The sequence below is a fragment of the Pecten maximus genome, chromosome 5 (genome assembly GCF_902652985.1).
Source record: "Pecten maximus chromosome 5, xPecMax1.1, whole genome shotgun sequence".
Taxonomy (NCBI): Eukaryota; Metazoa; Mollusca; class Bivalvia; order Pectinida; family Pectinidae; genus Pecten; species Pecten maximus.
The window spans coordinates 29,452,668-29,514,619 of record NC_047019.1 but is presented as its reverse complement, the minus strand read 5'-3'; the positions used below and the strand labels follow the sequence as shown (position 1 = coordinate 29,514,619).

The 61,952-nt window shown below is 36.3% G+C and overlaps 1 protein-coding gene and 1 pseudogene across 1 annotated transcript; one reads left to right on the top strand and one right to left on the bottom strand.

Annotated features, from left to right (window-relative positions):
- The first annotated feature begins 2,093 nt into the window (after window positions 1–2,093).
- Window positions 2,094–22,691, top strand: LOC117327750 (HIV Tat-specific factor 1-like). The gene is made up of 8 exons (XM_033884879.1): window positions 2,094–2,183; window positions 3,225–3,379; window positions 3,542–3,959; window positions 4,581–4,789; window positions 6,438–6,607; window positions 7,268–7,376; window positions 21,199–21,288; window positions 22,239–22,691. Exons 2-8 carry the CDS (start codon window positions 3,254–3,256, stop codon window positions 22,668–22,670), a joined length of 1,554 nt encoding a protein of 517 aa, XP_033740770.1. The 5' UTR covers window positions 2,094–2,183; window positions 3,225–3,253; the 3' UTR covers window positions 22,671–22,691.
- An 8,073-nt stretch (window positions 22,692–30,764) lies between these two features.
- Window positions 30,765–38,766, bottom strand: LOC117327749 (annotated as a pseudogene).
- Window positions 38,767–61,952: the final 23,186 nt, after the last annotated feature.

Sequence of the window (61,952 nt, the reverse complement as noted above, 5' to 3'; positions counted from 1 at the left end):
TTTTATTAACATAAATTAGAAAGTTGTAAGAAATGCTTCAAATGCCCATTATATTATTTCTTCTTATTTAGTATTGCAATTGCAGCAGCAATGCTGAATTGAGAGTTGTAAAGCATGCGTTGTCTTGACTAATGCATGTAATACAGTCAGCCCGTGTCCGTGGGAACGGCGGTAGATGTTAGAATGACTGCGTAAAGGATAACAACAATGACATCCCCTCACGGTTATAACACCCGCACCAGATGCCTCTTGATACAGAGCTGTGTAGATGCAGTTACCAGGTATATGGCAGGAGGAAGTAATGAAACAAGAAAGACCAAAACGTTCTCTGTGTACAGCATATGTAAATAACGATGTAAATAACGATGTAAATTTAAAATTACACAGGATTTGTTTTTTGTGTGTTTTGGGTGTCTATATTGCCTGTCTGTTATTTAGATGCTATTATTCTTTTCTTTCTATTTTTTCTTTTTTTTCTGTGCTTTATGTTAATCCGAAATTATCATTTCTAACACATTAGCTCTCCTTTGTTATTTTGTTGCTTGGTATTGTGTTGTATTTATCTTTTTGTTTTATTGCATGAAATATATGTGTTTATCCGTTATGTGCTGCACGAGCGTTATACCATTCGTTAAATCTTTGTTGGTACATGTATAACTATATTTTTACCATCATGAGTCATAAGAATTAAGGCTAAAAATGTATACTGTTTGAAATACAATTTCCTTTCTTTTATCGTATAGTTAAACTGTAAATAAATGTACATAATTGTACACACAAGATAGCATTATTGATAATTACATAATACATCACATGACAGAATACTGGCTTCCCATTGGCTATACACATATGGAAACTATTTGTTCCATCTCGAAACAAGTCTATTAAACCATAAGTACCCCAGAAGGCATTTTTTTAAAGTAAATCACACTTACACTTTACTTTGTTAATTTCAATATTCAATGGAATATTTCATCACAAGGGGCACCTGTCAGGGTCAGCTATTTTCACCGTTTGTTCAATATTAATAGCAATAAAATCATGTGACAGACTGTAAAGGCTTGTTGAACCAGGAACGTACATACGGGGATTGGAAACTGTCTCTATCTGTTAGTAACGACTTAGCGTGATGACATCGAGTTAACTACAACCACTTTTCTCCCAAATGTCTCGCCCAGTCGTTTCAGTTTTTGAATCTGTCAAAAGCTGAATAAATTCCACGTGCACTGATTAAGTTGTTCTAGCAAACGGTTTTGAGCAAATTGCTCAAATTTTGCATAAATAATCACTGATTTTACGCAATAGCCGCTTACTGTTAGTAGTACAAAAAATATCAAATATTATCGAAATATACAACCTTGTTTTGAACCACTTTTCTCCAAAAATACTCGTTCAATCTTGTTTGGAATAGTAAAAAGCTTGATAAATTACACATGCACTGATTAAGTTTTTGAAACATACATTTGTATTTTTTTTTCATAAAACTATTAAAATTTTGCATTAAATAAAGCTTATTTTTCAGCAAGTTTTCTCCAAAAGTCTTCATCCGATTTTTTTTTTTCTATTGGAATCAAATAAAAGCTGAATACATTTACATTGCTAATGATCAAGTTTAATAGCAAACAATTTTGAAAAAGTTAACTTAATTTTATATCAATCAGCAGATCTTTAATAAAATTATTCAATTTTACTTAATGCCCGCTGGTACATGTATATAGTATTAGTTATATAGTGGAAATCACGCCTTCGCGGCTTAGTGCACAAAAGCTCATGCTATGTCCGTCTCCAAACTACTGGAATCTCTAATCCCTTTATGTATGTCCCCTATACTGATTTCGGTAGATCTAAATTGGAGTTTGAAACCACAAAGCACGGTAAGTACGTAAGAGTTACTTCCCTTGATCCAGGTTTGTCGTAAAATATGGGAAATATAGTAGAAATCTAGGCCTAATATATATTTTTGGCACAACTCCAATACCCAAATTTGAACGATATTTCATCATTTCTTGAAGAATATATTATTTTTCTCTTTTTATTTTTTTTTTTTAATTTTTGCTATAAAATACGACATTAGTTTAGACTAGATTACGACAGTTGAGAAAATATGGCCGCCAATATCGAGGAAATTCAAGTCACATTGTTTGCGGTTTAATTATTTTGTGCTCTCTGTCTGTAAGAGGAAGGTAATGGAGCTATTGTTGCATATTTGCTTTCTCTACGTAATAAGAAATTAATTTTCAACTGAAGTTCCTGTTGTTATAGCGAGAAAGTATAAAAATAGAATAATAAACAACCGGTCCAGAAAAACGTGTGGCTGACGTTCTGTAAAATCATTCCCATCTATGTGTATCTACACAGCATATGCTATTCATCCCTGATACTAAACTCAGCATAGACGTCTGTCACGAGCTTATGTGGTATAGATTGGTGTGTTTGTATTAAAGCATTTGTGTTTAGCTGCATATAGATATTGGGGGTATGTTTTCTAATAGTTTATAGTACTAGTGGATGCAACTAAAATGAAGTTCATGTAAATAGTTAATAGCCTATCAGACCTATTGTGTAAAACCTTTAAAGAAGATTATGGAATGCACTAAAGGCAATACTGGACATGTTGGACATAGTACAATCAATTTACATTACAAAGTACTACTACTAGACCACGGGCTTGACACTTTTTGTATTTCCCAGAATAATATTTGCCCCGGGGTCTGACTCCCAGATTACTATATTTAACCCTTGATCCGACCCAAGATCACTTACAATTGAATAAAAAATGACATCTTCCATTCTGGGTTATAGGAATGTGTCAAGTCTCCTGTGACTAGGCTTGCCTTATAAATAATTATCAGTGGTCACAAGGGAATCTGATGTATGTTTGTGTAGCCATTAATTATAATTCAATTATTTTCAGGTCCAGTATGAATGTTCTCGTATCTTGTATGATTAGTTTACAGATGATGATGGATGAATAGGGAAAACATACTAACTTGTGCATCAATTCACTATTCGATCCGTGTTACTTGTCTTATGTAATATGAAAAATACATCCACACATTTTCCATCTTTCCAAAGTAAATTTTCCTTAAATTTAAGATCACATGGGGATTTCAGGACCACCGAACAAAATATTAAGAATTGGTATATTGGAAGTGCATTTATATAAACTTGTACAATGATGCAGTGTACTAGTCTCATGTACTTGTGTTAATAACTTTTTCAAGGGCTACCTCCCTTACACACTGTCTATTCAATGGAGGAATCTGATTTTGAGGCACAGCTGGCACAAGAGGAAGAACAGAAAAAGAGAAAAACCAAAGTTGATGAGGATGGGACCGAGTATGAATGGAATGATGAGAAACAAGCATGGTTTCCAAAGGTAGGTCTATCTAAATTTTTGATATTTTGACCAGATCTCTTTCTGTGGAATATATATACCAAAAAGAAAAAGAAAAAAATTATAGTATTAATAGATCTTTTTAGAGCTTAACTGATTCATTGAAGGGTCAATTGATTTACTTTTACATTTCTTTTGTTATAGATTGATGATGATTTTATAGCCCGATATCAGATGAGCTATGGTGCTTCAGAGGCCAGCCCTAGGCCTGATACTTCAGATTTCCCAGCTCCTCCAGCAGACATCAACAGCATTGAGTACAAGGAATGGTATGATCAGTACTGTAAGAAGTACTATGGTGGTCAGAGGGATCCTGGTACGGAAGCCAAGGGCAGTGGAGAGGAAGGAAGTGAGGAGGAGGTTGATGAAAACAGTGATGAGTACAGGAAGAAATATTTTGATTACTATGCATACTACTATGGACACAAAGAAGCAGTAGAATATTGTGGATATGATTATTACAACCAAGAAAACTCAGAGGAAAAGGAAGCAGATGAAAGTCAGCAGGAAAAGAAGGGAAAGAAACGAAAAAAGGCATCTGAACCCAAAAAGCCAGAAGAACGTAATTAAAAATGTTTGATAAATTTGAGTTTAATAGTCTGTCAGAGAATTGAATATATTCAAAATCCAAGGGCTTTGATTCCATTATACTGTCATATTTTCTCTGCACCATTTGAGAAAAATTGAAATTTGTGATGACATATACACACACCATGTACTAACTTCAGGCTTCCTGTTAGCTATCTGACTGGTTCACATAAATAACTGACCAATTCCTAGGTAAATGCCTTTAAAGATAATGGTAAATGACAAATAAATCAAATCAGGCTAATTATTCAAGGGCACTGCTGTGTAGTTAAAATGAACTTGTACCAAAACGATATCATGCTGACTTGCCTACCATTTCTAAGCATGTTCTGAACCTTCTTTTCTGCCATTACTTAAAGTGTATTTCAATGGTGCAGTCATGTATATTAGTTATTGATAATTTACTGCGGAGTCTTTGATTTGGATTTCAAAGTTAGTATATGAACATGCTTTGTGACAATGCTTAAATTCCTTGGGTCAATGACTAAATGTTCATGTTAAAGATTTTCATCTTACTTCATATATAAACTATTTAAATTTGAGTCAATGTAAATTGTAAGTTATATGTACATTCTATTTTGCCTTGTCTCTGTAGCTCCTTCTTGGTTTGATGTTGATGAAACAAAGAACACCAATGTATATGTGTCTGGACTGCCACTGGATATCACTGACGACGAATTCAGAGAACTGATGGGCAAATACGGCCTCATCATGGCTGACCCACTCAGCCGAGGTCTCAAGCTCAAACTTTACAAGGATAGTGAAGGAAATCCGAAAGGTGATGGGCGCTGCTGTTATATAAAGGTAAGATTTATCAGATAAGGTATATAAGGATAAGATTTACCAGGATGAGGTTTGCCAGGGTAAGGTATACCAGGGTAAGGTATACCAGGGTAAGATTTACCAGGGTAAGGTATACCAGGGTAAGATTTACCAAGGTAAGGTATACCAGGGTAAGGTATACCAGGGTAAGGTATACCAGGATAAGATTTACCAGGGTAAGGTTTACCAGGGTAAGGTATACCAGGGTAAGATTTACCAAGGTAAGGTATACCAGGGTAAGGTATACCATGGTAAGGTATACCAGGGTAAGGTATACCAGGATAAGGTATACCAGGATAAGGTATACCAGGATAAGGTATACCAGGGTAAGGTTTACCAGGGTAAGGTATACCAGGGTAAGGTTTACCATGGTAAGGTATACCAGGGTAAGGTATACCATGATAAGGTATACCAGGGTAAGGTATACCAGGATAAGGTATACCAGGGTAAGGTATACCAGGATAAGGTATACCAGGGTAAGGTTTACCAGGGTAAGGTATACCAGGTTCAGGTTTACCAGGGTAAGGTTTACCAGGGTCAGGTATACCAGGGTAAGGTATACCAGGGTAAGGTATACCAGGATAAGGTATACCAGGGTAAGGTTTACCAGGGTATAAGTATGCAGGTAAGGTTACCAGGGTAAAGTTACCAGGGTAAGGTTAAACGGTAGTTACCAGGGTCAGGTTTACCAGGGTAAGGTATACCAGGGTAAGGTATACCAGGGTAAAGTATACCAGGGTAAGGTTTACCAGGGTAAAGTATGGCAGAGTAAGGTTTACCAGGGTAAAGTATGGCAGGGTAAGGTTAAACATGGTAAGGTATACCAGGGTAAGGTTTACCAGGGTAATGTTTACTAGGGTAAGGTATACCAGGGTAAGGTATGGCAGGGTAAGGTTTACCAGGGTCAGGTTTACCAGGGTAAGGTTTACTAGGGTAAGGTTTACCAGGATAAGGTTTACAAGGGTAAGGTTTACCAGGGTAAGGTATACCAGGATAAGGTATACCAGGGTAAGGTATACCAGGGTCAGGTATACCAGGGTCAGGTTTACCAGGATAAGGTTTACAAGGGTAAGGTTTACCAGGGTAAAGTATGGCAGGGTAAGGTTAACCAGGGTAAGGTATACCAGGGTAAGGTATCCAAAGGGGACAAAAGATCAGTAGGACTTAATATACCTGTTAGGGAAACCCTAAACAGAACAGACTTACAGTTGATGAAAAGAAGGAACATTATCCTAGAATGGATAGATGAGTAGGTGATATGGGGAGGGAAATTGATGATTGTTTACTGAAAGGTGTTTACTGTAAGGTATGAAGATTTACCTTATTTCTTAGGACTAAAGATGAATATAAGTATACCTTTCACATACGATCAGGGAATCAAACACAGACTGCTAAGGTGAAAGGCAAGTCTGTAATCACTTTAATTTACCACCTCACAAGGGGAGAAATGCGAGGAATTTATATTGAACCTGAGTAAAGAGCTGTTTTCTTGTATATCACATTTTCACAACAGGGGAGAGAACTATTTATCATTTTGATACTAATGTAATGTATCACTTACCATTGTGAATTATAAGTGTTGTGAATTTTGGTAAGACTTTTACATGGAATAGTTTTATACTGTGTTCAGGTTGAGTCTGTGGAACTTGCGAGGAAGTTTCTGGATGATTCTGAGCTCAGAGGTCATAAGATCAAGGTAGAGCTGGCCAAGTTCACTATGAAGGGAGATTTTGATCCCAGCAAACGGAGAAAAAAACTCAGCAACAAAGACAAGCGGAAGTTCAAGGAGAAACAAGAAAAGTAAGAACATATTTATGAAATGCCAAATGATGAAAAAATTCTAAATGCATGGTGAAATTTTGTTATTAGAGTTCATGGAAAAATGTATTTGAGTTGTTCCCCTTAGTGGAAAAATGGTTTATCTCTGATAATGAGTGTTCATTAGATGCATTTTGATTTAATGAGTTGATATATAACACTATTGCAGACAGAAATTTATCAAATTATGAGAAAAGAAAAAATATAAAACAATCACATTACATAAGAATATGGATAACTGGTGAGTTGGCCATGGACAGTCAACTCTAATATGGTTTCATAGAGCTCGAGGTAGTTGTTCCTCCTCTGTAATTCACTGTCATGTAATAATAAGATTTGTATTTGTTTATGATCAGATTTCATAAAGCCAATACTCCAATACACTTACTTATTCACTCATACAATTCATACCATGGTTTTCATTACCTGAGGTCTTCATTTTCCGATATCACAACCATTATTTTGATTTAATTTTCCGATTGTACTGGTGCTTTGTCCAAGATTTATCACATGTCGGCTTGATGTATCAGCTTGATATCTCGTCATTTCTTTGATCCCACTCACTAGTTCTGTCAGATTGATGGCACTAGTTAGTTAACTAATTGAAATGTTATTTAATGTATATGTGTTATAATTACACAGATTGTTTGACTGGAGACCAGAGAAAAAAGAGCTTGGACAAGGTTCTGTTCGACCCAAAAATGAGAAAGTTGTTGTCTTAAAGAACATGTTTGATCCAAATGATTTTGAAGTAAGTTATGACAGTATATACTGTAACTATGTAGTAATTGGTATATATTAAGATATTTTTGAGCCTTTAGGTAAGCAGTGATAATACTCATCTTCAAGGTATGTATTTAATAAATTCTGAACATTCTTAAGTTACTTGATACACTCAACAAAACGAAATTCCCTTGATGTCATAAATCACACATTAATACTTTTAACATCAGAGAAAGGTTTCACTACCATCCAGGAATGGTAGCATTAGTTTTGGTCTTTGTACCAGCCATATTGTGGGGATTGCACATGTATATGAATGATCTATCTACTTTGATTGCCTCGCTAGCATTGCTTATACTACGTGATTGGTTACCTTCAGTATGTGATGTCATCATTTGTAGTAGGGGAAATTATTTGCAATAAAAACATCATGTGGTTGATAAAATCAGAGATACAATTGTTCCAGCAGGATTGTTGGACATTGTACTATTATCGCATGATTAGTGGTGCTGATTTTTTTGGTTATGGTCGGAAATTGATAGACTTGGGAGAGATATGCATATGAGAGAAACTCCACTGACTTCAAAAGCTTCAACATACCCATCTATCTCAAACTTAACTATAATGCTTACTCATAGATAATGCTGTTGGTAGTCCTCTTAACTTTTTTGGAAGCTAGTACTTGTGTAAATATTATGGAAGTTACACCATTATACAATGCGTTTTTGATTGGGTTGCCTCCCTTCCAATATCAGGTTTTTCGTTCTTGTATGGTTTAATTTTGGTTATCTCCCTTGGAACAGATTGCTTAAAAGATACAATAAACGCTAATCACAAAAATTAAAATTAGAATTATTTTGTAATTCAAAATGATTAAATTTCACGCTGTATATATCTGTTACACTTTTCTTACTTAGACTGACGGAAATGAAATATGCACATCTGAATTCTAGTTAGGAAAAAATTTCATATATATTTCCCTATTTGAGGATATTAGCATATGTACATATCCCTACTTGGATTGTGGAAAATGAAATCAGTATATATACATATCCCTACCAGGATTGAGGTTAGTGAAAATGTCACATATACATCCTAACCTAGATTTTAGTAGGGGAAAGTATACCCTAACATGGATTTTGTTTAATGAATTAGGTGTTCTAAAGCACAGTATACATTTGCTAAAATGTGAATAATGGAATTGAAAATCACTTTTTACTGTCAATCATCCTTAAAAGAAACCTCAAATTGAACTGTTTGTCTTATTTTACCAAAATATTCACGATTTTAATGTTGTTCTTGCCTCAACAGGGATTAAGCACATTTTTTTGCTTTAATTCATCAATATAGTATTAAATCATTATGCACCTGCAGGTAATATATTTTCCTGTCAATATAATAATGTTAGAGGTAGATACTGATCACTTGTCTAGAGGTAGACACTGATGACTTTTGTAGAGGTAGACACTGATGACTTGTGTAGAGGTAGACACTGATGACTTGTGTAGAGGTAGACACTGATGACTTGTGTAGAGGTAGAGACTGATGACTTGTGTAGAGGTAGACACTGTCGACTTGTGTAGAGGTAGACACTGATGACTTGTGTAGAGGTAGACACTGATGACTTGTGTAGAGGTAGACACTGATGACTTGTGTAGAGATATACACTGATGACTTGTGTAGAGGTAGACACTGATGACTTGTGTAGAGGTAGACACTGACGACTTGTGTAGAGGTAGACACTGACGACTTGTGTAGAAGTAGACACTGATGACTTGTGTAGAGGTAGACACTGATGACTTGTGTAGAGATATACACTGATGACTTGTGTAGAGGTAGACACTGACGGTTTGTGTAGAGATATACACTGATGACTTGTGTATAGGTAGACACTGATGACTTGTGTAGAGGTAGACACTGATTACTTGTGTAGAAGTAGACACTGATTACTTGTGTAGAAGTAGACACTGATGACTTGTGTAGAAGTAGACACTGATGACTTGTGTAGAGATATACACTGATGACTTGTGTAGAGATATACACTGATGACTTGTGTAGAGGTAGACACTGACGACTTGTGTAGAGGTAGACACTGACGACTTGTGTAGAGGTAGACACTGATGACTTGTGTAGAGGTAGACACTGATGACTTGTGTAGAGGTAGACACTGACGACTTGTGTAAAGGTAGACACTGACGACTTGTGTAGAGGTAGACACTGACGACTTGTGTAGCTGTAGACACTGACGACTTGTGTAAAGGTAGACACTGATGACTTGTGTAGAGGTAGACACTGATGACTTGTGTAGAGGTAGACACTGATGACTTGTGTAGAGGTAGACACTGATGACTTGTGTAGAGGTAGACACTGATGACTTGTGTAGAGGTAGACACTGATGACTTGTGTAGAGGTAGACACTGACGACTTGTGTGGAGGTAGACACTGATGACTTGTGTAGAGATAGACACTGATGACTTGTGTAGAGGTAGACACTGATGACTTGTGTAGAGGTAGACACTGACGACTTGTGTAGAGTTAGACACTGATGACTTGTGTAGAGGTAGACACTGATGACTTGTGTAGAGGTAGACACTGACGGTTTGTGTAGAGGTAGACACTGATGACTTGTGTAGAGGTAGACACTGACGACTTGTGTAGAGGTAGAAACTGACGACTTGTGTAGAGGTAGACACTGACGACTTGTGTAGAGGTAGACACTGACGACTTGTGTAGAGGTAGACACTGACGACTTGTGTAGAGGTAGACACTGACGACTTGTGTAGATGTAGACACTGATGACTTCTGTAGAGGTAGACACTGATGACTTGTGTAGAGGTAGACACTGATGACTTATGTAGAGGTAGACACTGATGACTTGTGTAGAGGTAGACACTGATGACTTGTGTAGAGGTAGACACTGATGACTTGTGTAGAGGTAGACACTGATGACTTGTGTAGAGATAGACACTCATGACTTGTGAAGAGGTTAAGTAATGACTTGCTGATTATTTTCACAGATTTTTGTATTTTCTTGTCTGTACAGATTACAGTGTAAACGTTTTCACCTTTTCTTCTTTATACACACTACCTGTTCACTACACTTCTGTAATCCTAAGATGTGTTTGTTGTCATAACTGGTCTATCAATTATCAGTGATGTGATAAAAATAATATGGGAAAATTGACAGTGAAAGTTCACCATTGGGATCAGTAAATGTTGTTGATACAGGTTATCAAGATAATTGTCCCTTACTTGACAATGAGGCTACTATATACTTAAAATCAGTGTGATATACTGATTGTGTACAAAGCTATCTAGAAACTATGTCGAGTATGCCTTACTTTTGTTGGGATATATTACCTGTGATGTGTATCCTTTACAACTCCCTCCACCATGAGCCACCATTGATGTCATGTTCAATACGTTGTGAACACAGGTTCACCTGGTGTATCAATTCCTGAGATCGGCACCGAAATAGACCTGTCCAAAGATATTCACAATATGTGCTCTAGAAAATCTGTTAATATCAATGTGACATTTTTATAACAAATATGTTTAGAAATGTAACACGAAATAACATGAAATAGGAGACAGCTGTATGACATCCTCCGCACAAAAGGACAAAGGAACTTACAAAAGACAACTGTATGAGATCCTCCACACACACAGACAAAGGACTGTACAAAAGAGCTGTATGACATCCTCCACACACAGGGACAAAGGACTGTACAAAAGACAACTGTATGACATCCTCCACACACAGACAAAGGACTGTACAAAAGACAACTGTATGACATCCTCCACACACAATGACAAAGGACTGTACAAAAGACAACTGTATGACATCCTCCACACACAATGACAAAGGACTGTACAAAAGACAACTGTATGACATCCTCCACACACAATGACAAAGGACTGTACAAAAGACAACTGTATGACATCCCCCACACACAGACAAAGGACTGTACAAAAGACAACTGTATGACATCCTCCACACACACAGACAAAGGACTGTACAAAAGAGCTGTATGACATCCTCCACACACAAGGACAAAGGACTGTACAAAAGACAACTGTATGACATCCTCCACACACACACACACACACACACACACACAGACAAAGGACTGTACAAAAACAACTGTATGACATCCTCCACACACAGGGACAAAGGACTATACAACAGACAACTGTATGACATCCTCCACACACAAGGACAAAGGACTGTACAAAAGACATTGGAGTTCAAGCTTAACGTTGATTCAAAAGAAAAAACCCAAAACAACAAAAGTGTCGCCATTTCCCGAAATAACAAGAATATGAAGTGGGCAGACTGAAATCATAAATGTTTTCTTCACATGTGAAACAGCATAGAAAATTAAATGAGCGACTCGTGATCGGTGCAAGAATTAATGGGGATATCACGTCATACTGAAAACAATGACAGTTTATATAGTTTGGCTGAAAACCTTACTAAGAGGTTTTTGATAGGCTAGTCTTTATAACCACAAGATTTAATGCTTTATTTCTACGTTAGAGATGATAAACCAATAAGATAGTTTTTAATATTCATGTTATCCTAGGGCGGAACTTTTTAGGTGTATCTGGATAAATAACGATTAAATACTGATATTTTCTCTCCAAATCACTTATACCGATTATATACAGAAATAAATCTGATGGAAGTGGTTATCCTTATTCTTAGTTTGAATATCGAGTCTCTTCTGAATTAGAATGTTCTAGTAAATTCAACAGAAAATTCAAACCAGCATATATCATTTGGATCAACTTTCCTGTGTACTAAAGCTTTCGAACATTTTTTCTTTATGTTTTTGATATCATTAATTCTTTATCTACCTCAAATTTATATATATACATACATATAACGATGTAGCTGTAAGTACCTATATTAATATTCGTACTAATTATTCGTTTTAGCATAGCTGTACTAGTATACGTACACACAGTATAATTCTGACCACCTAATTACAAAGATCAAACAACCTTCTTACTGGAATGCTACTAAATAAAAATAAGGCACACTCGGTGTTATATACTGAATTCAGTTCCCATAAAAGTGGCCAGTTGCGTTCAATATTATAAAGAAGTGTGGTATGTGGTCTAAACATAAACAAAGCAAAAGTCAGTCGTTTGAAAAACTAAGAATGCGGAATGGTTTTGATATTGTCCAATGACATTATAGATATGCAGTTTCCCATATCAATTGCACCTCCCTGAACAGCTTGGAATTTCTACACCAAGGGAGGCTACTTGTTTCAAGTGGCATCTCATCAGCACCGTTAGCGGTGACAAACTAACCTTGTCAAGTACCTGGTTTACATCTAAGGAAAACATCTTGAAATGAATACACCCAAAACTTGTCTATTGGTGTGTTGATCAAATTACCTACCTCCCACATGATACGGCTTCACCACAGAGACGAGGTTTGGGGACTCGGCCGAGATTTAAATTTCCAAGCAAACACTTGAAAATGGGGGATATGATATTGGAGATCAGTAACACCAAATAGATCGAGGAAATAGACGACCGTCGTTGATATTATCACGAATTTTGATTACTTTGATAATAAGCTTGCGAGCGACATTCTTATAAAAATTCCAGTCAATCGTCATAAAGTCTTCTTTATGCCCAAAGACTTTATACCAGTTATGTAAAAACGGTAAAATAATACAGGTAGCACATTGTTTCTTTCCTTCTCAAGAAAAACCCATGTATGCCATCAGATAACATTATTATCGTTATCTGAAGAATATCACGAAAAATGGGGGCGGGATCCATAAAACAGATCTGAAAGTTCTGACATCTGTTCTAAAATTCATTTAATTCAGGTAGTTCCTAAACTGAAATAGGAAATTTTGATCTTACCATAACGCCTAACAATCGCTTTAAAACATCGTGATAGGTCCAAATTCACCTAAAGTAACTTCGATTCCCATGTCCCTCCTCCTCTAGACCAGAGATCCCGCGCCCTGACTGGCGATACGATTCGTGATATTTTCGTTAGACGCTTGTCACGTCGTGTGATTCGTTGTTTAAGTGATCCCGATCCATATTTATTTATTTTATTTTATGTGGACATATGCAAAACACCAGGGTGTTTATCATCACATGGGATTTTAGCCAGAAAATGATTAATTGAAACAGATACGTATTTTGGTGCTAAATCTTGGTTGATGTGGGGAACAATGACATTTAACTAGTGTCAGTAAGACCTGCTGTTATAAACGTTGCTATCGGTATGAGAACAAGGCGTTAAATATTCAATGGTGCGGGTATTGATGGGAATATTTGTAGGGTTGACATGGGATTTAGCATCTGGTCAAGGACATAACACCTGCCTATGCAACAGATATTATGTTAATTTTATGTAATAATATGAACTAGTACGTGTGTTACGCCACCACCTGCACAATGGCTTGGTAAGTTGGTAGTAGACTTCAAGTCATTACGGGAACACCGTGTATGACGCGAGCATTCTCTGACATCGGAGCAATACCTGTCTCCGTAGTATGTAGACTTACTAAACTCATGTTCACTTCCCATTTGAATAGCACAACTCAGTTCCTGACTGTACGGCATAAGATATTAACGGTAAACACGTGTTTGGTGTAGGTATAGGACTTACTAGTTATAGGATCCCGGAGTAGCTACATGTATCAATGCGCTACCATATAGCTATATTACTTTGCAATGCCTTATTAGTTTAACAATATTTTTATTCAAAATTCAAATATACATACATTTTTATAATTTAGAAATAGAAAACAAGCTTAAGCAAGTTTATATTAATTCCTTTCCCAATTTGAAAGGAATGTCCGAGTCCAAGAGTTCTACATACTTAGTTTGAATCTGTTTTTAATTTTTTTATTAGATTTAGAATAAGCTATTAAGTGTTTCTGAGGTTTTAACTGATCTGATGGCTGGTATTTGAGTATGTGAGTTTGTTTCTTTCACGGGAAGGGGTTGATGATATTTTGTGTGGTGTTGTTTTGTTGATAGTTGGTCATATGATATTTAGTTTGCTTCATTGAGAACCCCTACCCTGCTGTAGAGAATCTGCGATAAAGAAACTGTCACCGTCCGAACTACTCCCCAATTCGTCTCGCTTTCTCGGACAGTAACAACCATATCATTTACATGGTTTCACAGTTAGTTAGTAAACATCTTTGTATAATGTTTCACATTCAACCAAAACAGTTTGCCTGTCCGCATTCCTGTTGTCTATATATATTGGTCTGTAGTACTGACTAACCATTCACGAACAATGACAAAATCCAATGGCTAAATGGTATTTTTACAGTAACGACTTTGCTGTACATGAAATACCTGTTTAACGAGGAAATAAAATAAATTATAATTAAATATGTTAAATTTAATATATATATCGTAAAACATTGTTTCCAGATTTGTCCAGAAAATTTTGTATTTATATGTAATAGAATTTGGCACCTAAGGAAGTTTTATCTTTTGGTGTGAATTTTAGTTTTGCAGATTGGAGGTGCTATTTTTAACGTGTTTAACCATTCTAATGTTTATTCTAATTAATGACTTAAATTTTTAAAATTACTTTACACGAAATGACTTCATATGAAAATGAAAGCACTTATTTTCTGAGGTGATGAAAAATCTATTCTTTTAAAATTGATAATAAGCGAAGACAATATTACAATGTAGCTCGAAATCAATTTTACAAAACACTCTCAAAAATGTATACATTATGTACGGAATAATGAATGTTAAACTAGAATTAAACAAACATATCCCCACGTCATATATATATATGATACACTCAGTTTGTTTATCGTTGTTTCTAACAATGTCATTTTTTTAACTAACAACGTATGTCTAACGTCAAACCGTACACTGGTACGGTTTCGTCGGGTCTAACCGCATATAAGATGTATTTAATTAGAAATTCCTATTTCAAATACAATTATTTCAAATTTTGCAGAAATCTTTGCTGTTTATTGTAAAATTATTTTTGTGTTGAAAAAAACAGTCATCATATTTCTTGCCAAATCAATGTACGTGCAACAATTTACTAGTTAAGCAGTGTTTTAGATGAGGTATTACTGTAAAATGTATTTAATTTAATAAGGCATGTGTTTATATCATCTGAAGAATATTTCTCCTAAAAAATTGTCAGAAAAAAATCATGTTTAATTATAATAAAAATAATGAGATAGAATGATATCCAAATTAATGTTCAGATTTGTTATTATATAAATTGTTTAAATGTTCAGCGGATTTGCCCAGTGTAGTTTTGTAATCAATTATGAGGCAACCGACTTACAGAGTAGTTAGTAACGTGTAGGATAAGCATTTTTATTTTACTGAAATCTACTCTGAATGGCACATATTTTGTTTTTCTGGGAACATTAAAAACTAATTAATCATTCCAAAGCTGGTTCGGAACAGTTGTAAGTCTAATTTTAGTGTGGGAAAAACAGAGTTTGCACTATATCTTGTCCCGAAATGTAATTATTAACTGCACATAAGCTCTAGGTAGATTTCTTACCGTGGAGGTGAAGTTAGATGTTTAATCTGGCCGCAGAGAAAAAGAAAAAGTAAGGATAGCGAGATCTGTGGGGGTTACTTGTAACTGGGCTTATGTTTAATGAGACATCACAAGTAAGATTTAAATGGACGATTATTTACTGTGTATCGCTACTTAACCCCAAGTTGTGAATTAATTCCAGTACTGTATTAGACTACTTGAGGATATTACCCCCTGTACCTATGAAACCAGTCCTGTTTGTAAGCGAATAATTTGTCTATATGTGTAGATTTGTAGCGTTGATATTACTTAGGGTATGTTTTAGGGACCCAATAACAATTACCTAAAGCCCAGAAAGGGAGTTATTAAATTTAGATTTTTCTCAGATGTAAATTAAGGAGATGAAGGGCGCTTGACTACTGTGGCCATCCCCACAATTACCTAGACCCCATTGGGAGACAATTTCGCTTGTGTAACTGTGTAAATTTGGCTCCTACCCACATCAAAGTAACTTGTCATATGTAAAAAATGTCTATGGCAAGTTTTGAATTAATTGTGGATACGATACGGCATCGTGAAAATGACACGGAAAAGTTGTCCAATTTGGATTGGGAAGTTACAGTTTTTTCAGAAATGAGAAAATTCCTGGGTGTATCGAATTAACTTCTATGTGCAAATGATTTTGAAATTGCACCATGAAATGTGCTTATTTTGTTATTTAGTTTAATGTGTATTTCTTAATTACAGAAATAAAGTGACATAAAATTGTGAAAGGTGGTCCTATGTCTGTGGTTAGTATAAGTTATTGGCTTTGTCGTAAAGGGAGGCCCTTGGCTGTAAACACGTGAAATTTTAATGTCCATTTCTGAGAGTCATGAAGGATGAAAGGTTTCAAAACTTATGTGTGTGTTAGCGGGGAAAATACCAACATACAAAATAGCAGTTATATTACATGTAACTTTATAGCCATTGGTATTGATAGTTATCTAATATAATATTTTGGTTATTTGATGGAATATAACATTGAATCACGTAATTGATAAACAATATAGGACTATTTGTTATAATATTGGGTAACTTACCAGGTATCTGGTATACAATATATGTCTGCTTTATAATACGGAGTCATTTATCTGGTATACATTTGAATCGGTATACAATATAGGGTTATTTGTCTGGTATATATATTATTGAGCCATTTATCTTGTATACAATGTAGAGTTATCTGTTTTATTTATAATATTGAGCCATTTATCTTGTGTACAATATCTTCGGATATTTTACTGGTTTAAAATATTGAGTCATTTATATGGTATACAATAAAAGGTTATTTTTCTGGTTTGTAATATTGAGTCATTTTAATTGGTATACAATATATGATTTTTTTTCTGGTTTAAAATATCGAGCCATTAATCTCGTATACAATATAGGGTTATCTGGTTTGATGTATTGAGTCATTTATCTGGTATACAATATATGGCTATTTATTTTGTGTATGCTATTGAGTTTCATAATTTTACTTAACTGAAATAGAATATAAGAACATTAGTCTGTTTATGATATCCGACACAGTGTATAGTAATTTATATACCGTTCGGTTATCAATTTGGTATATATTTACTAATGTGATATACAATATAAAATTATTTTCTCGTGTTTGAAATGGGGTTATTTATTTGGTATATAATTTATCTTAAATTCACTTTCTTTTTTTTCTAATATTATTTGATATGACCTTATATTTGACAATAATGCCTGGTACATTCTCTTCCCCTTCCCTATATTATATTTATATATTTCCAATATCAAACCATTACTTCGGATAATATAATCTCATTGAAAATGTTTTACTGATGCATTATAATTAGTGGGTTGGTATTTGAAAACGCTTTGAACTGAATAAATTACAGGTCCTTTTAATTGCTAATTAATGTTTGACATATAATTTATTTTTTCAATGTGAATCTCTTCCGGTATGAGGGTAACTGTAAATATTGTTAGATACTGGATAAAATGATATACCATATCGAATTAATCAAAAACATTTATATGCATACACAAGACAAAAACATCAGGTGGAACACGACATACACAAGACAGAAAACATCAGGTCGAACACGTCATAAACAAAACAAAAACAGCAGGTGGAACACGACATACACGAGATAAAAACATCAGTTGAAACACGACATTCATAAGATAAAAACATCAGGTGGAACACGACTTTCACATGGCACAAACATGAGGTAGAACTTGACATACACACAAACAGCAGGTACAACAGACGCGTAAAAGACAAACATTAGGTGCAACTCGGCATGTACAAAGACGCAAACACGTGTAATGCGAAGGGACAGTGCTCTTTTTATGCAACTTCATTATAACCAAGAATGCTGCTTTAATGGACGTTAATAGTAATTGAAGTAATTAACTGTTGGGTTAGAAAATAAATCCGATTTTCGACACAACTGCACATGGAGAACAGACTTCAAAACCGGGATCCAGTTGGAGAACAGGTCGAGAAAGATATGTCGCTGTCAAGGAAAATATTTCCGTGAGCAAACTGTAAGAAAATTGGTTAAAAGTCAGCCATTATGTATGAATGGAAAAGAGGCTAGATGTAATATCCACAATAATTGGCAGGATCGGGTTCCGTCAAAAAACCATTATTGCTCGCGCTTGTAATCCCAGGTATGCATGCCATCTGCACGAGGCTGTCAGGTCGGGGAGCTACACGTGTCGTCTGCTCCAAGACAAATGCTACCAAGGGTCCGATTTCAAAAAACAAATTACACAATACTGGGAGAAGGTAATTCAATTATTTGATTTATGTAAGAAAGATGTCGCAAAATGGCCGTGGTATTTTGCATGCTGGAATTTTGTCATTTCCATCCCAACAGGGGCATAGTGCTGCGCAAGCTTTTCGCATTTTTGGTGTCCCCTAAAACATTAATGCGTCCATTTCACATCTGAATGCGCATGAGGTTGTTAGCAAATTGATATGTAGACTCACGTGAAGGAATTTGCCGTGATAGAATTGTAATTGGCTTCATAGGACGTGTAAGTGAATACAAGTCCGCACAAGCATGCGATGTTTGGTTTTATGGAAGAACGGTAAGCAGCGGGAGGCTAAGTGATGGGTTGTGTCGCAAACAGAATCAAACAAAACTGGGTTTTATTGTATATATTAATAGGTATTCCAGTCGTACGATTTCATCTGTTACTGAAATACATAAACGGCAAATGTCTGCTTCTTATCTAAAACCCATTGCGATATGTTGCTCCACAAGAAAAGCAGTCGTTTTAAGTGTTGTGTTCATAGATATTTTATTACATTCTATTGGTTTTTTTGGTTTGAGTGATAAGTAGAAATGCAACAATTCGTGATATCCTTTTGTTTGCATGTATATGTAGACCCATAAAACATGCATTTGTAGCTATAAATCATCCCAACAAAATGAGTACCTCAAACAATGGTTCTGAATATTGGTGATAATAGTACATGTGAACACACCCATTTTGTATCATATAATTCTACATGTTTCACATTTGCGCTTTACCGTTGTATAGTACAGTGATGGTTATATATCAGAAACTTGTGGTAAAGGTTGAAGAACTATACGCTAATACAACCTTTAGCGAAAAAGTGAATATTAAACTTTTTGTGTTGAATCTATATATACTGCATGTCATCTATTTGTTTTCAATACGACGAATTCCATAATAGATGTTTATTGCTGACTGATAAAACGTGTAACATTGTTTCGAGTGACGACACAGGTTGAGGAAGATCATGATGATGATTTATGGTCGATTTCTGGCCTCATTAAGAAATGTTCCTTTTTTGTTGTTTGATATTAAGGTCGAGGTGTTCGATGCTCTTTCGTATACCTGGATATTCTATTGTATGTCTGTCTGGTGTTGTATCTCGTGATATGAATGTTACTTTGATGTCACCTAGATTTATATTCCGGTGTTGTTGAGGAATCAGAAAACGCTAACTCTTGCGGAACACCTGCCACTATTTATATTTTTTCAAGGATGTCTGTTTTGAATCTCCGGTTGTTTGTTTTGTCTTGTTTCATCGATTTTGAGGTAGAATTTCGAGTTTGTTTACACTTCGGTATTACTTCTTTTTTAAGTGAAATTTCATCATCAACGTCACACACGCCTTTGTATTTGTGGCCCATTCTCATATTTTTGTTTTTCTCATACGTGTGTGGTGTACTAATCATGTCGACGGCGGCACATACCTGTGTCCTATGTTTACATATATACAACCTAGGTTGACTTTGATTAATGAAACACATTTCACATAAATAAACGACATAAACTACGTGTAGAGGGTATTGCTTTATGTTTGTATTTTCACATGTACTAGAGCGACGACATGAACTGCCACATTGCTATTGTCACAGTCGCGGTTCCTCCTCTTGTTATTATTTATTTATTATGCTAGTTTTTGGTAAACGCTTCTGTTCTACCGGTAAGATATTCAGTTACAAGTTATGACATATTTCATGCTTTTTGGAATACTAAGAAGACCAGTTAATTCATGACTGCACATATAAATCATACCCAGATATAATAAAGGTCACAAATCTCGGAATACCCCGAGTAACTCCGTAACAAATGTGACGTTCCCTTCCCTCAGATCATTCTAACCCGTACATACATGCTATGCTACTACTATTAGTTATACGTGCCGTATTCCCGGGGTACGTGGAATGTACATCTGGGGAGTGGGGAATGGTAACTATTTACTAGAGAACATGAATACGATATAGGTCTTTCTATATCTCTGTCAGGATATCTGTAACCTCACCAGTTGTCGGTCTCAGATAGAATAATTTGTGGGATATTTATATTTTCCTACCAGGATGTATTATTTTCAATTTACTTTTAACTTTCCTGGTACGATTAAATCCGTACGAATATTTGGACTTGTTATAAATATACGAACTTATTTTATATTCTTCTAACTATCCTATGCCTACATTTGTCATGTTGACTATATCACGGAATTAATACATCTCCTGAATTTATATCAGTATCAAGTCCTTTCGTACCATGCAGGTCTACATTAAGAGTTTTTTTCTTCTTCTTCCTTTTTAAATCCTGATAGACATTTTAGAGAAAACTGGGAACAATCAAAACTAATTCACAGTCTATCAATTTGGAAACTATGTTATTAAAGATTTGATTAATTTTATTAAGTTGATACATAGATAAATATAATCATAACGATGTTGTTGTTTTTTTAATGTGCTACTTTCATACAATTTGTTCGACATTGAATTAATGTTACGTTGTCGTTCTCTCTCTGCAGGAGGAGCCTACATTGATTAATGATCTCAGAGACGATGTCAGAGATGAATGTAGCAGATATGGAGAAGTGAAAAATGTTAAGATGTTCGACGTAAGTTTTTAAAACAGTTGAATGCAGTTGTATTCCTCTCATTCTTATCATATATTAACAAGCTTCGATTCCACAGATGCTAGTAAATAGTACGTTTTAATTGCATATGAGATTTGTGAAGCTATTGTTTAGAATATACAAATGTCATATTGCTTTAATTGCAGAGATATGTTGAACAGCATTTGAAAAACTATCTTTTCTCTGACGGAAAACAATCTGACTTGACGATATTTTAGCTATATATTCGGAGAGATATTTTGCAAAGCATTTGAAAAACAGCCTTTCTCGGACTGAAAACAACCTAACATGACGATATTTTTACTACATACCTCTTTCGTTGGTGATGTAACAATGCGCCATCATGAAGCCATGGCGTCACAATTGAAACAGTGGAAGCCTACAGTCGATGCCGTCTCCAGAGAGTGTGATTTAACATGTGCTAAATTAACAATGAACTTCATAACAGTGATTACACATTCAAATAACTAGACATGTACATGTATATTGTATATATAGGTCAATCCATTGGTCAACCGTATATTTTGTTTTAACCGAAGGATACATGTTAGACACCGGAAGATGTAACATCCCTGACAACGTAAACGCTGTTTGTCCCGAAATGATTTGAATGGAACCCATGGTATAGAAATATATTTAATTCACAAAAATGACCGCATGTATAACTGGGTGGTACTTGCGGAATATAGAGAGTCTGGACACGGAAACAGTTTGTCGATATGCGATTAGTTACTTATTCACTTATTTAAGATAAAAAGAGAACCTCACCCTTTTTGGAGAGTGGTTACAGAGCTAAACTTTTAACTGTTGGTACTGTATATTGTAACAAGATTCGATCATGAAAATTCTTTGTCGGCGTTGTAGCACATTTAACCATTCCAAATGTAATGTTTATTTGAATATCAATGAAATATTTCATTTGGTCATTTCAGAACCACCCCGACGGTGTGATGATGGTTTATTTCAAGACTGCAGAAGCGGCTGATGGTTGTATAGCTGCTCTTCACCACAGATGGTTCTCAAAGAGGCGTGTCATGGCACAGAATTGGGACGGACGAACCAAGTTTGAAATCGAAGAGTCGGAAGCAGAGAGAGAGGAACGGTTGTCCAAGTGGGAGAAGTTCTTGGAAAGTGATGCGAAAAAAGAGGAAGAAAGTGGTCTGGCCAAAGATCAGATAGATCATCATGATGATACCGCCGACAAAATTGTTAAGACTGACACTAATGATGAACCGAATAAGGTTCAAGTTCAGGCAAATGATAATAAAGAACAAGACGATCTCAATCTTAATTCCTCAGGCAACTCCATGGATGCGGCGAACACCGCAGAGGGGACGAGCGCATCGGCAATGACCACAGAATAAATAGCATTGTGGATATGAGAAGTCTGCTTGTTTGTTATTTTAATCAGTTGTCAACATCTGATCTGTTGTCTAGCGCTTCATGTTGAATTTGCCTATGTCCAGTTGGCATTCATCAGCCCATAACTTCCAAATGAAAGCAGTTCAATGCTTATATTTACATTTGACAACGATTTATAAAGACTATATCCATGAATTTTGCTCCGACGATGAATGAACAAATTATTATCGTCAAAGACGGAACAGCCTTTTCAACAGCCATCTTTCGTTATCGCCGACGTGACAATTATGACGTCACTATAATAATGACGTCATAATAAAGATTTGGAAGTTATGGACTCATAACATCCAAGTGAGCTTGGTAGAGTTATATAGTGGGGCTGCAGTGTAAATGTAAATATATACCAAACAAGACCATAGGTGATCTTTGTATCAGCGTAATTAGGTCACATCACACATCTTTATGACCTACATTTATTGCGTAAGTGTTCCTATGTTTGATCTGACCTATAGAAGAATGCTTCCTTAGGTCACACGAGACTATAGATATGACCTAAAAGTGTTCTTAAGTCACGCGCGCCCATAGATCTGACCTTTTGTAAATTGTCCTCGGATAAAGTCCTCGGATCACACGAGACCATAAATATTACCTATATCTGACCTACCTATTGTTTTAGTGTTCATTATTGTGTACATAAATCTGACCTATTATCTTCTACTGTTACGTAAATCTCTTGATATGACTTATTATTCGTTGTTGGATACTTTATTAGATGTGACACGATGACCGGGAACATGGACGTTCAGCCCCATCAATCAACCAATCAATCAATAAATGGCCTTGCCTGCATTCAGCGGTCCGTAAGATTATAAAAAGATTATCGTTTTCTTCTTTAAATGAATTGTTGATATATTTAACCTCCGACTGTTTGGTTAAATTATTAATTTATTAAAACAAGAACATAAAATATTAATATTATTAGATTTATATATGTAATATTCACACTTTTCAAAGTAAGTAGACATAAAAATTCAAATATTGAGCATTTTTCATTATTAAGCAATGAAACTTGAAAAGTTGTTAATATTAATTAAATGCCAATAATGTTATACAAAATAATGATATAAAATAATGATAACTAAGATAATACGATATAAAATATTAAACTATGTATCAATTATATACTGAGTAATTAGACATGAAATAATGATATAAGATAATATGATATAAAATATTAAACAATGTATCAATTATATACTGAGTAATTAGACATGAAATAATGATATAAGATAATATGATATAAACTATCATACAATGTACCCTTATTATACTGAGTAATTAGATATGTAATGTTGATAAGGACAAAGTATTAAAATGTGAAGAAGTAAATATGTAATACAAGCGCTTCTACATTGTTCATTATCAGGTAACAAAGATTTTTGTTTTTGTTTGGTGTTTTTGATTATTTTTTTATTTTTATTTTTTTGCGGTAGTACGAAAATGTAAATAGAACAGGATATTTTTTCGCAGAAATCACAAAAAGTGGACCATATTTTTCTGTATTAATTTATTTTCGATGTATCTACTTTTCGTAGTTTTATTCTACCCTAGAGAATAATGAATAATAAAGAGTTTGATTAACCAACCATAACATTAATGTAAGCATGGTAAAACATAGGTCCCTAAGTGACCATACATACTTCAGAGTAATTACTTATTTCTCATTATTGATCTGGTAATAGGAATGCTTTTGTTTGGCAAAGGGTGGAATAGCTAAACACGTGGTTACATTATTACTATTTTCCATCAGTGAATTCTGTGACTTTTATATTACCGAATGTTGGATACCGAAGTGACTTGCCCAATGTCGCGTCTGACCGATTTCGTTATGTTAAAGGAAACTCTTTACCTAGTAGGTGATCATTTATGACTAGATTCGTTCGTCAGATAAAATAATGAATTATTTTCGTTAATTGTTACCTTTTCACGGGTCATATTGTGAGGTTTATGCTGGATACCAATGTGATAAGATAAACGGTTTTATATTACAGATCTGTAGCTATATGTTCCTGTAGGAGCGGCGTGATAACACACAGAGCTGTTAGAATCGTGTCTTAAATGATAAAGATATAGCCTCGCTACATGTAAATAAATATACATTTTCTTATCGACTTGTGCTCGTGAGCGTGAAAACTGATATGGATATACTTACCAACGTCTTCTTTGGGGGTTAGCGGTGTTACATAACAAATGATAACCCCTTTAAGTGTTCCGTGTGTAGAAATTGACCTTTCACCGTTTGCGAGATGTATCCACTTGACAAAAGATACGAATGCACTTATTCAATTAGGCTTATCTCGGGAACCAATTAAATTATCATAAATAACGGCGGAGAGGACTTATATTAGCGAGTTTAGAGCTCCTTTATATGAAGTCAAAAACATCATCAAATTTAATCTGGATTTCAAATACAATTGAGCCGTGTTAAAACAAGATTTTTTCTTTAAGATTATGAAAATTGTGCAAATTGAATTATCCCTATGAGCAAGTTGTAAAGGATATTTGTAAAGGCATGTATGCTGGAACCTTGGGAGAGTTGTGCGCACGTGATGGGTGTATTCGCTTACTCAGGTCCAGTATTAAGGTTCAGTATCACTCGAAGGAAACGGAAAGTGATATTCAATAATTCAACTCATAGTCTATTAAATATCGCAGTTTTGTTTTCAAATTGGTATTAGGGAAGGAAGATTAACTGGAAAATTTTCAATAATTTGCAGGGTGTCGCTTACTGACTAGAGAGATAGACCCCTGAACATAAATATTCCCGTCCGAATCATGGGCTTCTTTCCTGACACTAATAATGGTTTTATTTATTCATTTGGGTGCGATCCAGGTTTAAATTTAAATGAGAGTTGTATGTGCTGAAATATAAACTCACAAGGCATTATTCTATTCATAAATTATGTTTTAACTTCAGATTTCAGACAGGAAATTTATGGATAAATGCCACTAGAATTATCAATAATCCAGGATAAATGTCACTAAAGACAACAAAACCATGCATACATACTACAAAAGTGGCATCAAAGCAGAACAAACAGTTATATAAGATGTAATCTCGAACATTGATCCCGTTTGATCGTCAGTTCTGAGAAAATGTGAGAAGAAACTGTTAAAAGGATTTAAAAGCATTGTAATGATAAATACCTTATCTTTCTAACAAGTACTGTAGATGTAGCAGAGACATATGAATACATTTAAGTATATAAAAATCGTATTTAAAGCGAAATGCTGGGTATGGATCTTGTAATCATTTCCTCAAACCGTTACTGTTATTGAACTACCTATGTACGATTCTTATAAAATGTATGCGTGTCATTTCTAAACAGACTGAAGGGAAATTATTTATTAATATGGCGAAAGGCACTGGATAATTTTTTTTAAAGAAAAATATTTCATAAAGATTCCTGTCAGTTTTGAAACGTATCTGCTATTCTTTGTTGTATGTTGATAGTGTGATGTCGTTTCCTCTAGTTTTGAGGTTGTGATATTTATGTATTGTGTACATCGTTTCCTCTAATTTTGAGGTTGTGATATTTATGTTTGTTATGTACATTGTTTCCTCTAGTTTTGAGGTTTTGTTTCCTCTAATTTTGAGGTTGGGATATCTATGTATTGTTGTGTACCTTGTTTCCTCTAATTTTGAGGTTGTGATATTTATGTATTGTTGTGTACATTGTTTGTTGGTATTGTGTACATTGTTTCCTTGTTTGTTGGTATTGTGTACATTGTTTCCTTGTTTGTTGGTATTGTGTACATTGTTTCCTTGTTTGTTGGTATTGTGTACATTGTTTCCTTGTTTGTTGGTATTGTGTGCATTGTTTCCTTGTTTGTTGGTATTGTGTACATTGTTTCCTTGTGTGGCATTCTGGTATTGTTTCTTTGTGTGTTTTACCGTGTGGAGTATGTATGAACAAACAACTTCTTTTTATATAGAACAGTTGTGCAGTACAAACTTGGTGACTGCCAACAAACCAAGGATTGTGACGGGGTGATGTGTACTCCTAGTGCTCTTAGTATACAGTAGTAGCGAAGGATTGCCAGAGTGTTGGAACGCAACGGGCAATAAACCGCGATTTACTGCCCTACAAGTTACCTCATTAATACTTCTGCATTAGAAGCAAGCAAACCAGAAAATCGCACATTTTTAAAGTCTTTCTTCAGATATGATTTCAGTAATTTACTATGTAATTATGTTATGACTTTCGGGCTCTTTGAGCTTTTCATGGCCGGTGCGAACATTAGACGAATACTCATTACATTGTCGATGGTTCCTTTTCGCTGTATTGAAAGTCCAAATGTAACGACTTTGCTAAGTCCGTATAATCTGTCACTTATTTATTCCCACTTACCCACGAATGACAAGCTTCCAAGAGGAATCTCGCGGGAACGACATTTCCGCAGGGGGTCGGGGATACCCCCGGGGATTACGGGAAGATAAATCATAGTCTGAGCGGAGGGGTAGTGCCCGTATATTACTTACGTGTGGGAGAATGTGAGGCGCGTTGAAAGGCTATGTAATACTAGTGGCATAGAGTACGTGTAGTATATAGAAATCCGAATGTATTGGTGAGAAAGTAGCGAGCACCACCGGCTTGGACGAGCAACAGAAAATTTAACATGGCAGGTCCACACATTAAACGTCCACTTTCTATTCTGATCTAATTAAAAACTAACCCCACCTTTGTTTTTTTTGTGACTTTATTACTTAAAGTATGATAACAGATGGCCTTAGTTTGTGGAATTCAAACTTGTTAACATTGCTATGTTAAAGTAAAGTATTCTACACGCCCACATTAGTATAATAATAACAACAGAACAACACGATAAATAACATTAATGCCATAACATGATTAACACATGATTCCCCTCTCTCAGTACATTTTATATTTCCACATAGAGTTTTACCATAAAGTCGAAATAATGTTTTCTCAGTAGAAATAGCGTTTTGTTATAGATTGTTTAGATACATTTGAATCAGATACGACGATGAACATTTTATATAATAGGTGTTACCTCTTAAGGGAGTTCCAAACAGTTTCACCTAAACTTAACGAGGAAATAAATACATATAAGTTAATCATTCTATGTTGGTTTGCCGCAAATAAAACCATCTTATCTCATGGGAAAGTATAAATTACCAAAAATATTTATATTGATGCATTAAGTGAAATAATGTTACTCTGTAGAGTTTCCGTATCCCACTGAAGAATTTTTGACATTAATTTTGTTAACACAATGAGTGACAACACCATTCTGACCAGTAGACGGTTTGCTTTCATTAACGAGTTTTAATTACCTCTGGGAATATGGTCGTATTTCACATATCCCTTCACCTACTACCATTACATGTCGGTCTGACGCGTGCTACTGTTAACGGTGTTATTGGTGGGCCAGTCTAATCAGATCGGTGTTTAGGGAATATTTACTTATCGGGGTTGGATTAACCCGTAACGGTGTCAGAAATGGCAGCCCCCTTCCACAGCATCACCTAACTCCTTAAATTTGACGTCCCACGACTAAAGTCGATAATAAATCACCGAACAAAATGACCCAAGAACTTGTTGAGATATAACATTATTTTAACATCAATAAGGTAATCATTGACATGTGATTGTATTTTATAGGATACTCATTACTACATCCACAGTGGTTGTATAAAATCTCAATATACTCGACATACTGATAATGTTCTATACATCAATATTCCCCGGCAAAACCATATAATATTCTGAGGAACACCTTGAATTTTCTCTAGCATTCAAATTTCTAAAACATCAGGGAAAACAATAATATTGTGAACATACCTCTGATTTTTAGCTGCAATCGTCTGTTTTCCTAGGAAAATGGAGCATTTATTCTGAAAAATTTCTCGAACAAGTATCATGTAAACCTAGGGGGGGCGGGGGGGGATTTATACAATGCATTTTGATAGAAATCTTAATTTTCCCCCAACAATCATCAATATTCCAAAGAAACGAATATTCATTCGAAGAATTACCTTGAATTTTATACAGGAAAATCTTTCCAATTTTTCAGCCAAGATAAATATTCCAAGGAAAACTAATATCTATTCTGACAGATATGATATACCTTGAATTATCCGATAAGCATCAAGAAAAAATAACAATCTGAAGAATTTCTGAATTTTCTTCAGCAAACGTCATTTTCCCCAGAAAATGTGGATATTTTATGTATATCTTGAAGTTTCTGCAAATACAATTGATGTGTCTATGGATTTCTAAGACAATTAACTATTTCTAGTATTAACATCAATGTTCCCAAGAAAAAGATATTTTGGAAACATTGCTGGCATATAGTTTGTGAACAATATGTTGATTGAAATTGGAAAATAATGCCTTCTGGAAACATCAGAGAAAATGTTCCCTTCACTACGGGTATTTTATTATAAGTTGCTATATTTAATAAACTGATATATCATAACATACGGTTACATTAACTGAGGTAAATTAAACTAACATAGTCTATATTTAATTTACTCAGCTAATTGGCAAACATATGTTTTGATGATAAAAAGATATAACAGCTCTTGTTCTAAAATGTAAATAGTATTGCTCGTTGGTGGAAACCTGCTACTGATCAAAGTCCATCGGTCCAGGACTATCTCGTTATCTACCTTAATGAGATACAGGTACCGCGATACAAGGTAACGCGCATCTGTAAGGTTAGCAAGAATATCAATTTCCCCTATACACCAGAACCGAAACTTCATTGAATGATCAAATCATATTGATAATATTTTCTTGGTTTATGAAAATTGAATGTAATTGGGGAAATGTATATTTCTGTTGTGCGAGTCTTTCCGTCGTTAAATACACATTCCGTGTTTTACACTGCATTTACTTAAAACTATCAACATTTATTGCTATCAATTTCGTAAATAAGATAAAAAGGGGGTTATAATAAGCGTTCTAGATAATACAGATTTATGGAAAATTCAGTTAGATATTGAATTATGAGGCAAACAGAGACTGCTGTCCAGTTTGGTGTTGACATGTTCGTGTTTCCCTTGTAGCAATAAATGTATGAACGAAGGTTCGGAATTTTCAAAATCTTGGAAAACACATTATCGCATGGCAGTCAATAACTAGATGAGTGACACTGGTCCAGAATAGAAACACGCCCAGTCCGTACGGTGACGATAAGATAGTATTTTAGTTGGGCGACAGGTGTGGAAAGTAGTCCGTGACAAATTAATGCGCCCTAACGACAGCTCAGATTGTCTCATTATAACTCCTGTCAGCGCGGAGTGTATTAGTGACGGCACACTTCCCCCAATCCCCGTGGAACGATCTCTTATCCAATTTATCACTTATTTATCTTGAAAACGACAAATTTTGGTAATGAATGTGAAATCTTAATTGTGTGTAGGGGTAACTGCTCTTCTCTCTGTTCTAATCATCCTGATTTCCAGTATATACTAGATGCCGGACATTCTATTCCCTGACCGGAGAAGATTGAGTAATTAATATCAGTGATTCGGTAGGTATTTAAATGTCATGGTCCGCTAACGGTGCCGACTGTTATACAGACACCAAAGATTATATAAATATATATTTAGATCTATTCGTTTCAAGCTCATTGCTTTATCGGAATTTAGTAGATTGTCTTAAATATTTTAAAACAAATTGATCGGGGATGAATGCACAGTATCAATTTCGGATGGGATATATAAAACTAAGGAGAAACTAAGAAAAAAGAAACCTGGTGTAAGATTGAGGAAGATGTCGTATTTAGAGGCCTCTTTGGGATCATTGGATATTAATTATGAGGAATAGTGTGATCATATGTTAGCCCAATGATACAAGAGAGAATAGTGCCAAAACACAAATTAACAATATACAAAATAAATACACAATATACCAAATCTTAAATACAAAGACAAACCAGAGCTTCCTCGGGAACTGGAGAACACTAGGCAACATTTCTATAGCAAAACAATAGCAGATATATTAACTAAACAGAGAGCTTACGTATGTCACGAAATATATTTCAAATAAACAACAAAACATTTGTTTTAAAGTTTTCTTTCGTTTATTCTTCGTTCTTTTCACACAGCACACACCCTTTGATTCTCACAGTGAAATATACAGCCATATTTATAACAATGTTCATAGAGAAATACACATCAATTTCCATGGGAAAAAATATACATCTGTCATGTTGAAAATAAGCAATAATAGTTATATATACTAGGTAAAGTTTACCAGACACCCCACAGGACTGGTCGACAGTAGTAACGGGACATATAGCAACCATTGGACCGACTACCTGACCAATCTAACAACGCAGATCCACTTGTAACAAATGATAAGGTTTACAACGTTCGTCACACTAAATCGATTGTTTACTTCAGAGTTAAAATTTAACTTATGTGGTAAAATAAACATCAATGACTTTAGTTAGCGTATTTACGTATGCAAATACTGTTTGGAGACAAAGTTCCGATTCCTATAAAGTTATACGTATAGGAATGCTTAGACCTGCAATTCAAATCTATGAAAACCGATCTAGCTTGTTTTATCTGCCGCCCTACTGATGGAAGCAGAATGAATCAAAGACTTTCAGTGATCAGTATAAAAGTCCCTGCTTCATTCCAGGAATTTTAAAGGTCTCTTTGAGATAGAAGCGTCAAAGACGTAACGTTTGTTGGATCTCTCTGTCCGAACTTGACACTGTTCTGGGCGGGAGCCATGTCTGCCATTTGTGACGTCACCAACGTCATAGAAACCAAGCTTTTACTTCACGGTGTCCATTATATTTAGCATATATTGTTTTATGTGTTTCAATACAGGTATGAAAAAACATCTTGGATAAAATGAAATAATCTTTTAAAACACAAACGATGAAAGAACATCTTGGATAAAATGAAATAATCTTTTAAAACAGAAACGACACATATGTCCTTGATACAGTTGTTCAACTTTTAACGAAAACTAACGTTTTGTAGATCCTAACTTACTGGGTTTGATCCTATTACAGTTTGATCCCTACTTGGTTAGGATTTCATCACTTTAGACACTGACCAATGCCGGCCAAGTGGATATTGGAAAACACACAAACCTATATACATTTGTACAAGACCTATATGTTGGATTGTTTTAACTGTGTGTCACTACACCTGACATGTTTGGTTTGAGATATGGATACACCAGGTTGCTGGTGATATGTAATTGTTAAATGAAGATTATCTAGTTGGATGAAGTCAATACGGGGAGGAATGTTTATATCAATTAATTTATAAAGTTAGTCGTTCTGTATGCTTTCAGGAAATGTCTTAACATTAATACCAGGTACATCCTTAGATCGTTGGAATTCGGTGTCCACATCTCGAGGAATACGAGATTTGATTGTATACTATTTACCAGTACAGTCTGCAGATAACATGGCACAACACCATAACTATCACCACTACTTGGACGGTCCAGTTATCACCACTACTTGGACGATCCAGTTATCACCACTACTTGGATGGCCGAGTTCTCACCAATACTTGGACGGTCGAGTTATCCCCTAATACTTGGACGGTCGAATTATCACCAACAGTTGGATGGACGAATTATCACTAATACTTGGACGGTCGAGTGTTATCACCAACAGTTGGACGGTTGACTTGGACGGCCGAGTTACTTCTCGACCAAACAGTCTTCCCCTTTACGTGGTCTATAACGAAACTATTGGGTACCGTTTCCTGTATGCAAGTGAAATGTAACCTGTCACACAATCATGTGGTAACCAGTTAACCCTGGTACGTACCCACATTTATGTGTCGAATGAATTTATCGCACGAACGTGGAGTCACGTGTCCAGTAAATCCTCGCAGTCTCGTCCATGATGACAATGATGATCATAATCAACTATTGCGCGTGAAGAAAATGGAGTCACAATCGGATGAATCGTATAATTATAAACACCAAGAAAGACCCATGTGAGATCATTGTCACATTTTGTATGCGCACTTGACACCGGAAGTTTGTCTTAGACGTTGCTGTGACGTCACCAACACAGTTCTCGTCGTGCCGATTGGAGTTGGTACTCAAGGCCTGTAAAATAAAATGGCGAAGGTAAAATACTATGATTCACAGCGGAAGTTGATTATATCCGTTTGATAAAAATGGAAAATGTAACAAAATCACAACGAATACACTTAAGATGTTACTTTGCCTTTTGATTTAGTTTCGGAAAATATATGGTGTTTGATTTAGCTGAAAGAAAATACTTTTAATCCATTCTTTAAAATTAATATGTACTTCATATATTATTTTGAATGCAAAATATCTTCCCTGGAAAATCCATCTGTCTGTCTGTATGTCTGTACAATACAAATGCAATTGATGATGTTGCACGACATGTATTTATCAAACTTGGTTGATTGATTCAACAATTTGTAAACTTAAATTTAACTTAGGCTAAACTTTCTTGTACTGATATGTCTTTGTTTGCTGTTTGTTATACAAAGATGTTTATGTTACTACTTGGCATGAGAAAAACTCTCCAAATATGTATGACTGTATGTTTAATGTATTGAACCACGTATATCTATGGGCGGTAAGGATTTCGGAATAAACTTGAATTGAGAATTGAGATTGATTCAGTAGACATCGACAACAAGGTGTCGCAATCCAAAACAAAGGACTAAAACAGGATTTTAAACTAAACAAAGGAGGTGGTGCATAGGAGGGCTGAATCGGCCCACGGCGATTTTTTTCCCGGAAACATATTTTTGTCAAAAGCATAATATCCCCGATTATGTGGGAGGAATTAATTTCCATTCCTCAATGTATATATTCTTTTTTTGGTGATTTCATTATTTCCCCCCATCAAACTGCATAAGAAGCTAATATTTTGACCACTAATTATTTTTATTTCCTATTTGTGAAACAAATTCACCCCATTTGTTTAAGGTTTAATTTTGTATATGAATCATCACGCTCCGTGACACTAAAATTAAATTTCAGCCTAATTCGAATAAATCTCTCTTTTTAAGAATATTAAGTCACAGAATTTACACAGATGAGGAATACAATGACTTTATAGCACCAGTTTTATAACACGGTATACTTACCAGAAACAGTACTCTCAATATTGGTTTTGGATGGGAAATCCATCCCTAATCTGGAAAGTCCGTAATAGCCACTAGATCCGCTGAGGGGATCCATGTTTTTTGAAAAGTCAAATTTAGACGGTCTGGAATCATAACTGGAGGGAAACACAAGGGATTGATAGGGATTGCTGAGCTTGCTGGAGGTGTCTAGGGACGAGTATGACAGACTTTGTCCGAGGTCCGAGTGTCCGTGGGAGGGCAGTCGATACGGGCCAGTTGTTCTGTAAGGAGTACCAGGAGGGACTGAAGTACGTGTCCCGGGAGTAATCCAGGCCCGCCCCCTGAGGACCCCAGAGGATTTGTGGTGGCTGGGGGACGGTAGGAACTGTTCCAAAATGATGGCGGTAACTTCCGGTGGCACATCAGTGGTTTGTCTGTAAGTAACGTAAATGTACAGGATATATAAGATTGTGTGTAATATATAAATACAAATCATGTCAAAATCCGCCCAACTTGAAATATATCATATATTATTAAGGTGATAGATTTACATAAGTTTCTGAAACACTTGTTTCTATTTCCTATTCTTTATATTCAATTTTGTAACTATATATGTTTTGAAATGCCCGAATAAAAACCAATAAACCAATATCATAAGTGCACTTAATTATCAACAATCACCTGAAAATTCTGTAAATCCGTCTTGGAGCATTAGCTCGTGCGTGAAATGTTTAACTGAACTCAATACAAATCTCAAACTAATAAATCATTCAACATCGGCCATATCTTATTTTATAACATAGATACTGAAATGTACATTTCCGTTGGTCTATTTTGTTTGTTTGTATATTAATGATATTTGTGGAGATGATTTTTATAAGTTGTTAAAAACTTGTGCCCAATCCAATTGTGTCTAAACAATAATTAAGATACGTTCAAATCAAATCAATGATTCACTTAAATCTATACCAGGAGAAATAAAACTAATAATAATAATAATTCGACATATCATTTAAATGGTGTGATTTAATATATCAGTAATGTCTGACTTTTGATTCTCTGTAAGATTTTAACTATTTAACAAATGTACTAGATTTTCTCGCATTAAGAAACTAAACAAAAAATATTTGAAGTTATCAACAAATACCACGAACAGTTCAAACCCATCGAGCCATTCGATGGCCTGTATCTTTCAGCGTCAATAATCAACAATTTTATATCTTAACGTCATTTTAAAAATCAAACCATCGATTAAACAAATAATACATAATTATGTAAATAGACTTCTGAAATTATTTATTCTATCTTGCATGATTTGTAAAACAGAACGACAAAGTGAAAAATTATCTATCTTTAATAATTTTCATCTAACATAAGTTCACCGTTCATCTCTCGGTTCAGTGATCAGTATATTATGTATTTTTTCTGATATGATTTTATCTATCTAGGACCTGAAACATAATACAAATGTTCAAGTTCTTCATTAACTTTGAGTCTTTCGACTCATCAGTATCCTACACATACACAATATACAAATTTACAGAACATTGACAACATCGAAAAACATACATTCGTGCCAGAGACAATATACTCGGAGAGTATAACTATGTTAAAGAAATTCTTTTGACATTTGCCGAGAAAATGTTCATAAGTACATTATTACCCCAGCGGTGTTAAAGTAAACTGTATCTTGTTAAAATACCGATCATGTTTCTCCATTGTTAGAAGAGATCACGATACGTATATATATATATTTATTTAAGGTACAATTCCACTTATCGTTACTTGTATCTATCATAGAGCATTCGTATTATACCACCCGTGAGTTTCAGTTCGCGTCGCTTCTGATATTTATTCCCAAAACTTTGTTGTGGATCTCGATTTACAGAACTCGTCCAGCCCCTGAAATCCTTCACAGAAGTGAAGGGAGGTGGGGATCGAATGTTCTGAAGGCCCCGGGGAGTCATGTTATGCTATGGTGCGGAGGGTAAAGTTTATCAGCTGTTCGTCATTAATTCTTGCTAGGTGATAATTGACAAATACGATGCCATAAGTCTTATCGTTCGTGAAAGCTTCCATCGAAATTGAAGCGAATAAGTTAGAATATTCTGTAAAAATGTCGTGTGTTTAAGCCGGGGACGGCTGGGGTTTGTATGTTCACGTGCTCCCTGGTATAGACATACAGAAAAATGTATTTGATATGGTACTTCGTCAGCGGGTTTGGATGGTAATAATAAAACTGTTGATCTATGATAGTATTTTTTCAGTTTTGTAAAATTTTTATTCATCCTTTTGCATATTGTGAGTACATAAAATACATAGAAAAAGAATTAATTATAGATACAGTTTTACAGCAACATAAGATCGTTTTTTGTGAAGAGCATCAAGTGTGTCAATGGTAAGGCATATATATATAGTGAACAATGTTTAATGGCTAATAAATATACAGTACTGAACAATTAAGATAAAGATGTACCATTGTTGAATATATATAGCTGACAGTATTAAGAAGTTGATAAGTGTACATATATAGTATTGAAGAGTTATGACATATATATGTATAGTTGACCATCACTTACATAAACTGACGATGTTGTATGATTGTATAGTATAGAATAATGAAATTTATGATAATATTAAGTTATCACTTATGACTGTACAATCAATATGTGTAAAACGTTATACTTCATAGGAATGATTTGTATAACAAAACAGTGTAATCTCGGACACTTGACCCCTCAACCGTGAGTGTAATATTGGACTTGCATGACCCCACAACCGTGAGTGTAATATTGGACTTGAACAGGAAATAGCTCCATTGCACCGTCAGAATAGAACGAACAAAACGAAATACGGCATTGGATATATTATCATTAAATATATTATCATTGAATATAGTATCATTGACTGTATTAATATATAAAATAATAACATGTGTACGATTAAGTTATTTTCACTCATTATGATGGGGTGTTTTATATATATATATATATTTCCAAGTTCGTATCCGAATAATTAATTACCACATAAAAAAATAAATGCATACATGTACATGTACAACAGAAACCATAGACGTTTTGTAAACATTGTAATATATTTACATTATTTGTAGTGATGATTGACCATAAACCATTAAATTAATTATCGTGAAATCAACTACACATTTGTGTTCTGTCTAATTATCAACAGCTTCATGGTTTTATCAATTTGATTATCACCAGTTTTATGGTTTAACGACCACCAGTTTTAGATGTGTAGATATCACCAATTTTAGTGTTAAAGTTGTCAACTACACAACTAGGTTGTATCACTCGTTTGATGCGGGGTTGGATATTTAAAATAAAAAAATAAATAAACGCACCTGTTTTACGGAGCGGCGTCGTACCCCGGTCGGCGGTGAAACTGCTGGGCTGACTAAGAGCACGTGAGAAATGTTCGTCCACGACTGTGGCAGTGTCCCCGGTAAAATAGTTTAATAGAACACAATTCGGATTGACGTATTGGGACGCCTTAGGCTGACTCTCCATATCGACGTCGGCATTCCTAGACACGTTAAGGTTCACACTCTCCGGGATACAAGGATAAGAAGTGCTCGCGGGGTCGTATACCGGAACACTACCAGAAGAACCGTATTTCTGTGGAGACAAAAAAAGTAATATATTTTATAAAATGCTTCAATCTTTCTATATAAATAAAATACAATAAACAAATTAATATTGACGTCATTTTAGTAAATTATTTGATATCGTTTGAGGAAAAACACTCGTCAGAAAGTGTTGCTATTTAAGCATTGTTAATGTACTCTGATTAGTAATCTCCTCTCGTAAGATCGTAGGTTATCAGGAATACAATAGTTAGAATTAACTTTGTTCTTTGTCAGTACAGAAATAATATAAACATGTAAAATTAGTAAAAAAAAATATCTAAACAGATCAAATTAATTGATTACACATTAAATTGTTTGACACCGTATCGACCGTATCAGATCATACGGAATATTATGTACATGGAGATCGTTCACTGTCAGACGGTCGGTACCATTTACGTATAGTCCATCGGTTTATTCGAATGAATATATTTGCCAATACTCACAAGGCGAAGAAATATTTACTACATGTATTTCTCAACAAATCAGACCGAGGACAATTTTGATAAGTCTTTCAGTCATGATTCCGAAATTATAATCCTCAGAAATTTTTCGTCACAAGACCATCATTATGAAATCGGACTTATTCTATCCCTGGTAGTGCCGCGGCTAAGTTATAATCCACGTGGGATCTAAGTAAGAGTGACCGTCAGATCAAATACACACGAAATAGACTTTCAATAAACCACCGAAACACCAACATTATAGATACGGTCTCCACTATCGAGGATTGGCGGTTATAGTCGCTTATAACCATACAACATTTGGTTTAGGTATCGGTAAATATTTTTGCACATCGTATGAAATGAGGAAAGAAATGACCGTTATTTCTGACTAAAATCTCAGACATGTCGTGGAATTCCTGTTGGTATCGGAGAAAATATTTACCACAAACGTTTTACGGATCATGCCGTGTGTTACCCTACGCGCGTGGACCGGCTGGTATGTTTGTTCAGAAAGCGGAACTATGTGATCAGAAAGCGGAACTATGCGATCAGAAATTCCGAGTTTCTTTTTAAACTATTTCCATTGGCACGTGCTTAGTGAGGAAGCTGAAAGAAGAAAGAAAATCAATTTCAAATGAAAATTCTTTTTGATGAAAATATTTGAGACTTGCATGCATACTTACCGATATGTCATTGGTGGAGGTTTTATGTGGAAAGTACGGCGGGTATAGCGGATGCATCATATCGGCACAGTTACTCATTCCGACGGATCCAAACTATTCAGAAATGCATTCTCGTGGAGTTTCTACCATTCTATAGCACATAACCTGTGTTTTTCTTTCAAGTCCTCAGAAGTAACGGAATAATTCAAGTATCTTTCTCATTTGTCGAAATCCGATAAGCTACATGTCAAAATGTGCACGCGAGCCACCCGCGCGGGATATTTGCATAAATCTGACATGTGTTGGTCCAATCATAAGTGTTGATGTATGCAAGCCTCGCCCACTTCTCCTCAGCAACAGTGACAGATAGAGATCGCGCGTCACTGTCGCATCACTTGCCTGTATAGGACGGGGATGGAGCCTCGCATCAGTGTACCTGTGATAACAGTATCACGTGTATCAGGTGTAAACATCACAGGTGTTAAGGTATCAGGTCGGAAGTTGGAAACATTACGGGTGTAAATACACCGTTATAAACACCACAGATGTAACTATCACATGTGTAAATAGTACAGGCGTTAACGTATCAGGTCTGAATACTTCAGTAAATATCACGGGTGTATGTAACTGTCGTAGGTACAATCGTCACAGGTGTAAACATCACAGGTGTAAACATCACAGGTGGAAACATCGCAAGTGTAAACATCGCAGCACGGCTTCAATCACCACACGAAAGCTGTACACATCTGAGATACAAAAATTACAATACAATACAATGTATTTTATTGAAGTGTCACATGTCAGTTTTACATAAAATATCATATGCGTAAACATTACAGGTACAGACATCACAGGTGTAAATATGTAAATATTACAGATACAGACATCACAGGTGTAAATATGTAAACAATACAGATACAGACATCACAGGTATAAATATGTAAATATTACAGGTACAGACATCACAGGTGTAAATATGTAAATATTACAGATACAGACATCACAGGTGTAAATATGTAAACAATACAGATACAGACATCACAGGTGTAAATATGTAAATATTACACATATAGACATCACAGGTGTAAATATGTAAACATTACAGGTACAGACATCACAGGTGTAAATATGTAAACAATACAGATACAGACATCACAGGTGTAAATATGTAAACAATACAGATACAGCCATCACAGGTGTAAATATGTAAACAATACCGATACAGCCATCACAGGTGTAAATATGTTAATATTACAGAAGTAAGAATCACAATTTTAAACATTGCGCGACTACACTGTGTATTGGAACAAGAATAATTTGATTACCCTGTAGAATACAGTGCACTTTAATTTAACGTGGAAAATTATAAATACTAGTAATTAGAAATTGCTTGTAATATATTACTGATCGACATCTTAATCTTAATTACTAATCCTACACAGTTAATAATTGGCTACAAAATGTACCTCTTCCCAAATAAACTTTTAGAAACACTAATTTCTATCCATACTCTCCTTAGATAGGGTAGGCTATATTGGTGAACATCCAAATATGGTAAGGCACGTGTTGCTCAAATCTTACACGTCCGGCGTGATTGTATCTAAGACTTCACTGCATGTAACCAGTAGCATATCAATTAACACCGTTTCTTAATTAATAATTAGGACATAACCGTTAAGTTTGCTGTGAGGCCTCCCACACCCACTCGCGGAGTTATATCGTAAAGATAACCGATAACCAGGCATGTGTCTTTCACGACAGAAATAATCCATTTCTAAAATATTAAGTAAGTAAATATATATCCAACATTGTAGAAATAAAAACAAAATAATCTAAAATGTGAAATAAAAAGTACAACAAAGACTACCTATCCTCCTTTGTATATCACAAGTAGATAAGGAAAGCTTTAGGTCTGATTCCTGGACAAGTCATATACTAGTAGTATAAATCATGATTGTAATATACTGCACTTACCGGACTGCTGTTTATCGGGAGAGGGAGTAGGGAGGGGGGAGGTATCGGTTACACAGCCCGGTCTGGTATGTATTAACACTGTCCTACGTTCTCATGAGAGTGATATGTTCAGCTGTACAGCTCCCGTACTCTACTACGTAAAACACTTTATCAATGTATAGATAGATAGGTCTATAATTAATACGAGGATCAGTATAATTAGGTTTGTTTACAAGAATGATATAAATACGATATATTGTTCTGTAAACCACTTAACCATATCAGCTAACTGTATCTTCAACAGAGCACAGATACGATCTTGGAATTATACAACGAATCTGGTCCTTTTTTCAGAATCATGGACACAACAACCTTTTTTCAGAATCATGGACACAACAGAACCTTTCAACAAGTGTTGTCGTGGCTATCGTAACGATTCAAATTCTACCCCCGGTGTTGTCGTGGCCATGGTAACGATTCAAATTCTACCCCCGGTGTTGTCGTGGCCATGGTAACGGTTCAAATTCTACCCCCGGTGTTGTCGTGGCCATGGTAACGATTCAAATTCTACCCCCGTGTTGTCGTGGCTATGGTAACGATTCAATATTTTACCCCCGGTGTTGTCGTGGCTATGGTAACGATTCAATATTCTACCCCCGTGTTGTCGTGGCTATGGTAACGATTCAATATTCTACCCCCGTGTTGTCGTGGCTATGGTAACGATTCAATATTCTACCCCCGTGTTGTCGTGGCTATGGTAACGATTCAATATTCTACCCCCGGTGTTGTCGTGGCTATGGTAACGATTCAATATTCTACCCCGGTGTTGTCGTGGCTATGGTAACGATTCAATATTCTACCCCCGTGTTGTCGTGGCCATGGTAACGATTCAATATTCTACCCCGTGTTGTCGTGGCTATGGTAACGATTCAATATTCTACCCCGTGTTGTCGTGGCTATGGTAACGATTCAATATTCTACCCCGTGTTGTCGTGGCTATGGTAACGATTCAATATTCTACCCCGTGTTGTCGTGGCTATGGTAACGATTCAATATTCTACCCCGTGTTGTCGTGGCTATGGTAACGATTCAATATTCTACCCCCGTGTTGTCGTGGCCATGGTAACGATTCAATATTCTACCCCCGTGTTGTCGTGGCTATGGTAACGATTCAATATTCTACCCCCGGTGTTGTCGTGGCCATGGTAACGATTCAAATTCTACCCCCCGTGTTGTCGTGGCTATGGTAACGATTCAATATTTTACCCCCGGTGTTGTCGTGGCTATGGCAACGATTCAATATTCTACCCCCGTGTTGTCGTGGCCATGGTAACGATTCAATATTTTACCCCCGGTGTTGTCGTGGCCATGGTAACGATTCAATATTCTACACCGTGTTGTCGTGGCTATGGTAACGATTCAATATTCTACCCCCGTGTTGTCGTGTCTATGGTAACGATTCAATATTTTACCCCGTGTTGTCGTGTCTATGGTAACGATTCAATATTCTACCCCCGGTGTTGTCGTGGCCATGGTAAAGATTCAATATTCTACCCCCGTGTTGTCGTGGCTATGGTAACGATTCAATATTCTACCCCCGGTGTTGTCGTGGCCATGGTAACAATTCAATATTCTACCCCGTGTTGTTGTGGCTATGGTAACGATTCAATATTCTACCCCGTGTTGTCGTGGCCATGGTAACAATTCAATATTCTACCCCGTGTTGTCGTGGCCATGGTAACAATTCAATATTCTACCCCGTGTTGTCGTGGCTATGGTAACGATTCAATATTTTACCCCGTGTTGTCGTGGCCATGGTAACGATTCAATATTCTACCCCGTGTTGTCCTGGCTATGGTAACGATTCAATATTCTACCCCGTGTTGTCGTGGCCATGGTAACAATTCAATATTCTACCCCGTGTTGTCGTGGCCATGGTAACAATTCAATATTCTACCCCGTGTTGTCGTGGCTATGGTAACGATTCAATATTCTACCTCCGGTGTTTTCGTGGCCATGGTAACGATTCAATATTCTACCCCGTGTTGTCGTGGCCATGGTAACGATTCAATATTCTACCCCGTGTTGTCGTGGCCATGGTAACAATTCAATATTCTACCCCCGGTGTTGCCGTGGCCATGGTAAAGATTCGATATTCTACCCCGTGTTGTCGTGACCATGGTAACGATTCAATATTCTACCCCGTGTTGTCGTGGCTATGGTAACAATTCAATATTCTACCCCGTGTTGTCGTGGCTATGGTAACGATTCAATATTATACCCCGTGTTGTCGTGGCCATGGTAACAATTCAATATTCTACCCCGTGTTGTCGTGGCTATGGTAACGATTCAATATTCTACCCAGTGTTGTCGTGGCTATGGTAAAGATTCAATATTCTACCCCGTGTTGTCGTGGCCATGGTAACAATTCAATATTCTACCCCGTGTTGTCGTGGCTATGGTAACGATTCAATATTCTACCCCGTGTTGTCGTGGCCATGGTAACAATTCAATATTCTACCCCCGGTGTTGTCGTGGCCATGGTAACAATTAAATATTCTACCCCGTGTTGTCGTGGCCATGGTAACGATTCAATATTCTACCCCGTGTTGTCGTGGCCATGGTAACGATTCAATATTCTACCCCGTGTTGTCCTGGCTATGGTAACGATTCAATATTCTACCTCGTGCTGTCGTAGCTATGGTAACAATTCAATATTCTACCCCGTGTTGTCGTGGCTATGGTAACGATTCAATATTCTACCTCCGGTGTTTTCGTGGCCATGGTAACGATTCAATATTCTACCCCGTGTTGTCGTGGCCATGGTAACGATTCAATATTCTACCCCGTGTTGTCGTGGCCATGGTAACAATTCAATATTCTACCCCCGGTGTTGCCGTGGCCATGGTAAAGATTCGATATTCTACCCCGTGTTGTCGTGACCATGGTAACGATTCAATATTCTACCCCGTGTTGTCGTGGCTATGGTAACGATTCAATATTCTACCCCGTGTTGTCGTGGCTTTGGTAACGATTCAATATTCTACCCAGTGTTGTCGTGGCTATGGTAACGATTCAATATTCTACCCCGTGTTGTCGTGGCCATGGTAACAATTCAATATTCTACCCCGTGTTGTCGTGGCTATGGTAACGATTCAATATTCTACCCCGTGTTGTCGTGGCCATGGTAACAATTCAATATTCTACCCCCGGTGTTGTCGTGGCCATGGTAACAATTAAATATTCTACCCCGTGTTGTCGTGGCCATGGTTACGATTCAATATTCTACCCCGTGTTGTCGTGGCCATGGTAACTACCCCCGGTGTGGTCGTGGCCATGGTAACGATTCTACCCCCGATCGAAGAGTTGAACGCACTAAAACAATGCAAATGCTTTGATTTTTCTTCACATCAGTTAAGGCACTCTTTAAGATCGATACTATACTGACACAATGTCACCATTCATACTTCTCTGTCAACGTTACATTTCCAGTTTTTACTGACAACGTTACATTTCCTCATTTTGCTGAAAATGTTACATTTCCTCATTTCACTGACAATGTAACATTTCCTCATTTCACTGACAATTTTACATTCTTATCCTATGGGAAATGTTACGTATCGTGTTTTCATCTTATAATATTACTTTTACTATTACTTTTATTTTCCCCACAAGGAGATAGTCATGTATGCAGAAAAAGGGAAAATGAAAAATAATTTGATAATTAGAAAGAGAGAAAGAAAGTTCAATAAGTGCTCGTGTCTAGCAAATTACCGGGTGCAACTTTCTCTATTTCGTGATGAAATCATCCAAGGCGTAGCGTGTATAAAACAATCATGCTGCTTTAATTAGGAACAGTTTTAGGACAGCAGCATCCTAGAATTGGACGCCCGTGGTCGCACCTAGTAATGCTTAAAAGAAAGTGGCATTGTCCTTACTTTCCAAAGGTCTAAGCATAATCAAACCATACTTCGAAAATACCTCTCTTAGAAATCATTGGTGGAGCAGAGAGGAAGAATGGCGTCAACGAAACGCCGATAGCAGAGAAAACACATTCTTCAAACAGGAGTAGCTGTCATGGACAAAATTGATTTAAAGAGTAAATTGAACGAATTTCTGTTACAGACTCAGCTTTGAGCCACATAATGCATGCTTAATATCGAAGTCACGATCAGTTTCGGGCTTTTAGAGCTGAGTTTTCGATGGACGTTATGGCAGATTTCACAATGTGTGTCCATTGTCATTTGAATGTGTGATTCCAAAGATAAGAATCCAAGCTAGGTTTCTGTTCAACACTTTGGAGCACTTAGCGATATCCGGAACAAATGATTTCAGATCTTCTAGAACGTACATAAAGAAAGGGATACAGACGTATATTCGTATGGTAAAGATATACTTCACCAAGAAGGTCTGATCCAAAGACAATAGTTTTTGTAGATGAAGCAGCTTCCTCTTTCCGATTTCCACAGATATTGGAAACAAGATAAGTATGAACTTAGCAAAATTTTAAATGACTGACAATGTTACATTTCTAATTTCACGAGCATTGTGACTATTTTACTAACAGTGGTACATTTCTAATTTCACGAGCTGTGTGACTATTTTACTAACAATGTTACATTTTTAATTTCACGAACTGTGTGACTATTTTACTAACTAATTTTTACTGTTGCATGTAATATTACGACCTATTTTTGCAATGGTTACATTCCTTATGTGACGGACAGTGTTACATTACTTATCTTACTGACAATGTTGCATTACTTATGTTACGGACAGTGTTACCATTCAGCCGACATGTTATATTCTCTATATTATTATGATATAATTTCTTATCTTACATTGTTACATTGCCTATTTCGGTGACAGTCTGTATTTTATTTACATTTTAATATTTTTCATGGGTTCCCATGCAGGTTTCCCTTTTTTGATATTTAAGCTTATTTTTTCGATCAAGTATTGCGTATTGTTGCTTTGATACTATAAGGTTAACATATTAGTTGAATTCTGACGTTGAAACCAGTATATGTTAAGTGATCAGTCATAATTTGATGTGTGCACGAGATTATTGTATAATGGATGCTATCTCGCACGTGTCCTGTATGTTATCTGTATCACTTACGGTCCCGTTAGGTACCGGTATACCCGGGACGCTGGGGCGTTTGATACTCCGTTTAATCAACTCATCATAAAAGCGAGTTTAGTTTGGGTTTGAACCCTCTTGAAGTGTTATGCTACCAAAGAAAACCAAGAATGCTATGTTTGATAACATTAACTTGCGGGAATGGTAAATATGCAAATTCCGGAGAAAATACAAGTATTTTTACCACGTGCCCGTACTTATAGACTTAAATATAGCAGCTCATATTTCCAGACTTTCCCTGCTCTTGCTACGAACACATATATTTGCATACCGGCACAGATTAAAGCACTCAGCGTAAACCAGGATAGGAACATGTAAGAATTAACAAAATAAACCACAATCCTTGTCCATTTTGTATTAAGCCACGTGGTAATTTGAGAAAAATTGCCATTCTGTTTTAATTAAGTTGATATTACCGTCGGCATCAGAGCACAAAAACACGCCAAAACTTCGTGTGTTATGGTAAGTCTTCGCAAATCATCCAGATCAGGTTTACATATGGATAAATATTATGAATAAGAGTTAGTACTCGTATCGTAGTGAGGCGTACCTACTCCAACGCGAGATGTCATGTCACAGCATAATTAAAGTCACCCTGTTGGGGTGCAGGGCAACGGCTTCCAAAATCTTATATATATATTTGAGATATAGAACTGGACTGAACCTGTGTTGTGAGATATTTTACAAATTAATTTTTTTTTTCTGTATGAGATAACATTTTGTTAAGATCTTGTGCTTTATTCAATATTTTTTTATTTTGTTCAAGACTATTGTACCAATGACGGACATCCCGAACCATGCTTTTGTGTTAATGTGTTCCGATCTATAGATCAACGACCTTCTGAAAAAGTCACTGGCGTGAATGAATTGTTCACTTTCTAAATGTACATTAACAAAAATGTATTTAACTGTTTTTCTTTTATATGCAATGATATTCAGTGATAAAAAATGTATTTGACTGTTTTTTTCTTTTATATGAAATGATATTCAGTGATAAAACTGTATTTAACTGTTTTTCTTTTATATGAAATGATATTCAGTGACCAAGAATTTCGTGATTGCCAAATACCCTTCCGATATGATGTTGTGAAATGATGTTATCCGACAACAATGACAACGTATTTTATGTGGATGGAAAGTTCATCTTAAATGTTTTAACAATATTATAAAATGCATTTTTGTATTTAGGGATAGTTACAGTATTGGATACAGTGTTATAGAGCCAGTCTATTAATATAATTATCGTATATGTAATATAAACATTAGCCACAAACGTCGATTGTTTTATAAAAAAAAACTCGCCACTGTTAACCTGGGTGTAAAGTAATTAAATATGTACTCCAATATTCACTGAAAATCAAAAACGCAACAGGTGCATATTTAATTATATGAAATTATGGTACGAGTGAAAACCGTGACTTTCTCGACAGGACACAGACTTAAAAAGTAACAGATATTTTGTTGTACCAGCGTAGATCGGCTACAATTGTTTATAACACATCGAAAGGCGTGTACACAAAATGTTTATTTAACAAGAAAAACATGCTCACATTTTTACAACAAATGGGGTCCTAGTCCTAAAATACAGCCGTAAGTGTTTTTGCGTTGATGACAACACGCCACTCGTAGTTCTCCAACATAAGTATCACTGAATTGAATAAATTTATGTCATAATTTTTCGGACGACCTTCATTGGAATTAATTGAACAATTAGACATTTTCCATTAATCTGACTGCATGCTGTTACACAACATTTACCCCTACATTCTAACTTGGATGCGTGGATTTAATGTCCTAGAAATGTCATGTGTATGACTATATTATGTCGTGGCGCAGCGGATACCTACTTCTTGAGACATTTTAGAATGTGTGATAAGATATTATCTCACCATTACCCCCCCCCCCCCCCCCCCCTTGTCCAGTCACGCCCCACCTCCTCCAAACCCGTCCTCGTGTTACATCGCCGAATAAAATATAAACCACAGAATTTGTTTATTGATATCATTATATTAATAATTGATGGTGCGACACGTGACGGGATAGTTTTGGACCTATCATGCCTTCAGAAGTTAGCATAGGTGAATGGCAATACAGTTGTGGAAAACCTATTAACGTGTTACCTTGTTACTTCATCATACCCTGACCCCCGGGTAGCATTACATTGTATTTGTGAATATATACTGCCTTATCATGTTTTCTCAAACCTCACCCCCGGGCAACCTGACGTGTATGTGTATACTGTGTGTCGGTGTGAACGTACAGGCCTGGGAGTCGGAATCCTGGGTTCAGATAAGCTCTTCGGCAAGTAATTGATCGTGTCAGTTTATGTAGCTCTGTCAACCCTGGAGAAAAAATCAGATGCTTTTCTCATCAAACTGCCAGTTTGGACACAGTAAATTGTTGTGCATCGCCATTTTGTCCCGCGAAGCCCGAGACAATGCGTGGTAACACGAGAGCTGAGGTTAAGACCTTAAATAACATTTGAAACGAGAGATGCCATTATTTGTGTGGGATCGGATAGAGATGTTGACGGCCAAATGTCCTTTTTGCGCATATTTTGTATTTAATGTTGTGTGAAAGATAGACGTTTACAAGTCAGCACCTATCAATCATTTAACAATCAGACTGGATTGCCAGAATTCCCAGGTATAAATCTTAAATGTATATTTACTTTTCATTTCCGTCTGGACAGACGATCGGAGTCGTGTCGCTTTGGATCCACTAACCATGACAACAGGCTATTAATTCTGGTGAAACCCGAGGAAAAACCATTGGAGGAAAACGTATTGGAAACTTGTACATGTTTTATATTTATATTCTATTTTCGGTTTAAATGAACGGAACAAATAGTAAATTGTTTTCAATTATTTCTGTGTACTAAGGGAAATATTCCAGACGAATTCCACAAAATTGCTCAAAATAGTCAATGTTGAATTGAAGCAAGCGTTAGCATCTTCTTGTCATGCAATATTCTTCTTTCAAAGGTCGACTCGGCACAATAGGAATAACCTAAGCGACACAATGTTTAAGGTGTATCATCCTAGCATAAGCTATTGTTAAAACATTATTGTGGATTCGTGATTTTCCCTCGAAACAAACGACGACAATAAAAGCTTATCGATCGTTTACATGTCTAAAGAATGATATAAATTAAAATCTCTGGCGAAACTCTGTCGACAAAAAACTTTGAATTGGTATGGAAGATGACGTTTCACGAATGGGGTCTCTGGTACAACGTAACGATTAATATTGCAAATTATGACATAATAACTACCATTCTGAAGTACCAATGTAGTATACTATATCAAGGAACTATGGAAAATATTTCAAATATCCAGAATGACGACATGTACTTCTGCACGGTATACTACACCATGGTGGACAGTTTTATGGGGGACATCACGGTCCCATTTGGGAATATTTTATTTCCTTATGAGATATGCCGTCAGACGTGTTCGAACTTTGTTTAGATGCTTAAGAGTTTCATTGTCACCACCTAAGTTCTCAGTTGAGTTTATGACTTAACCAGATTTGACCTAGATATGTATGGTATGTGTCGTCGTGACCTAGATATGTATGGTATGTGTCGTCGTGACCTAGATCTGTATGCTGTGTGTCGTCGTGACCTAGATATGAATGGTATGTGTCGTCGTGACCTAGATATGTATGGTATGTGACGTCGTGACCTAGATATGTATGGTATGTGTCGTCGTGACCTAGATATGTATGGTATGTGTCGTCGTGACCTAGATATGTATGGTATGCGTCGTCGTAACCTAGATCTGTATGGTATGTGTCGTTGTGACCTAGATCTGTATGGTATGTGTCGTCGTGACCTAGATCTGTATGGTATGTGTCGTCGTGACCTAGATATGTATGGTATGTGTCGTCGTGACCTAGATCTGCATGGTATGTGTCGTTGTGACCTAGATATGTATGGTATGTGACGTCGTGACCTAGATCTGTATGGTAAGTGACGTCGTGACCTAGATCTGTATGGTATGTGTCGTCGTGACCTAGATCTGCATGGTATGTATTGTGTGGACAGTTTTATGGCGGACATCATGGTACGTCTTGGACTATTTTATTTGCCTAAGATTGAGGTAACGTGTGCCTAACTTTGTTTAGAGCAAGAGTTTCTTTCGCACCTACTATTCTCATTATTTAGAGTCTCCAAATATTTTTCCTGTTATATGGTTATTATGTCGTTCGTTGACCTAATCACGCATGGTACCTCTGTCTCTCCACAGGTCAGCTACTCCTAGGTCCTCTACCTAAGTACATATATGGAAAACTCTCTCTATCTGACACCTCTTATGGTACTCTCTCGTACCTCCTATCTATGGTAACCTCCTACTCCTAGGTACGCATTCCATGTACACTCCTACTTATAGGTAACACTCCTACTCCATAAGGTAAAACTCCTCTCCTAGGACACTCCTACTCTTAAGGTACAATCCTACTCCTAGGTACACTCCACTCTATGGAACACTCCTACTCCTAGGTAACACTCATCTATAAGGTAACAACTCCTACTCCATAAGGTAACAACTCCTACTCTATAAGGTAACAACTCCTACTCCATAAGGTAACAACTCCTACTCTATAAGGTAACAAGGTCTACTCCATAAGGTAACAAGGCCTACTCCATAAGGTAACAAGGTTTACTCCATAAGGTAACAACTCCTACTCTATAAGGTAGCAACTCCTACTCTATAAGGTAACAACTCCTACTCTATAAGGTAACAACTCCTACTCTATAAGGTAACAACTCCTACTCTATAAGGTAACAACTCCTACTCTATAAGGTAACAACTCCTACTCTATAAGGTAACAACTCCTACTCTATAAGGTAACAACTCCTACTCTATAAGGTAACAAGGCCTACTCTATAAGGTAACAACTCCTACTCTATAAGGTAACAACTCCTGCTCTATAAGGTAACAACTCCTACTCTATAAGGTAACAACTCCTACTCTATAAGGTAACAACTCCTACTCCATAAGGTAGCAACTCCTACTCTATAAGGTAACAACTCCTACTCTATAAGGTAACAACTCCTACTCCATAAGGTAACAACTCCTACTCTATAAGGTAACAACTCCTACTCTATAAGGTAGCAACTCCTACTCTATAAGGTAACAACTCCTACTCTATAAGGTAACAACTCCTACTCTATAAGGTAACAACTCCTACTCTATAAGGTAACAACTCCTACTCTATAAGGTAACAACTCCTACTCTATAAGGTAACAACTCCTACTCTATAAGGTAACAACTCCTACTCTATAAGGTAACAACTCCTACTCCATAAGGTAACAAGGCCTACTCTATAAGGTAACAACTCCTACTCCATAAGGTAACAAGGTCTATTCCATAAGGTAACAAGGCCTACTCTATAAGGTAACAACTCCTACTCTATAAGGTAACAACTCCTACTCTATAGGGTAACAACTCCTACTCTATAAGGTAACAACTCCTACTCTATAAGGTAACAACTCCTACTCTATAAGGTAACAACTCCTACTCCATAAGGTAACAAGGCCTACTCTATAAGGTAACAACTCCTACTCTATAAGGTAACAACTCCTACTCTATAAGGTAACAACTCCTACTCTATAAGGTAACAACTCCTACTCCATAAGATAACAACTCCTACTCTATAAGGTAACAACTCCTACTCTATAAGGTAACAACTCCTACTCTATAAGGTAACAAGGTCTACTCTATAAGGTAACAAGGTCTACTCCATAAGGTAACAAGGTCTACTCCATAAGGTAACAACTCCTACTCTATAAGGTAACAACTCCTACTCTATAAGGTAACAACTCCTACTCTATAAGGTAACAAGGTCTACTCCATAAGGTAACAAGGTCTACTTTATAAGGTAACAACTCCTATTCCATAAGGTAACAAGGTATACTCCATAAGGTAACAAGGTCTATTCCATAAGGTAACAACTCCTACTCTATAAGGTAACAACTCCTACTCCATAAGGTAACAAGGTCTACTCCATAAGGTAACAAGGTCTACTCTATAAGGTAACAAGGTCTACTCCATAAGGTAACAACTCCTACTCCATAAGGTAACAACTCCTAATCCATAAGGTAACAACTCCTACTCCATAAGGTAACAACTCCTACTCCATAAGGTAACAACTCCTAATCTATAAGGTAACAACTCCTACTCCATAAGGTAACAACTCCTAATCTATAAGGTAACAACTCCTAATCTATAAGGTAACAACTCCTACTCTTTAAGGTAACAACTCCTACTCTATAAGGTAACAAGGCCTATTCCATAAGGTAACAAGGCCTACTCTATAAGATAACAACTCCTACTCTATAAGGTAACAACTCCTACTCTATAAGGTAACAACTCCTACTCTTTAAGGTAACAACTCCTACTCTATAAGGTAACAAGGTCTACTCCATAAGGTAACAACTCCTACTCTATAAGATAACAACTCCTATTCCATATGGTAACAACTCCTACTCTTTAAGGTAACAACTCCTACTCTATAAGGTAACAACTCCTACTTTTGAAGGTAACAACTCCTACTCTATAAGGTAACAAGGCCTACTCTATAAGGTAACAACTCCTACTCTATAAGGTAACAACTCCTACTCTATAAGGTAACAACTCCTACTCCATAAGGTAACAACTCCTACTCTATAAGGTAACAACTCCTACTCTATAAGGTAACAACTCCTACTCTATAAGGTAACAACTCCTACTCCATAAGGTAACAACTCCTATTCTATAAGGTAACAACTCCTACTCTATAAGGTAACAACTCCTACTCTATAAGGTAACAACTCCTACTCCATAAGGTAACAACTCCTATTCTATAAGGTAACAACTCCTACTCTATAAAGTAACAACTCCTACTCCATAAGGTAACAACTCCTACTCCATAAGGTAACAACTCCTACTCTTTAAGGTAACAACTCCTACTCTATAAGGTAACAACTCCTACTCCATAAGGTAACAACTCCTACTCCATAAGGTAACAACTCCTACTCTTTAAGGTAACAACTCCTACTCTATAAGGTAACAAGGCCTACTCTATAAGGTAACAACTCCTACTCTATAAGGTAACAAGGCCTATTCTATAAGGTAACAAGGTATACTCCATAAGGTAACAAGGTCTATTCCATAAGGTAACAACTCCTATTCCATAAGGTAACAAGGTATACTCCATAAGGTAACAAGGTCTATTCCATAAGGTAACAACTCCTACTCTATAAGGTAACAACTCCTACTCCATAAGGTAACAACTCCTACTCCATAAGGTAACAACTCCTACTCTATAAGGTAACAACTCCTACTCTTGAAGGTAACAACTCCTACTCTATAAGGTAACAAGGCCTATTCTATAAGGTAACAAGGTATACTCCATAAGGTAACAAGGTCTATTCCATAAGGTAACAACTCCTATTCCATAAGGTAACAACTCCTACTCTATAAGGTAACAAGGTCTACTCCATAAGTAACAAGGTCTACTCTATAAGGTAACAAGGTCTACTCCATAAGGTAACAACTCCTACTCCATAAGGTAACAACTCCTACTTTATAAGGTAACAACTCCTACTCCATAAGGTAACAACTCCTACTCTATAAGGTAACAACTCCTACTCTATAAGGTAACAACTCCTACTCTATAAGGTAACAACTCCTACTCTATAAGGTAACAAGGTCTACTCCATAAGGTAACAAGGTCTACTCCATAAGGTAACAAGGTCTACTCCATAAGTTAACTAACAACTCCTACTCTATAAGGTAACAACTCCTACTCTATAAGGTAACAACTCCTACTCTATAAGGTAACAACTCCTACTCTATAAGGTAACAACTCCTACTCTATAAGGTAACAACTCCTACTCTATAAGGTAACAAGGTATACTCCATAAGGTAACAACTCCTACTCCATAAGGTAACAAGGTATGCTCCATAAGGTAACAACTCCTACTCTATAAGGTAACAAGGTCTACTCCATAAGGTAACAACTCCTACTCCATAAGGTAACAAGGTCTATTCCATAAGGTAACAAGGTCTACTCCATAAGGTAACAAGGTCTACTTTATAAGGTAACAACTCCTACTCCATAAGGTAACAACTCCTACTCCATAAGGTAACAACTCCTACTCCATACGGTAACAAGGTCTACTCCATAAGGTAACAAGGTCTACTCCATAAGGTAACAACTCCTACTCTATAAGGTAACAACTCCTACTCCATAAGGTAACAACTCCTACTCTATAAGGTAACAACTCCTACTCTATAAGGTAACAACTCCTACTCTATAAGGTAACAACTCCTACTCCATAAGGTAACAACTCCTACTCCATAAGGTAACAACTCCTACTCTATAAGGTAACAACTCCTACTCTATAAGGTAACAACTCCTACTCCATAAGGTAACAACTCCTACTCTATAAGGTAACAACTCCTACTCTATAAGGTAACAAGGCCTACTCTATAAGGTAACAACTCCTACTCTATAAGGTAACAACTCTACTCTATAAGGTAACAACTCCTACTCTATAAGGTAACAACTCCTACTCTATAAGGTAACAACTCCTACTCTATAAGGTAACAACTCCTACTCCATAAGGTAACAACTCCTACTCTATAAGGTAACAACTCCTACTCTATAAGGTAACAACTCCTACTCCATAAGGTAACAACTCCTACTCCATAAGGTAACAACTCCTACTCTATAAGGTAGCAAGGCCTACTCCATAAGGTAACAACTCCTGCTCCATAAGGTAATAAGGTCTAGATTGAGAGATCTATGAAGAGAATACCCATGATGGGTAAGGGCTAGCGAGGGCCAACTAAAAAATTTGCATGCTTACTCCATTCTCAAAGGATCTCAAAGACATAAACATAAAAAGTTCATTTAAATATGAATAAAATAATAGAAACGTAACAAAGAATATCGACACAAAAGCAAAACCAAAATTCAAACTCAAAATAGATAAAAAGAGTGCATATGATTAAAAATAGGGATTTGGACGGATATCCTTGAAACAATACCATGAGATTAAGCCCAGGCGTTCCTTGAAACAATACCATGAGATTAAGACCAGGCGTTCCTTGAAACAATACCATGAGATTAAGACCAGGCGTTCCTTGAAACAATACCATGATATTAAGACCAGGCGTTCCTTGAAACAATACCATGAGATTAAGACCAGGCGTTCCTTGAAACAAAACAATGAGACTAAGACCAGGCGTTCCTTGAAACAATACCATGAGATTAATACCAGGCGTTCCGAAAACAAAACAATGAGATTAATACCAGGCGTACCTTAAAACATTACCATGAGATTAAGACCTGGCGTTCCTTGAAACAATACCATGAGATTAAGACCAGGCGTTCCGAAGATTAAGCGTCTTCTGCTTCACCGTCGACAATCACCATACAAGAGAGCTGAATACAAGGCGTTTTTATTTTAGTGTTTTTTCATATTTATAAATAGTAGATGTTATTTCAAACTGTCTACGGGAATAGATATGGGCTGGGTAATACAATGAGGCGATCATCAGTATAACCTTGACGTATGAATGCATAACTTGGATAGTTAAAGGTAAATATAGAATTCAAAAATTTAACACGTTCTCTTTTGTATATATGTTTTGACATTCCCTGATTAGTTTGGGATTTCACCGACACCCTTCTCCACGCGAACTACAGACAAGGGCAGACCCTGTTAAAATCTCCTCGCCGTCCGTAACACTAAATATCCCGTACTAAAATCTGGTAATGGTTTTCCTTACGCTGACATGATAAGTCCACATATTTAAAAAGAAATTGATATTTCCCCCGATTTCCTGTGTTTGTGGAGTACATGGTTACTGCAGTGTTACTCGGCCTTACTTATCATGTATCCTCTAAAACCTAAAAGTCGTGCTCACCTAATCAAGTTTTAATGAAAATGTAAGATCCATGTCCAGGTAAGATGCACGATTGACATCAAATAGAATATCTACACCGCGTGATCTCATTTATTTCCACTGGTAAGTTAGAAATTGGTGCTCTATACTGCTAGTTCGTACGACATGTGTTCACATATATTTTATCCATAGACTCTCAAAGGAGATCGATTGGAGTTGACTCAAAAACTATAATTCAAATGCATGTTATTGCTTTATCCTTTCTCCTCTATAATACTCACAGGAAAGGTCAAACACGGAAAATATCAATACAGGGAGGAATAACACTCTATCAATTAGTATATATCTACTACTTATAGTATATGTCTCATACTTATGGTATATGTCTACTACGTAGTGACTCAAAGAAGCACTTAATAAAAGGTCATTACGATATTTGCTATACTAGTAAAGTACTTCGGTATTATTACTTAAATCACAATACTTGGAAAGGGACTGTTGGTGTTGGGTTAGAGCTGGCTCTATACTTAATCACGTTAGAATTAAATATTGGTTTGGGGTTACCATGTGAATAATTTACTGTAAATGTTGTCAATTTTACGCGTCGGATAAAACGAGTTCAGCATCGCTGATTCTTCTTGTATTCAAAACATTTTAAAGAGCCTTAATAAAAGCCTATTATTAGTCCTTATCAAGAGTCTCTAACCCAAGGGAATTTCTCCTCGCGATGGCAAGTGGATTCCGCGAACTTTTACCCACTCAACGAGACGGCCAATGCGCTATAACAGGTGTTGATGGAATTGTCAGGGTTCGAAATCAAATCATGTTGGACATTTTATCAATGAAGCTAAAAGTAATGCCTACCAATCATGTACACATTACTGTGCATGTCCACAGGTTCCCAAATACTGGTATTAATTTGTGCGAGACGTTCTCACTGACTGCCCCAAGCATGTTTCTCATTACCTTTGGATGTTCCCAACAGTGTTTTCAGATTTTATTTTACGTTTTTAATTACCAAAACTTGTTATTAAAGTTTAAATATCGTTCAACGGTGTACGTATTGACACATTTGAATATTAAATTTATTGAAAAATGAAAGCACCATGTAATGAAAGTTTATATGGCATTATTTTTTATGCAAACACTTTACTGGAATAGTGATTGGCTTGCGTGTTTTTGCCGTGCTTTTAAAATCCGCCTTGCTGCCATATAATGCGTGTAAAACTGACAAACGGACACCTGCTACCTCGGCTATATTTCCCTAATAAGTTGCAGCAAATTTTGTTTCACTGTATCTGCTTAGGAAACAAATTAGGAGAACGGAGTGGTTCAAGCGAAGTGTAATAGGCCCATGATGTGAAGTCAAGTATACGTCAATATCTACTACAAGGCGTTGTGCCGAGTCGGTGTAACGCCAAGTCGGGTCGTAGCTGGGTACCAATTAAGACAATTTAAAGAATAACATACAGCAAATTTATGATGCCAATTTCACTGTTTTGCACAAATTTCACGGGGGGTAAACTGGAAACCTATAAAGGCTGGATTAACCAACAGAGTTTAATTAGAAAGGCTAATTTCTTAATTAACGATGTTATGAGAACTGTGTTAAATTGGGCTTCTCAAGACACAGTCACACCACGTGAAGAAACAAATGTACGTAATGAAAAAAATGGACGATTCTGGAACTTGATACCTGTGGAAAAATTATGTTTTAAATATGAATTACCAAAGTCGATGTAAAGATATGAATCCCTGCGAGCAGCATATTCTGTGCCGTAATGTAACCTTGGCAACCCTGCGCATGGGCACGAGTACTGCTGGTGACGTGCAATGTGAACATTTCGCTTCAGTAATTATCTGAATTAATCTAATGATGATATACTAAGTCTACAGATGACTCTGATACCGATACAAGAGTGATAACCGATAACTGTATTAGTAAATGTCAGTCCCAATCTGTCGACGATGGAATTCTCAACAGGTGTGTTTTTGTGTTGTCAATTTCAGATACATATACACTGTATTCAGTAATAACTTAAATCAGAGTTGATAGACGTCAAAATCCATACTCTTTCGACTTTGTTATTAGTGATAAATTCTATATGGGGTAATGTCCATATTCTTTATTACAATATTGAGTTATGACTATAACCAGACTTTTAGTTCCGATGTATTTGAGGTTATATTGGTTTTGTCATTACGATTGCGGTAAGAACACTGCATTGTTGTTGATAGTGATATGAAAGAAAGTTTTCGGGTTTAGAATTGGAGATGGATAACATTAGCCCTGCAATTCTAAGCAGATGCTTCCCAAACCAGGACCTCGAGGTGATATGATCTATCATGTCACAAATTCAAAATATATATTCCCACGGTGCTTGACCAGCCCATAAATATTTATTCCCGGACATCATTTACCTCAAGACATTTTGCCTGTGTACGCCCCAGATGGTCCTTATCCTCGGTCAATTTGAGTGTTCGAACCTCCTTTCTGGTGACAATACATGACGTCACCCGATGTCATAGTTATAGGTACCGGGTACAGATGATGTATAACGTAGGCGGAGATATTTTGGCAGACGGGTCTGAAGCTTGGCAATAGTTCGGCGGCTCGTGCTCAATAATCGCCCTCCTTGCCAATTCTACACTGTAATTATCATATTGGTTTCCCATTGATATTGTGTATGAAACACAGACTGTTGTTTTAGGAGAAACAAGCATAGTTTTTATACATGAATAATGTTTCTAAAGAAATATCTATTTTTCATTTGCTTAAAACATGTTGATAAAGATATGTTTAAAATATGGTTCGAAACTTTGAAAAAAAATGGATTGAATGTGCATCTTGATATTATCAAAATCAAAATCGGTCTGTTTTATATCTCATATTTTGTACCCTGTCAAATGTTGACATTCTTTAAAAATGTACTTTACGTCTTGTACCATATCAAACAAACACCTAGCTTGGTTTACGGTTGATATTCAAGGCTTTTCAACTTGGTACTTCTTTATTCTGCCGACATCTGGTTTAAGTCTAGAACACCTACTCAATATATTCATCCCGTGAGCAAATCAGCGATCATATTACCTGTTTGCAATCACTTTCACCGACTTCAGAACCGGAAGTACGCCGTCCTTGACCAGAGCTGTTTTGTGTACTTGGCCATAGGTTTAGACTGTTAGCCCGCTAGGTAAACCAGAGAGTGTTCATTTTTAGGCTTTCCGGATTCCTTTCACGCTGTTCAACAAATCTAAGATAGATTTATTATAACTAGTTTTTTATTAGTCTGCCCAGCTACGGCCATGACCAGAATCGTTTTCCTACTGCGAGTTAACTGGCGTGCGCTAACTTGATGTAATGTTCTAAGGAACACTGGGCAATGTCCTTCCACTACTCAGCATATCCCGCCCTACCACAGCGGGAACTGTCCTCATCTGTCCGTCACTATTAAAGTCAAACCCTAAATAAGAATGTTATATACGGCCAGCCCGGATAGCCTCGTGGTCTGTAGTGCTGACCCATGTTGGGCGTCAGTGGTATCACCAGGGTCGCAGGGTTACATACTGGTACCTGTCGGTGAGTCATGAACCAGGACGTATGGTTACGCTACATTGTTGGGATACTCGGTATTAGACCTGGACAGTAGGTATACATACTTGCCACCTTTGCATATCCGACCAATTGCTAGTATCGCAGATAAAAACAGTTTATACCTAGAACTAATCTCCGGCACTTCCAGGAATGCTGTAAATTTTGGTACGATACACCGTGCACGTAGATATAGCTGGTCATTATTCCAATCACTTTGACAAAATCGTTAGTTTTTAAAACATAGTGCTGAAAAATCATGTTATTTCGTTTTATATGGAAAGTCATCAACATCACTAATAATCTAACGTCGATAAAATGGTGAAATGCAGTTATCCTTGATTAAATATTGATATACATACATATTAAGTACGTGTTCCCTTCTTTTTCTAATGGGTCAGTGGCTTCCTTCATGTAACCTAACCAGAATGACGAAATTTTACACCTTAATAACAAAACTACGTAATGCATTGGACACCACAGACTTTCATATGGTATTACTATACTATAAGGACACAATGCATCCAATTATTGCGGAGGAAGCCTTTGTGCTCCAGAAAAGAAGTTCAAGAAATGTCTCCTTCAATCCTTTCAATGAACAAAACTATTAAATTTTAATCAATGATATTTCAAAGACAGCAATAACAGTTATAAAGTATTGAGGATATACAACTCTGTTTTTTTAGTCAGACGAAATATGACGTCACGAACAATGGCACAACCACAAAGGTCAATGTAAAATCGCTATTCACGATGCCATAAGACATTCGGAAATGTGCAAACAACGACAAAGATTCAATTTCCTCTCCCTCTGTCTTCAGCCTCGGAGTTGGTGAACACCAGTCTGGCGTTGGGAGAACTGTCAGTGTTTTCCCCCCTTCAACGGTGTCTCCATGATCTCAAAGAGTTGCGCAACCCACGCCATTGGCGAAAAGTTTGGGGTTACGATATCACTGCAGAGATTTACAAGAAAAAATATGCTGATAAGTCTGTAGTTTCCTGCAAAGATTCTAGATTTCTTGATACAAACAAATTCTGTCACCAGAACTCCCTTTTATTCATCGGGGACTTCAACCTCTTGTGCAGTGATTAACATAATTGTTGATATTCATACTAAATCATATGTAAATAGTATACATAATGTATAATGTTAGTTCTGAGATACTTTAGGCTGGCTGTTTTCTAACGTACTAAGTAGACCGTGGAACAATACGCGTTGTAAGCACATCCTTATTTGCACAAGATGGATGGCTCTGATCATTAAGGACGGACCTCCTACTGTTACAGGAGATGTAACACATTAACACAACTCTTTAATACAATGTCAGCTAGCTAGACCAGTAAGTGCCATTTCATTATCATAATTTTTTTCCTACTTAAGGATTTGTTAAATGTCCTTTAAATGATTAATGAGAGTACATTACATTTTTCACGTCCCCCACAAAACCGCCTTTAATGGATGACATTAGAAAGCTTTCCTATCCTCAGTAATATTACGTGCCATTCTTCTATTTCTTTTTTAATGCTAATTTTGACACGTTGGTTTCGTCTTGGAATTATGTGTGGTAATAAAACACCTCCTCCTGTTAGTAAAAATGTAATGTTGGCGACTTTTCTCCCGGTCCAGTACCGGCCATTATAAAATACTACCTAATGGCGCCGTCTATATCGAACGACGAGGTTCCACTGGAAGGACCAGTGAAGACACAGTAGTTACGTATAAAACTGCGTCACACAGCTGGGTCTTCTTTCTAAGGAACTTCATGTAACTCGGTAGTGATGATATTACCCACAATTATGATATCCAGAGGAGAATTCAGGAAAATAAAAATTCCATTCTCTCGTCCATATTTTCCTTTTTTTATTTGGGGGGGGGGTATCTGCATACTACTTTGTGTGCTTTAATATTATTCCACTCTACCAAACTCAATTCTATAGAAATCTCAGTATATCCGGTATTATGCTCCAGTTCATCCCCAGGTGACGCAGAAATTCCGAAGGAATCGGCCACAGCTGTATTCATGATGTCAATACTGGCGTCGTTTGCAGATGACAAATTCCTATATAGCGTCCGCTTGGAACAAGGTCGTTAAAATTTTAAAGCCTAAATTTTATTTCCATTACTGCTAGAATTGCTTACAACTATTTTCTTGAATATAGGTACACTATTACTTTTTTAAATTATGTACCTTTTAATTCGTTTTTCAAGGAATGGTGATTTTAGGCAAGTAGTTCTGTTTACGTTTGTATTCTTCAATGCGTAAACATACATACAGTGGGTTTGAACACAGCCCAACGCATGTGTAAATATAATAATTTCGGGCTAGTTCGTACGTGTGAAATTACCTATGAAGATCGGGAGTTTATTTTCGATATTTAATCTATACATTGTAATGCAGATGTACATCCAATAACAATAAATTGTGAGAGCAGCTATGAAAAAGTTAGAAGGGGCCATTTGATATAAAATGATATACATGCACATCATTCATATATCTTTTCGTTGTTGATTTTGACCGATACTATTTTTGCAATCATTTTATGGAACATACAGTTATCAATTAAATGCAGGACAATGACTTATGAAACCAAAATCATATTCTGGTAAAACAATGGAGTATATTTGTGTCGTTTAATTTGCCTTCATTAAGAAATGACGTTACATTCCTTGTCACCAGTAAGCAGTGATATTCTATCATTTTGCCTTCAGATAGCAGTGACATTGTGCCTATTGTCTTGAGATAACAGTGCGCAGTGACGTTGTGCCTATTGTCTTAAGACAGCAGTGACGAAGTGCCTTTTGCCTTGAGATATC

Coding starts and splice junctions, on each gene's coding strand:
- LOC117327750 (XM_033884879.1), top strand. CDS start 3,254: ATGGAGGAATCTGATTTTGAGGCACAGCTGGCACAAGAGGAAGAACAG. Junction 3,380..3,541: donor AACAAGCATGGTTTCCAAAG/GTAGGTCTATCT, acceptor CTTTTGTTATAG/ATTGATGATGATTTTATAGC. Junction 21,289..22,238: donor AAAATGTTAAGATGTTCGAC/GTAAGTTTTTAA, acceptor TGGTCATTTCAG/AACCACCCCGACGGTGTGAT.